Source organism: Oncorhynchus gorbuscha, linkage group LG22, assembly GCF_021184085.1.
Source record: "Oncorhynchus gorbuscha isolate QuinsamMale2020 ecotype Even-year linkage group LG22, OgorEven_v1.0, whole genome shotgun sequence".
Taxonomy (NCBI): Eukaryota; Metazoa; Chordata; class Actinopteri; order Salmoniformes; family Salmonidae; genus Oncorhynchus; species Oncorhynchus gorbuscha.
In genome coordinates this window covers 35418732-35486497 of record NC_060194.1, presented here as the reverse complement: position 1 = coordinate 35486497, position 67766 = coordinate 35418732, and the positions used below count along the sequence as shown (strand labels likewise).

The 67766-nt window shown below is 44.0% G+C and overlaps 2 protein-coding genes and 1 pseudogene across 6 annotated transcripts in view; 2 read left to right on the top strand and 1 right to left on the bottom strand.

Annotated features, from left to right (window-relative positions):
• LOC124009405 (integrin alpha-6-like) overlaps positions 1 to 8317 on the top strand; it is a 33654-nt gene extending 25337 nt beyond the window's left edge. Inside the window, exons 12-24 of the mRNA XM_046321223.1 lie at positions 380 to 517; positions 673 to 788; positions 876 to 1035; positions 1421 to 1504; positions 1775 to 1854; positions 1944 to 2021; positions 2139 to 2241; positions 2369 to 2545; positions 2727 to 2825; positions 2914 to 3024; positions 3278 to 3376; positions 3466 to 3591; positions 4835 to 8317. Of these exons, the coding sequence (XP_046177179.1) occupies positions 380 to 517; positions 673 to 788; positions 876 to 1035; positions 1421 to 1504; positions 1775 to 1854; positions 1944 to 2021; positions 2139 to 2241; positions 2369 to 2545; positions 2727 to 2825; positions 2914 to 3024; positions 3278 to 3376; positions 3466 to 3591; positions 4835 to 4909 (1446 nt within the window). The 3' untranslated portion in view covers positions 4910 to 8317. The remainder of the gene's footprint in view (positions 1 to 379; positions 518 to 672; positions 789 to 875; positions 1036 to 1420; positions 1505 to 1774; positions 1855 to 1943; positions 2022 to 2138; positions 2242 to 2368; positions 2546 to 2726; positions 2826 to 2913; positions 3025 to 3277; positions 3377 to 3465; positions 3592 to 4834) is intronic.
• LOC124009404 (neurabin-1-like) lies at positions 8316 to 23089 on the bottom strand. Of its 5 annotated transcripts, XM_046321220.1 has the most exons (21): positions 22408 to 22592; positions 21495 to 21620; positions 21241 to 21375; positions 17797 to 19779; positions 16919 to 17051; positions 16617 to 16737; positions 16427 to 16531; positions 16249 to 16345; positions 13218 to 13334; positions 13016 to 13069; positions 12529 to 12629; positions 11335 to 11463; positions 11126 to 11222; positions 10971 to 11043; positions 10745 to 10881; positions 10407 to 10654; positions 10227 to 10301; positions 9908 to 10094; positions 9559 to 9666; positions 9098 to 9286; positions 8316 to 8844 (listed from the first exon to the last, which is right to left on the bottom strand). In XM_046321220.1, exons 4-21 carry the CDS (start codon positions 19771 to 19773, stop codon positions 8653 to 8655), a joined length of 4140 nt encoding a protein of 1379 aa, XP_046177176.1. In that variant the 5' UTR covers positions 19774 to 19779; positions 21241 to 21375; positions 21495 to 21620; positions 22408 to 22592; the 3' UTR covers positions 8316 to 8652. The 5 variants fall into 5 exon arrangements, with proteins under 5 accessions (XP_046177176.1, XP_046177174.1, XP_046177177.1 ...); XM_046321218.1 differs by lacking the exons at positions 21241 to 21375; positions 21495 to 21620; positions 22408 to 22592 and adding an exon at positions 22849 to 23088; XM_046321221.1 differs by lacking the exons at positions 21241 to 21375; positions 21495 to 21620; positions 22408 to 22592 and adding an exon at positions 22612 to 22838.
• A 10152-nt stretch (positions 23090 to 33241) lies between these two features.
• LOC124009935 lies at positions 33242 to 67429 on the top strand (annotated as a pseudogene).
• Positions 67430 to 67766: the final 337 nt, after the last annotated feature.

Below are 67766 nucleotides of genomic sequence, written 5' to 3'. Positions count from 1 at the left end.
CATCCCTACTGCCTTTGATCTGGCAGACTGAACACAAATGCTTAGTTTATAAATGATGTCTGAGTGTTGGACTGTTCCCCTGCTATCCGTCAATAAAAAAAAAAACGAGAAATGATTTATATTTTAACTTTAATTTTTGATACTTTAGTACATTTTAGTAATTCCAGTTACTTTTGATACTTAAGTACTTAAGTATATTTAAAACCAAATACTTTTAGACTTTAACTCAAGTAGTATTTTACTGGGTGACTTTCACTTTTACTTGAGTCATTTTCTATTAAGGAATTTTTACTTGTACTCAAGTATGACAATTGAGTACTTTTTCCTACACTGTTACCATGTATATCTGATCTGTACTCTGTCTGTCTGTCATCAACAGGATAACATTAAGGACAAGCTTAGGGGAATCCCCATTGAGGTTGCTGTGGAGATACAGAACTCCAAAAGGAAGAGAAGAGCGCTCCCAGGGCTCACGCCCATCCTCGACTCCAACCAGCCTATCACGGCCAGTGCTGAGGTATCCAATAACAACCGTAACACAGTCTCCTATTAGGCAGCTTTGGGTCACCTACTGTATGTGACAGAGATATACAACTTTTGCCTGCTCAAATCCTGTTCCCTCAGTATTAGTATGAGTTTGTGTGATTGGCATGTTGTTCCCTGTGTGTGTAGGTGAGTTTCCTGAAGGAAGGATGTGGCAGTGATAATTTGTGTCAGAGTAATTTACAGCTTCAGCACCGCTTCTGCTACAGAGAACCCAACAAGGACATCTTCCATCTACTACCTATGTGAGTAGAACACATTATTAACCTGTCACCAGTCATCACCTTGGTGAATGTAATCAATGCTGACATAGTCTGCTGGTGTCCTTGCAGGGAGAATGGGGTGCCAGTGGTCTCCCTTAGCGACCAGAAGGACATCGCCCTAGAGATCACAGTGACCAATAAGAATGGAGATGATGCTCATGAGGCAGCATTGGTTGCCTCCTTCCCTTCCTCTCTCTCCTACTCCGCCTCCTACTCTGCACCCAAGGCAGTGAGTTACCCCTCTCTCTCTCTCTCTCTCTCTCTCTCTCTCTCTCTCTCTCTCTCTCTCTCTCTCTCTCTCTCTCTCTCTCTCTCTCTCTCTCTCTCTCTCTCTCTCTCTCTCTCTCTCTCTCTCTCTCTCTCTCTCTCTCTCTCTCTCTCTTTCTCTCTTTCTCTCTCTCACTCTCGCTCTCTCTCGCTCTCTCTCCACCTTCCGCTCTGTATCCAACGCAGTGAGTTACCCCTCTCTCTCTCTCTCTCTCTTTCTCTCTCTCGCTCTCTCTCCACCTTCCGCTCTGTATCCAACGCAGTGAGTTACCTCTCTCTCTCCCCTTTCCCTCTTCCATCTTTTAGACTGGTACTGAATTGTGATTGGCTGTTGTTGTTGATTGCAGGACAGGCAGGTGTCCTGTGTGGCCAATAAGAATGGCTCTCAGGCAGACTGTGAGCTGGGGAACCCCTTCAAGCGAGACTCAGAGGTGAGAGATGCCATCAGCTAATCATGATCACTAGCTATGTGTGCGTGTGCGTGTGTGTGTGTGTGTGTGTGTGTGTGTGTGTGTGTGTGTGTGTGTGTGTGTGTGTGTGTGTGTGTGTGTGTGTGTGTGTGTGTGTGTGTGTGTGTGTGTGTGTGTGTGTGTGTGTGTGTGTGTGTGTGTGTGTGTGTGTGTGTGTGTGTGTGTGTGTGTGTGTGTGTGTGTGTGTGTGTGTGTGTGTGTGCGCACTAACATATCACTCTGTGTGTTTAGGTAACGTTCTACATAATCCTGAGTACAGCAGGCATCTCTCTGAACACCACAGAGCTGGAGATAGACCTGAAGCTGGAGACGTGAGTGGGGTACACACTCCTCTGTCATGTCTATAATGAAATAGATATGGATTTGACCAACAGTGCTGATTTGATCTCTGACCTTTCAGGACAAGTGACCAGCAGAAGGTGGGCAGAGTCAAGGCCAAGGCCAAAGTGGTGATCGAGCTGCAGCTGTCCCTCACAGGGTAAAATAATATGATTTTCCAGCTGCTCACTTTAATGTGCTTTTCCACGTGAGACCTCCCAGCATCTAAACTTCAGTAAGGTGTGTGTTTGTGCTCACAGTGTACCTGTTTCCCCAGAGTGGCCAAGCCCTCCCAGGTCTACTTCACTGGAGAGGTCAAAGGTGAGAGCGACATGAAGTCAGAGGGAGACATCGGCAGCCCGATCGAGTATGAGTTCAGGGTAAGGATTATGTATTTTCATAAACACACAAAAAAGGAAAAAAAAAGACATAAACCAAACAGGATTTTCATCATATTTAATTATATACTGAACTGACCTGTCCTTTGATCTGTCTTTTGATTGACAGGTGATCAACCTAGGGAAGCCCCTGAAGACCTATGGCACCGCCTCCCTGATCATCAATTGGCCGAAAGAAACTGTGGAGGGGAAGTGGATCCTGTACCTGGTGAAGATGGACTCCCAAGGTCTGGAACAGATCACATGCTCTCCAGAGAGAGAGGTCAACCCACTCACTGTCAAAGAGGTTAGTAAGCACTGGGGGGGTCAAACTCTAACACACTAACAGTCCCAATTGTTCATATACAGTCAAACTCTAACACACTACACTAACAGTGTCAATACAGTTAACTCTGCTGTACGGTGCTTACCAATGGGAGGTTTGTTCCAAATGACCATACATCTAAGTTCTGTTACACTGTGTTCAGGAGAGTAGGAGTAGCAGGAGGAGGCGAGCTGTAGGGGAGACTGACAAACCTGAGGGAACCATCGCACTGCTGACTGACAAAAGGAAATACACTACTCTGGTAACACAACTCTCCTTCTCTCCCAGTTGATCAATGTTGTTAGTCGTGTACGAGCTACCCTGTAATATGTTGCGTGTGTTTGTTATAGTCGTGTGAGGATGGGGCAAAGTGTGTGGAGATTCACTGCTCCCTACAGGGCCTGGACAGTAATGCAGTCATCCTGCTCAGATCTCGCCTCTGGAACAGCACATTCCTGGAGGTAAGACGCGAACACACACACACACACACACACGCACACACACACACACACGCACGCACGCACGCACGCACGCACGCACGCACACACACACACACACACACACACACACACACACACACACACACACACACACACACACACACACACACACACACACACACACACACACACACACACACACACACACCTCTTTGATATTTGCCTGCACCTCAATCCCCTGTCCACACTCACGTCCCTCTGTGTTTCCCAACAGGAGTATTCTAAGCTGAACTATCTGGACGTGATCGTGAAAGCCTCTCTCAGAGTGGACGGCACAGCTAAAAACATGGTCCTGAGGAACGCTGAGACACAGGTACTTTATCACTTTCACATTTCAACACAAAATATATTTCACTTTCTTTTACTTTCAAAATAATGCTTGATTGATGTTGTCTTTCTCAGGTGAGAGTGACGGTGTTCCCGGAGCGGCGTGTGGCTCAGTACGGAGGACTGCCATGGTGGATCATCCTGGTGGCCATCTTGTTAGGACTTTTGCTGCTCGGCCTGCTGGTCTTCCTGCTCTGGAAGGTAAGACAGCAAGGGGAGCACAGGGAAACAGAGAAACGGTTTACAGTATACAGTGCCTCTGGAAAGTATTCAGACCCTTTGACTTTTTCCACATTTTGTTACACTACAACCTTATTCTAAAATTGATTAAATAAAAAAAATCCTCAGCAATGTACACACAATACCCCATAATGACAAAGTGAAAACAGGTTTTAAGAAAGTTTTGCAAATGTATAAAAAATTGAAAACAGAAATACCTTATTTACATAAGTATTCAGACCCTTTGTTTTTAAGCCATGGATTTCGAATCCCTTCATATTATTGTTGGATCTAATTTTAACAGCTAACATTTCGATGGCAATAATCAGCTATGAAAACCAGGCCTGGTTTCCGTGATATTTCATAGTATTGTATTGTTTCCAGTACATATCTTATATTATCTCCAATGTATCATCCATGTGAAAAACCTGTCTGATTAGGAAGAATAATATCTGACAATACCTTTTTAATTCTATGCGCCAAACATTTAGCTAGAATGTTTGCATCACAACACTGGAGTGTAAGAGGCCTCCATTTTTTTTAAATGGACTGGATCTTTATATATACACACCACCTGGATCCTGTTTCAGTAATAATGATATCAGACCTTCTTGTTGCGTGTCCGATAACCTACCCGTTTATATAGGAGTGGTTAAAACATTCTAATAATGGTCCTCTGAGTATATCAACTTCCACTGGTCTGCCATCCAGCCCTGGAGTTTTCCCAGACTTAAAGCCTTTAACTGTATCAAGAAGTTCCTTCTCTGTAATTCGGCCTTCACATTCATTTTACATTATTAATAGGAAAAAAATCAATTAACTTAGGTTAGTGGAGATGGAGGAGACTGAAATGAAAGCCTATGCTTAAAGTACTTTACTTCTTCTTTCAAAAAATAGTTTGGTGAATCATGAGTGACTCCATCATTTGTAACAAGTTCCTGTACATTATTTTGGTAGCATTTCTATGTTGGAGATCGAAAAATAATTGTAATAATATTCCATCCAGTTTGCTTTATTTTGATACTATATTACACGGGATCTCTCTTTAATAAGTTCCTCCATTTCTTTGAGTTTTTCCTCTAACTTACTCTGAGCCTCTATGGTACAGTTTTTGTTATGTATCTATACTGTTAATCCTTCCATTTCCTTTGTTAATATGGACTCTATTGACCTAAATGACTTCTATATTTTTTTGCACACATACTAATGCGTTACTTCTCTCTAGTGTGGTTTCTTCGGGAAGAAGAAAGAAGATGCCCCACCATCTGACAAAGAGAGATTGACGCCGTCTGATGCATAAAGAGAGAAAGAGAGAGAAAGAAGCTGTCAGTCTCTGGGGTAAACACATCTAGACCCATCTTCAGTGTACATGCCTGGTGGGACATAGAGTGGCATGAAGGATGGACGGGCCCAGTGGAACAGACTAACTCTATCGCAGGAGAAGAAAACACTTTTAATAAAAGACTGGCAGTAAAGGGGCTCAGCGCTATGAAATCAAATGCAATGCTATGATGATGACTACTATGATGATGGAATGAAATGTTAAGAGCTCAGCTTATAGGTTTCTGTAGAAAACACTTCAAGTTTCTGCTTGGAAATATCCTTCTTTCCAACTGTTATGGCTGAGTTATGGACTCTCTACATGCATGGCCATCCCGGATTGATGCTTTGGTTGAAAATCATTATGAAATGCTCATCTATCACTCCAAAGACCCTGCAGCTCTCTCTCCATCTCTGGTTTCTGGTTCTTTGGTTGCTATAGGAACTTCAAGCACTTCCTTTTCCTCTCTCAAAGCTCCTCGACTGCTCTCATTCTGGTTTTATAGCATCTTTCTGTTTGTAGGACTATTGGTGACTCTGTAAAAGCACTTGCAGTGCCATACTTAAAGGGATAGTTCACCCCTAAATCAACCTTTCTCATACGCTTTCATATTTTGAATTCATAGATTCAGTTTGGGGAATGAACTTTTCCCGTAATGACGGTGAGAGGTTTAATTAACTCTTCAAATACGACGTCATCGTGTTCCCAGCTACAACGTGTTGCAGATAAAAAATGAGGAGAAAGACCAACTGGAAATCCTGGAAATGAAAGCCTGCTGGAATGAGAATGAGTTACTTTTAATGATGGCAGAATGCTGGATCTCCCATTCCCACAGACATTCCCAGAGACACAGAATTCCTACCTAACATTCCACAGTCTTCCTCTAACCATTCCAAGGTTTGTCTCCGCAGTGTGGTTAATTGATTGGACATAGAAATACAAAAGGATTGTCAAAAAGCTTTATTTGTGGACTTTAAAGAGGGATGATGATGCTACAATAGCAGTTTAGATAAGGTAAAATAAGACACTTGATCAAATTGTTCCTTTTTGGGGAATTATTAAGTATTATCTTGTCTGATTTTATTTTATCTTGATAGTGACATCCATGTTGGTCACTGGACAGAAATATTTTTTAGTTGTGTTCTTGTACATTTTGGGTCAAGAATCCCAGTTGTCTCTCTTTCAGAGCTCTGCACAATGTTTTGTAAATGTACGCCTATGGTATAGGCTGGAGGGCTTTTGTATACATTTAAGATGTTTAATTCTTTAGAGTCTAAGACATTGGGGCGGGGGGTGCTAAACTGACATGGAATTGCTTTAAGGTGGTCATACCATGGATCATTTAGCTATTTGATTTAGAGTTTTAAAATATATATAAAAAATAAAAAAAGTTTGATAAAATATATATTTATAACAAAAATATTTTATAAAATATAGATTTTGTCCTTTACTACTAAAGCCCATAGAAACGCATTAAATAACACATTCATAAATGACAAAAAGTACAGTCAAAATATGAGAAACAAGTGTTTTGAAGTGTCTGTCCTAAATCTAGGAGATATTAAAAACAAACTCAGAATGTTTAGTTTTTGTTTTACACATGTAACCCCTTTTTGGGGGTTTGGCACAAAACTACCTTAATACATTCATCATTTAAAAAGATATCATCTGGTACGGATACCTTCAGAAGAGTCCTGTGACGCTTGTGGGCGTCGCAGAGCAAAACAGAGAACACCATCGTGTGCGTGAGAGTCTCCCTTTGTCACACAGTGGTCATAATGTACTGAACAAAAATATAAACACAACATGCAACAATTTCAACAATTGTATTGTGTTACAGTTCGTATAAGGAAATCAGTCAAGTGAAATAAATAAATTAGGCCCTAATCTATGGATTTCACAACTGGGTAGGAGCGCAGCTATGGGTTGGCCTGGGAGGGCATAGGCCCACCCACTGGGGAGCCAGGCCCAGCCAATCAGAATGAGCTTTTTCCAACAAAAGGGCTTTATTAGACAGAAATACTCCTCAGTTTCATCAGATATCCGGATGGCTGTTCTCAGACGATCCCGTAAATGAAGAAGCCAGATGTAGAGGTCCTGGGCTGGCATGGTTACACGTCTGCGGTTATGAGGTTGGTTGGATGTACTGTCAAATTCTCTAAAACAATGCCGGGGGTGAGTTAAGGTAGAGAATCTCTGGCAACAGCTCTGCTGGATATTCCTGGAGTCAACATGCCAATTGCACATTCCCTCAAAACTTGAGACATCTGTGGTATTGTGTTGTGTCCCCAGTACAAGGTGCACATGTGTAATGATCATGCTGTTTAATCAGCTTCTTGAAATGCCACATTTGTCAGGTGGATGGATTATCTTGGCAAAGGAGAAATGTTCACTAACAGGGATGTAAACAAATTTGTGCCACAATGAGAGAAATGTTTGTGCATAGAAAAATTTTGGTATCTTATTTCAGCTCATTTAACATGGGACCAACACTTTACATAGTGTTTATATTTTTGTTCAGTATAGTTTGGTCAAACCGTTCGAACGCTACAGACGTTCGTGAGAAGACCGATTTTTGGGATGTGTCATGGTCTGACAAACATCGTTCTAGCTGTACCACCTTTCACCGTAGATGAAGTGCGACGCTGATTGAGACGCATCGAATGACAAACACATATCTAGCTTAAAAACTGACAGATTGATGGGATTTTCTTCTGTTATGAAGCTTAGATTGACAACACTGGTGCATCAATCAACTCTTGGGTCACAACAGGGGGTTAATATTGCGTGTGAGAAGGTTCCCTAACCATTACTCCAATGGCCAAATACTTTCTTTACCCAGAATGAGTTTCTCAACATATGGAAGGACATTAAATCACACTGCCAAAACATCTCAAAACAACAAATAGACAGTGTTGCAACACATCTGCACTCGTGTATAAAGACCGTTCTCCACATCCCAGGTGTTTAATCGGGGTCCTATTTTATATAGCAGCAGCTAATCAGCAGCTTTCCTGATCCATCTTTCTGTTTTATGTACCAACTTTATCACCCAGAACCGTTGAGAAAATGTTCAGTACTGGTGTATTATTATTGTTGAGATGGACCAGTGAGGCAGAGGAGGAATTACAGACTGTACTTTTCTAACCCGTTACGTCAAGTATTTAAACAGGGCCCATTCAATACCAAACGGAGTATTTGTCCAGTGACAGTTCTTGACATTAATGTAAAGTAACGTGGAAAAATGCAAGGATTTCTTAAATACATGTTTTTACACCCTGTACAGTTACAATCTCTTTTGGTTTTTGTGCACTTTGATGTCATGGAAATTGAATTGAACCTACATGTAAAAACATGTTCACAGTCAAATAAAACTTTAAGGCAATACGTTTAAAACATTATTTATTAATTAATGTAAAATATTCCCAGCTTAAAATATTTGAGTGCTTCATTGAAATCAATTGTATAACATTAGTATAGAAACATCTGTACATAAATACTGTTACAAAACAGATAAAAAGTATATTTCACTAGTCACAGTGAAGACTAACAGTGAGACTGACATTTCTGTGCTGGTAGAGAGTTTATAAGAGAGAGACTATAGCTGATTGTCTAATGGCTGGAATGCATGAGATGAACCTAATAGTAGTAGGACTTAGACAAAAAAAGTTGTGATTGAAGATAATTTCCGTGTTTAGGGGTTAGAGGTCAAGGTCCAGACTTCAGCAGAGGGACTCGTTTCGGACCTTTTTACCACTATGCCTGGCCTCCTTTCTCTCCTTCATCCTCTTCTCATGTTCCCTCTCCTCCTTTCCCTTCGCTCTCTCCTTTCCCTCTCTCTCCAGAGTCTTCCTCATCTCCTTCAGCCTTCTCTTCAGAGCAGCACGGTCACTGTGACTGCACACACCCAGAGCCTGGAGTGAGAGAGGGAGAGAGGAGAGAGCGAGACTTTAATTTCTGTGCCACAGTGGGCTGCTCCATATGGAATGAACTCATTCATCTAAATCTAGGGCTGTGTCGCAATACCCTAGCCCCCTTTTCCTCAAGGATCTAGCCAGAGGAAGGGCAACCCATTTAGTCATATCAACCATAGATTGTCTATGATTTCAATTATCAGGACAAAAAGGTGAGGAGATGAGTCAGTATTGAGACATGGCCCGTGACTACCTTGAGTTTGTTGTTGTCCAGACTGAGAAGTTGCAGCCCATCCACACCATTGGCTGTGAACTGGGCCGCATATTGGTCCATGCTCATGCCAATCAACCACAGACAGACTTGCTGATTAGTCCATTGGTCCAGGGGCCGGCTTTGCCATTGGTAATCGTTACCAACTGGTACAGAGTCATCATCCAGGTTCTACGGAGATGGACGGGACAAACACACACAAACCCAACAGTAAGATGTATAACAAACCTTTTCTAAATTAAAAACTAACATTGTAATGATATTCCATCCCATTCTGGGTCATTCAGGAGGAAGTGAATTACCATCCTATCCAGCTCTATGAGCTACAGAGAACTTAATCAGGGCATAGTAGAAAACTAGAACAAAAATCAGGTCAGAGAGAGAACAGAGATACACAGAGAGAAGGGAGACCACATGAGACAGACAGAGAGCAGGAGACTCACCTCTGATGAGAAGGTGGGAGTTTGAGAGTGTGCAGAGAGAGACAGATCTGACAGCATCCCTGATAGGAGAGCAGAGCTGGGACTACCTGAGTCTCCTACATTCACTCTCTAGAATGAGCAAAGACATTTGTGACTGACACACACTGAAGTGCACAGTGGTACACCACACACAGTCAAGATCATGTAGAGGAGAGTATAACATGAAAGGCCCCAGGTGAAATAAGTATACAAAACATACCAGTGAATAAGCCACTAAGTTACTGAGCCAGTGAATAAGCTGGACAAGTGCTTTGAGCCCAAATTAGAGTTAAAGTCCAGGGTGGTCTGAGATGGAAGACTCCCCTCTCACCTGGCAGTCTCTACTGCCTCCGGCGGTCATGTATGGTAGACTGCTGCTGGAGACAGACCTAAGCTTCCCTCTCTCCTTCTCCCTCCCTCGCTCTCCAAACCAGGAGAAGGGTAGGCAGGAGGGCGCGGAGGATACAGAGGGAAAGACACCACCGCTGGGGGCATCTACCAGGTTAACACGTAAACCCCTGGAGACAGGAACACCAATCAAATACAGGGCCGACAGAAACACTGACTAGAAGAAATGTAATGTGCGTGGGTGCATAGTATTGACTGTACCCGTTTCCTCTGCTAGATCAGTAGTGTGTTATTTCTTGTACCTGTGGTCCAGGGGCCTTTCCTTGTTCTTCTTCTCCTCACACTTCCTCCCTCTCCTCAGAGACTTGCGGAGGCCGCTAGAGAGGTTAGGAGGTGGGGCTATTACCATAATGCTTGTCAGATCTACACACAGCGCCTATGGGAAAGGGGGTTAGGGGTTGAAGAGGTCTGGTGTGCCCTACCTGAAGTCAGGGAATCTCCTCTTTGATTTGCATGTGGTAGATGACTTGTCCTCTTTAGGGGGGGACTGGCCTGGCTGGGGGGTGAGAAGAAAGGGGGGGTGGGGCTTGGAGGTGAGGGCAGACAGAGAGGATGTGCTGGAGTGGACATGGTGACCGCCTGCTGAGACCGATCGTCCAGTCTCTCGTGGTGCGATCGCAGTCAGTGATTGGCTCTTCCCGCCACAGCTCTGAATATGGTCTTCCTCACCCTACAGGGAGTGATAGAACATTCAGTATGTGATTAGAAGGAGAGTGTGTGTGTGTGTGTGTGTGTGTGTGTGTGTGTGTGTGTGTGTGACCTGTTGTCTGAAGGACTCTCTGAGTTTGTCTCGTGAGGGAGGGTGTCTCTTGGTTTTTTGGGCGAGCTGCGCTCTGGCCCTGTGAGCGCTGGTGTCTAACAGATCTGTCACAGGCACCGCAATGCTCCAGTCTGCACCTGAAACACACAGTTTGAGAGGCACTGCGTGACACACACACACACACACACACACACACACACACACTGCCCCTCAAGTAGTGTCTTACTTGAGGTAAATAAGGTATCCAGTGATTGGTTGTCACTCTCAGGGACCATCTCCCCTCTCTCCAGCAGACCTATCTGAACACACAGAGAAAGAAATGCTTAGTTCACTGAGGTAGCATCTTTACACTACAGTTGACGGTGTCTCCTCCAGTCTCACCCGTCTCTGGAGTCTCTCCACAGTCTCTCCATGTATCCTCTCACTCTCCTCCATCTCTCTCTGCAGCTCCTCCTCTCTCCCCTCGCTCTCCTTCTCCCTGCATATGGACAGAGGGACCATCAAACACAGAGAGATAGACATTCTAAACAGGCATTGAATTTTAACAATTGGCCTACAGGGGCATGTTAACTATGTTACCCAGAGCTCACCTGTGTTGGAATTCTCTCAGCAGTCTCTTGGCCTTGCTGTATTTTACCTCCAGGCTGTCTAATTGGCTCTGGGTGTCAGCCAATCGCTGGTTCACAATCCTGCACAGAGCCTGGGCCTCCTGCCAGTACCTAGAAGACGACGAATCATGTTCATCATCTGGGTCTGAAAACTTAGATGGAACATTACTGAGGATGACAGCAGATGATTTCGCCACTCCTATTTTCCATCTCTTCAATGTAAGCCTACAGTAAAGTGTGTGTCCTCAGACCTGGAGGGAAGCAAAAGTCATTCCACTATCCAAGAATAGCAAAGCACCCTTTACTGACTCAAACAGCCTGTTCCCAATCCTTACTAAACTTTTTGGGGAAGAAAAATAGTGTTTGACCAGATACAAGGCTATTTCACAGTAAAGAGATTAACAGATTGTTAAGGAAGGTCATTCAACATGTACGATGGCACTGACACAAATTGCTGATTGACTGAGCGATATGGATAAAAAGATGGTGGAACTGTTTTGATACAACAGTGTCTAAGATGGGGAAAAGTCTGTCCATAATAAAGTACTACTCTGCCTCCTTCACAACACTATCAACAAGGCAGGTCCTACAGGCCCTAGTTTTGTTGCATCTGGACTACTGTCCAGTCGTGTGGTCAGGAGCCACAAAGTTACAATTGTCTCAGAACAGGGCAACACGGCTGGCCCTTAAATGTACACGGAGAGCTAACATCAATAATATACATGCCAACCTTTCCTGGCTCAAAGTAGAGAGATTGACTACTTGTATTTATGAGAAGTATTGACATGTTGAATGCACCGAGCTGTCTGTTTAAACTACTAGCACACAGCTCCGACAACCATGCATACCCCACAAGACTTGCCACAAGGTGTTTAGTCACAGTCCCCAGGTCCAGAACAGACTACACACACACACACGATAACATTAATTTTGTGTTGTAGATGTGTGGTAGTACATTAGTGGCTTGAGGGCACACAATATGTTGTGAAATGTAAAGTTTTTAAAATTGTATACAACTGCCTTAAAGTTGCTGGACCCCAGGAAGGGATAGGCCTTGGTAGCAGCTAATGTGGATCCATAATAAATACAAAATAATGTATCATCGTCATGTTCATCATCATGTTAATTTGTGTCATCAGAACTTAGTGAGGGTTGATTAGTGTATTTGATGAATACTTCTCCAGTTTGTCAGCCTTCTCCTCTCCATCCTGGACACGCTCCTTCAGCTCAGCCTGATGACTCTCCCACAAGGCCTGCTGCTGCTCACACCCCCTCAGCTTGAGGAGACAGAAAGACAGACACAGGTGGGTCCCATACCACGAGCCCTTCATCTAGGAATCATCCCAGACACTCCCCTTAGACACTTCACTCACCACTCTAAACACCCCAAAAACAGTCATGTTTCAATCACTCATCTTACACAGTTGTATATATGAAAGCAGAAGCCAACATTAAATAGATTGAATCAATGCCGTCAGATCAGTGATAACACAGAGAAGACATACTATGTTTTCAAGGTGATTGGAACATGGCCAATGTGCTAATAACTCAGACTGTAGACTGTTAGAGAGGCAAGTCTCACACAGAGCTAAAATGGGTCAGACTGCTCTGAGGGAAGCAATGAGTGAGCATGTGTTTTGGGAGTCTCGTCAGAGTGACTTACCTTCTCCCACACTAGGCAGAGCTGGTCTGATTTGGTCCTGACTTTTAACTGGAGCTGAGGAGAGACCAGTACACACATGCACACTTCACACAACATCTACAGACACTGGAAGCTGTAGGAGGAGCATAAGGCCGACTGAGGGATAACAGAGAGTACCCCCCCCCCAATGACTTTCATCTCAGACTATAATGGACTTCAACACCTGTTGGCATCTGATGCAGCTGGTGATTTCTTTCTCTTCATCCTCTTCATCATCTGTACAGAGGACTTCTACCGTCTCTTCCACTGAGCTCAGCCCAACAACACCATCAATTAACACCTGAGATACACAAACACCAACACAGGTAAAAGGTACAAATGCAAGGTTGCATATATACACTGCTCCAAAGAATAAAGGGAACACTAAAATAACACATCCTAGATCTGAATGAATGAAATATTCTTAAATACTTTTCTTTACATAGTTGAATGTGCTGAACAACAAAATCACACAAAAATGATCAATGGCAATCAAATGTATCAACCCATGGAGGTCTGGATTTGGAGTCACACTCAAAATGAAAGTGGAAAACCACATTACAAGCTGATCCAACTTTGATGTAATGTCCTTAAAACAAGTCAAAATGAGGCTCAGTAGTGTGTGTGGCCTCCACGTGCCTGTATGACCTCCCTACAATGCCTGGGCATGTTCCTGATGAGGTGGCGGATGGTCTCCTGAGGGATCTCTTCCCAGACCTGGACTAAAGCATCTGCCAAGTCCTGGACAGTCTGTGGTGCAACGAGCGAGACATGATGTCCTAGATGTGCTCAATTGGATTCAGGTCTGGGGAACGGGCGGGCCACTCCATAGCATCAATGCCTTCCTCTTGCAGGAACTGCTGACACACTCCAGCCACATGAGGTCTAGCATTGTCTTGCATTAGGAGGAACCCAGGTCCAACCGCACCAGCATATGGTCTCACAAGGGGTCTGAGGATCTTATCTCGGTACCTAATGGCAGTCAGGCTACCTCTGGTGAGCACATGGAGGGCTGTGCGACCACCTTAAGAAATGCCAACCCACACCATGACTGACCCACCGCCAAACCGGTCATGCTGGAGGATGTTGCAGGCAGCAGAACATTCTCCACGGTGTCTCCAGACTGTCACGTCTGTCAAATGTGCTCAGTGTGAACCTGCTTTCATCTGTGAAGAGTACAGGGCGCCAGTGGCGAATTTGCCAAACTTGGTGTTATCTGGCAAATGCTAAACGTCCTGCACGGTGTTGGGCTGTAAGCACAACTCCCACCTGTGGACGTTGGGCCCTCATACCACCTCAGTCTTTTTCTGACCGTTTGAGCAGACACATGCACATTTGTGGCCTGCTGGAGGTCATTTTGTAGGGCTCTGCCAGTGCTCCTCCTGCTCCTCCTTGCACAAAGGCGGACGTAGCGGTCCTGCTGCTGGGTTGTTGCCTTCCTACGGCCTCCTCCACGTCTCCTGATGTACTGGCCTGTCTCCTGGTAGCCCCTCCATGCTCTGGACACTACGCTGACAGACACAGAAAACCTTCTTGCCACAGCTCGCATTGATGTGCCATCCTGGATGAGCTGCACTACCTGAGCCACTTGTGTGGGTTGTAGACTCAGTCTCATGCTACCACTAGAGTGAAAGCACCGCCAGTATTCAAAAGTGACCAAAACATCAGCCAGGAAGCATAGGAACTGAGAAGTGGTCTGTGGTCACCACCTGCAGAACCACTCCTTTATTGGCGGTGTCTTGCTAATTGCCTATAATTTCCACCTGTTGTCTATTCCATTTGCACAACAGCATGTTGTCGAACCACTGCCTGCCCCCCTACCGCAGGGCCAGTCGAACCACTGCCTGCCCCTACCGCAGGGCCAGTCGAACCCCTGCCTGCCCCTACCGCAGGGCCAGTCGAACCCCTGCCTGCCCCTACCGCAGGGCCAGTCCCCTACCGAGGGCCCCTGCCTGCCCCTACCGCAGGGCCAGTCGAACCCCTGCCTGCCCCTACCGCAGGGCCAGTCGAACCCCTGCCTGCCCCTACCGCAGGGCCAGTCGAACCCCTGCCTGCCCCTACCGCAGGGCCAGTCGAACCCCTGCCTGCCCCTACCGCAGGGCCAGTCGAACCCCTGCCTGCCCCTACCGCAGGGCCAGTCGAACCCCTGCCTGCCCCTACCAGCAGGGCCCAGTCGACCCCTGCCTGCCCCTACCGCAGGGCCAGTCGCACCCCTGCCTACCCCGCAGGGCCAGTCGCCCCCTGCCCCTACCGCAGGGCCAGTCGCAGGGCCAGTCACACCCCTGCCTACCCCCAGTGCCCAGTCACACCCTACCGCAGGGCCAGTCACACCCCTGCCTGCCCCTACCGCAGGGCCAGTCCCCCTGCCTAGTCGAACCCCTGCCTGCCCCTACCGCAGGGCCAGTCGAACCCCTGCCTGGGCCAGTCCACCCCTGCCTACCGCAGGGCCAGTCACACCCCTGCCTGCCCCTACCGCAGGGCCAGTCACACCCCTGCCTGCCCCTACCGCAGGGCCAGTCACACCCCTGCCTACCCTGCCCAGTCACACCCCTGCCCCTACCGCAGGGCCAGTCGAACCCCTGCCTGCCCCTACCGCAGGGCCAGTCACACCCCTGCCCCTGCCTCACACCCCTGCCCCTACCGCAGGGCCAGTCACACCCCTGAACCCCTGCCTGCCCCTACCGCAGGGCCAGTCAACCCCTGCCTGCCCCTACCGCAGGGCCAGTCACACCCCTGAACCCCCGCAGGGCCAGTGCCTGCCCCTACCGCAGGGCCAGTCACACCCCTGCCTACCTCTACCGCAGGGCCAGTCACACCCCTGCCTACCTCTACCGCAGGGCCAGTCACACCCCTGCCTACCTCTACCGCAGGGCCAGTCACACCCCTGCCTACCTCTACCGCAGGGCCAGTCACACCCCTGCCAGTCTCACCCCTGCCTACCGCAGGGCCAGTCACACCCCTGCCTACCTCTACCGCAGGGCCAGTCACACCCTGCCTCTCACCTCTACCGCAGGGCCAGTCTCACCCCTGCCTCTCACCTCTCACCGCAGGGCCAGTCTCACCCCTGCCTCACCCCTGCCTACCTCTACCGCAGGGCCAGTCTCACCCCTGCCTACCTCTACCGCAGGGCCAGTCTCACCCCTGCCTACCTCTACCGCAGGGCCAGTCTCACCCCTGCCTACCTCTACCGCAGGGCCAGTCTCACCCCTGCCTACCTCTAACGTAGACGGTGTCTTGTCCTGCTCCAGACTCTCATTGATTAGACGGGCCACCTCACTCTCCTCTCCCTGCTTCTCCCGTCCAATAAAAAACCTGCAGTGAGGGACAATGACAAATAATTACCAATCTGCAAAGAGAAAGTGTGTGAGCGTGAGCCTGTCTGTGCTTGCATACCTGACAGTGCCAATGGTGTTCTTCAGCACGGTGGCAGCAAACAGCTGTGTGACTCCGACCAGACTGACCCCATCCACCTCCACTATCTGGTCATTCACCTGGATACTAACACACACAATCTAGGATCAGCTTACAGCACCGCACTCACATCCTAACCATTAGAAAGGCATCATTGACCTTAGATTCTCACCGTCCGTCCTGTTGTGTAGCTCCGTTCTCAGTGATGGTCTTAATGAAGATCCCCAACTTCTCCAGCCCCTGGTCAGCCCCTACCCCCATCCCTATTATACTGATACCCAGGCCCTCCACTCCTACACAGACAGACGGGGGAGTTAGACAAAGAGGTGTTAAAACAGAGAATTAGAGACAGAGAGAGAGACACACAGAGAGACACACAGAGAGAGAGTAAAGGATGAGAATGAGAGAACAGTAGAGAGAAAAGGAGAGAGGAATATAAAGGAAAGGAAGCAGTACAGAGGGAGTGAGCACAACCTTTCTTTATCTGGACAGGGAAGATGTCCATCTTGTCCAGTCTCTTCTCCAGTTCATACTCAGCAGAGGCAGACACAGGGTCAACATCATCATTACGCCGGTCATAGTCTGCATTTGAGTAGGTCAGGAACACCTGAGTGTACACACACACACACCATTAGATCTTTCATAGTCAAGGTCTGTGTGTATGCATGCCTGTCTTTGGCTGTCTGGATCCTGACTAGCCACTGCTATCTGGGGTTACTGCTAGCATACCATGACCATCCTGTTTATGCTAGAAGATCCTCCAGTAGGACTGGGGTGTGAGATGGGATTGGAAACAAGCTGTTGCAAATCCATGTGCTCTACTGCAGTTCAATCTCAGAGGCTGAGAACATCTTAGACAAAATGGTCCTTGAACAGTAATTCAACCCTAAACACCCCGCCCTGTGAAATGTGTGCCAACTGTGTCGTACCCATTAAGGCTCTCAGTATACTTGGTAGCCACACAAGGCCTGAGAAGTCTGGGAGATTTAAAATCCTTACTGGACTAATAAATTCATTATGAGGCCCTAAAATAAGCTGACTTGCAGTTTGGTAAGACATGGGAGCTAACACTCATCCTGGGGGAGAAAAGCTGTTGATATATCACTTATTCTGAGCTGAATACCTGAGAGAGCATGTGAGATCCTGTCTCTCTCCTCTCAACCTAAAGGAATAGAATAGACTGGCTGTATGTTCATATTGTCCATCTATTCATGTGTTCTAGCCATGGTTTCATCTTACCCCAATTATGAGGGCCAGACTCAAATAAAAATATGGTATCACTTTATCAAACCTAAATGGGGTGAGCTTGAGTGAGGAAGGAAGGAAGTGTCAATGTGATCGGGGGTGGTTACCTTGATTGGTGCTGCAGAGAACTTAATTTTCCTCCTCTTAGCAGACTCCACATCCTCGTCATCCTCATGGGGAAGACTGGGAATCTCCTCATATTCCATAAAAAGCTGCTCCCAGTCCTTTCTGTGCCATTCCAAATCGTCATGACACTCAGAGTTCAGTTCCCCATCCTCCATAAAGGCCTCATTCTCAATTCCAAGGACAGCAGCAAATCCATTCTCCTCATCTCCTCCCTCAGTGCACTCCCTCTCTTCACTCTCCTGCTCTTCCTTCACTTCCACTCTCCCTCTGCACTTTCTTTCCTCTTCTTCCCTGAAGTCAATCCCTCCATCTTCCAATCCGGCCTTCTCTTTCACTTCCTCCTCTCCCACCTCCTCCCTAGTCTTTTCTTTGCTGTCACTGCACATGGTTTCTCTCTCCTCAAGTTCCTTTTCCTCCTGCTCTCCTGCCTCATCTCCTTTCACCTCTACCTCCACTTTCTGACTGTCTCCGGTTGTCCCCTCTCCTCTGTGCTGCTCCATTTCTTGGCTGATAAGTCTGTTTTCTCCCTCCATTCGATCTTCCCTCTGTTCTGTCTCCTGCTGTTTCATGTCTCTTTCTGATTCACTTTCCTGTTCCGTCACTTCAAGACTGTCAGGGAATCCCTCCACACACTCTACCATTCTGGGTTCTACTGGAGGTTCAACCGTTCTCTTTTCCACCATTCTAGGTTCTACTGTTCTTTGTGCTGATGTAGGTTCAACTATTCTAGGTTCCACTCTGGATTCTTCAAACACATCATCCACCAGGTTATTCTCATTGCCCTCTACCCTCTTGCCTTCCTCCTCTCCTTCGTTACCGTCGCTCTCAGACGACTCGTTCTTCACCTCCACTAGCTCCGCCCTTACAGTTCCAGCCCCTGACACTTCTTTGGGGGTCAAAGGGACATCAGGGGTCACGTAAAGGTCATTAGGGTGGTTCCCCTCAGACAAACTCCTGTTGTCCAGGAGGTCAGCATTAGGACTACTAGGGCTATAGAGGTCAGTCTGGTCAGAACAAGGGGCGACTGGGGTGAGAGGACTGGGGGAGTTGGAAGAAGGGGATGGAGGCTGAGAGTGGGGGGAGGTGGGTGCTGGGCTGGAAGGGTTGGATACATGGGAGAACACAAAGTTCTCACACACACTCCCATCTAACACACTTCGACCGTACACACTCCTGCGGTCTGAGGGGTCAGTTGTAGGACTTCTACAGTCAGGGGAAAATGTCTCACTGTTGTGCCCATTAACAGGGTGAAGGGATGTAGGCAAACTGATGCCCAGTGAGGAAGTGGCTGTATGGAATTCTATGTTGGGTAGTGAAATGTGCATGAGTTCTTTCCTTCTCTCCCCCTCTCCTTCACTTTCTGACATGGATGTCAGCTGCTCCCTGTCTAACCTGCTCCTTGCACTCCCAATCCCCCTTTCCTCCCCACTCTCCACCAACCTTATGCCATCTCTGCCAGGGCTGACATTTAAACGTTGACCCCCAATGACCGTCTCAAAGAGCTTCCGGGTCACCGAGAACTTCTGGGCTAGAGCAGCTCTGTCTATCTCTGCTATCTCCTCTGCCTTAGACGGTTTATCTAGCATAGACAATTCTACACTGGACATGCTGGCCACACTGCTCCGGACAGAGCTGGAGCTGAGAGGGTGTTTGGGCAGGGCTTCAGATAAGGGGTGGAGGAGGTGCTGTTGGCTGTCCATCTGGAAGAAGATGTTGTCTTTGATCTTAGTTCCTCTAGGGCTGAGGGCCCCACCCCTGGTACCCTCACCAGGGTTACCTCCACTGCTAGTCCTGGTGTGAGGGACTGCCATGGAGCCAGGTGAAGGGATCGAGGCGCCCAGGGAAGAAGGTCTAGGCCTGGTCACGGCATCCAAGGAGCATTTGATGGTGTGGAAGTCAGACTTGTAGGCGTTCCTGTGGGGGGAGGCGCTCCGGCCTTTATTGTCCGTCCGCATCATCTGGGGCTGGAGACAGGTGGAGAGGTATGGAGCTCAATGAAGGAGAGTCAAGTTAGCATGCATCCCTGATTAGACAGGTTCAGGACTCCAATGTCTACAGAGAAACACACTAGGCCAGAATCAGTTAACAAAAAAAAATACAATTAAAGTCATGGAATGGCACTGGTGCTTTTGAAATGGTTGCAGAAGCAAAATCTTTATTTCATATCAAATTGTAATTTAATGGTTGTTTAATCTACTTCCAACTACCTAATAACCTTGTTCACCAAACACTTCCGGCCATGCGCAATTAGCCTGGCAATGATGTTCCCTAACTACAAATAATTGGGTCCTACCATTGGATTTTAACTCAACTTCCCATACATACACTACATGACCAAAAGTCTGCATGTCTAACATTTCATTCCAAAGTCGTGGGCTTTAATATCAAATTGGTCCCTCCTTGCTGCTATAAAAGCATCCACTTTTCTGGGAAGGCTTTACACTAGATGTTGGAACATTGCTGTGGGTACTCCATTCAGCCACAAGAGCATTAGTGAGGTCAGGGCACTAATGTTGGGCGATTAGGCCTGGCTCGCAATTCCAATTCATCCCAAAGGTGTTTGATGGGGCTGAGGTCAGGGATATGTGCAAGCCAGTCAAGTTCTTAAACACTGGACCTCACTTTGCCATGATTAAACAGGAAAGGGCCTTCCCCAAACTGTTGCCACAAAGTTGGAAGCACAGAAATGTCTAGAATGAAATTGTATGCAGTAGTGTTAAGATTTCCCTTCACTGGAACTAAATGGCCTAGACCGAACCATGAAAAACAGCCCCAGACCACTATTCCTCCTCCTCTATGTATTGGGGCAGGTAGCGTTCTCCTGGCAGCCACTAAACCCAGATTCGTCCGTGGGACCTGCCAGATGGTGAAGCTTGATTCATCACTCCAGAGAACACGTGTCCACTGCGCCAGAGTCCAATGGCGTCGAGCTTTACACCACTCCAGCCGACAATTGTCATTGCGCAAGGTGATCTTAGGCTTGTGTGCGGCTGCTCGGCAATGGAAACCCATTTAATGATGCTCCCGACTAATAGTTATTGTACTGACGTTGCTTCCAGAGGTAGTTTGGTACTTGGTAGTGAGTGTTGCAACAGAGGACAGACGATTTTTACGCACTTCAGCAGTCCCTTTCTGTGAGCATGTGTGGCCTACCACTTTGCGGCTGAGCCAGTGTTGCTCCTAGACGTTTCCGCTTCACAATAACAGCACTTACAGGGCAGAAATATCACGAACTGACTTGTTGGAAAGGTGGCATCCTATGACAGTGCCACATTGAAAGTCACTGATCTCTTCATGTAAAGCCTTTCTACTGCCAATGTTTGTCTATGGAGATGGCATGGCTGTGTGTGCTCAGTTTTACACCTGTCAGCAAAGGGTGTGGCTGAAATAGCCAAATCCACTAATTTGAAGGGGTGTCCACATACTTTTGTGTATATATAGTGTATTCGTCCATGGTAGAAGTGATTAGAAAGTGACTTTTTAGATCTGAATCCCAAAACATTCAGGAGATGGAGGTGCCCAAAGTCCACGAGTATCACGAGACATCCAGATCTTCGTCACTGGAAAATATAAAACACTTGAGTTTGATATCATTTTAAACCTTTCAAAAAAGGATTGTCAAATTGTTAAATTCTTTATTAAAAAACAACATTTGTTGCCTTTAACGTAAATTAATTACTTTTTTTCCGCATAGGTTGTAGCTTAGACCCTATTTTACATCATCAGAGTTGTTTGTGTCGTGCCGGCCAGGTTGAGAGATGCTCTTGAATACAGGGTGGCTGTCATGTTATGCCTGATAAATGTACTGAAATGGAAATAAAATTGACATTTTAACTTTCAAATGGTACCACAAAGACAGCTGGAGATCCACACATCAGATAATGTTGAATATAAGCTTGAAGTTACACCGTCAATTAAACTGTCAATAGGAAACCTATTAAAATCATAGAAATAAACATAGAATAGACATTCCCATTTAAACACCCACGAGCGTTTAACACTAATACTTTTCAGTCTTCTTCCTCTTGCAAGTCGCGACTGAGCGGAGCCAAACAGCTTTCTGCCGTAGCCTACACTTGGCAGATTAAGAAACCGGGATATGACTCGCAAAAATGTACCTCAATCCAGGGACGAGAAATGCTTTATACGCCGAATTGTCCCATGAACCCAATTTTCACCGAGAATATTGAACGACTGCTAATTTCATAGCAGTTGTTCAATCTTCTCATTTAACAGTTGGGATAATGGTACTATTCACAGTACAATTCATTGCTCATCCCTGGAATGAGGTACATTCACCAAGCCATATCTCAGACTGGCTACGTGGGCTCTTAATCTAAACAGGAAGCCTGTCTGACCCCGTGCAGCTGTAAACAAGTGTAGGTTCGCAATATATTCTGGCTACCTCAGATAATGTAAATTAGGGTTTAAATTACAACATTTTAAAATATATCATCTGAGTTAATGCATTTGAGAATTCACATTAAAAAAGTTTTTAAAAAGGCAATTATTTATTTTTAAAAACACATTTCAAGGAATGATTCAATTGTTTGATAACCATGTTAAGCTTTTAAAATTAATATCGAACTCACCCATTCATCTTCTCCAGTGATGAAGACCTGGATGTCTCATGGTATGGTGGGGTATGCAAAATGGGTCAATTTTGAGCACCTCCATCTCCCAAAGAAATACCACTTTCTGACCACTTACTTCTACAATGGGCTAAGTTTTGTGTTAAGTTTTGTTCAAATCAAAAGGGGTGCGGTGAAAAAGTAGCTAAAATCAAATGGAATTACCTAATTATAACATAAAACAGCAATATAACGACATGTAGGCCTACTTATCGTAGAGTAGGCTGTTAAATTCAAGATTATATTCGACGATAACATGTTATAGGCCTATTGGGTCTTGAAAACGTGAAGTTCGTGAGACCGTCACAACTGTTCGCAACGCTGAAAGACAACTACAACGCATTCAAAATCAGGTCAAATTGATTCATGTTGCTATTCAAGTTTAACAGTATTTATAATCACCAGTATTGTCCCTTCGTCCGCGGCTTTAGAAGCGCTGATTGAATTGTCCTCGGTTCATTGGAGAAAGGACACATTTGTCCACTCGCCACACCTTGCGCCAACAGCGCGCGCTCCCTTCAATCAGCACCTGGCGCGCCACCAGAGACGCGACTACAGTGAAAGTGCGCGTGCACGAAAAGCTTTCATGTCATATTCAGGTATATTCTCCATCCTATTGAAATGTCTTTGAGACGGACTTTGGCTGGCATAAACCTGTGTTCTCAGCATGCTAACAGAGTACAGATGGCAGCTAATGTCACTAAATACTGAAATTGGATTATCTCACTGTAATCCTGTATAAACTACCTTGGTGTAAACACTTACATCACAGTCAGGCTACTCCCCCTCTCCCTATCACAGAGAGGAACGTGATAATAAATGTAACCCTCTCCATTTAACACACAACAGGGACAAGTGAGGGAATCCATTGGGAATAATAATAATAATGATTATCATATTGTGCTAATAATGAACTATTAATACCCCGAAGAGCTGTTCTGAAGACTGGTGCCAAGGTGGCCGGGCTGCCAATCAGTCCATTTGAGGTCTGTCCTGTTTGGCTATTGATGCTCACACAGAGAAACCTGCTGTCCAGACTCTTAGCCATATTGCTACAAAGCCAGAGGTGACTGAAGAAGACAAGAAGTGTACTACGCTAATGTACACTGTTCTGGACCCGTGGTTGGAAAAGGAGACACACCCTGTCCGACTGCTTAGCTGCTAGCCAATCAATCAAACTATTAGAAAATCAATCAATTAATAAATTACTTTCAGCCTACATAAGTTTCCTAAGTATAATTAATTTCCACATTGAAATGTACTGTACAGTACAGCATATTCACCATTCACAAAAGGAACTAAAGTGGAGCAGCTTACCTGCAGCCAGATCTGCCTCTCCTCCTGGTAGGCAGATTAGAGTGGAACAGAGCAGAGTGGAACAGAGCAGAGTGGAACAGAGTAGAGTGGAACAGAGCGGAACAGAACAGCGTTGAACAGACCAGAGCAGAGTGAAACAGAACAGAGTGGAACAGAACAGAGTGGAACAGAACAGAGCAGAGTGGAACAGAACAGAGCAGAGTGGAACAGAACAGAGTGGAACAGAACAGAGTAGAGTGGAACAGAACAGAGCAGAGTGGAACAGAACAGAGCAGAGTGGAACAGAACAGAGCAGAGTGGAACAGAGCAGAGCAGAGTGGAACAGAACAGAGCAGAGTGGAACAGAGCAGAGTGGAACAGAACAGAGTAGAGTGGAACAGAGCAGAGCAGAGTGGAACAGAACAGAGCAGAGTGAAACAGAACAGAGTGGAACAGAACAGAGTGAAACAGAACAGAGTGAAACAGAACAGAGTGGAACAGAACAGAGCAGAGTGGAACAGAACAGAGCAGAGTGGAACAGAACAGAGGGAAACAGAACAGCGTTGAACAGACCAGAGCAGAGTGAAACAGAACAGAGTGGAACAGAACAGAGTGGAACAGAACAGAACGGAACAGAGCAGAGTGGAACAGAACAGCGCAGAGTGGAACAGAACAGAGCAGAGTGGAACAGAGCAGAGTGGAACAGAACAGAGCAGGGTGGAATAGAACAGAGCAGAGTGGAACAGAACAGAACAGAGTGGAACAGAACAGAGTGAAACAGGACAGAGTGAAACAGAACAGAGTGGAACAGAACAGAACAGAGTGGAACAGAGCAGAGTGGAACAGAACAGCGCAGAGTGGAACAGAACAGAGCAGAGTGGAACAGAGCAGAGTGGAACAGAACAGAGCAGAGTGGAACAGAACAGAGCAGAGTGGAACAGAACAGACAGAGTGGAACAGAACAGAACAGATCAGAGTGGAATAGAACAGAGCAGAGTGGAACAGAGTAGAGTAGAACAGAGCAGAGTGGAACAGAACAGAGCAGAGTGGAACAGAACAGAGCAGATTGGAACAGAACAGGCACAGTGGAATAGAACAGAGTGGAACAGAGTAAAGTGGGCTGTAGAGAGTATTGGGGCTATGCTGAGTTCTGACCTGGATATGGAACCATTCTCCCAGGAGGCACTGGGACCTAGATGATATAAATACCACCCACTGTACAGAGGGGAGAGAGAGAGGTGGAGAAGGATCATGGAAGGAGAAGGATAGAGGAATGTGGGGGAGGGGAGTGAGAGGAAGGGAGAGAGAGTAGGAGGGAGGAGAAAGAAAAGAGAGAGAAAGACTAAAAGTGATGGGTAGAGGAGCATTATATCTTCTGAGAGATATAGGATGTTGGTTCATTACCATTAGACCTTCTGCCCTTGATTTGTTTCTTTCAGCCCTAATTGTTTTCAGACCAACTTTGATCTCAGACAATGTATGTGTGTCAGCGTTTGGCAGCCAATCATGACCCAGATGGAGATCTATAGGTAAAAAACATAGTTGGTGCATCCTGATGTCCACCCCAGAGAACATGTATCAACCAGCTCTTATTTAGCTCTTATTTAATGTAAAAAGGAAGAAGATTACACTGCTCTGAAAACTGAAACTGTTCCTGAGATATTTACTTTTAAGAAACAATTATCAATATCAAACTCACAACAATTATAATTACACAATTACATTAACATTAGCTAACTGTGATTGCAGCTATTTTGAAGAACCAGAAAGAAAACAATCAAGGTGTAATCATTGAACATCCCAGTGTCCTCTCAAAATGTACAACAGGACTAACACAGTGGCATACAGTGCATTCAGAAAGTATACAGACATATTTTACTATATTACAGCCTATTTCTAAAATGGAATCAATGATTCCCCCCCTCTCATCATTCTACACACAATAACCCATAATAACCAAGCAAAAACAGGTTTTTAGATTCTTTTTAGTAAATGTATAAAAAAATGTAAAACTCAAATATCACATTTGCATATGTATTCATATGTACTCAGTACTTTGTTGAATCAACTTTGGCAGCGATTACAGCCTCGGATCTTCTTGGGTATGACACTACAAGCTTGGCACACCTGTATTTGGGGAGTTTCTGCAGATCCTCTCAGCTCTGTCAGGTTGCATGGGGAGCGTCGCAGCACAGCTATTTTCAGGTCTCTCCAAAGATCTTCGATCAGGTTCATGTCCAGTCTCTGGCTGGGCTACTCAAAGACATTTAGACACTTGTCCTGAAGCCACTCCTGCATTCTCTTGTCTGTATGCTTAGGGTCGTTGTCCTGTTTGAAGGTCAACGTTCATCTTTCCGTCGATGCTGACTCGTCTCCCAGTCCCTGCCGCTGAAAAACATCCCCACGGCATGATGCTGCCACCACCATGCTTCACCATAGGGGTAGGGCCAGATTTTCTCCTGGCTTGGTATTCAGGCCAAAGAGTTCAATCTTGGTTTCATCAGACCAGATAATCTTGTTCCTCAAGGTCTAAGAGTCCTTTAGATGCCTTTTGGCAACTCCAAGTGGGCTGTCGTTCCGATTTACAGAGGAGTGGCTTTCGTCTGGCCACTCTACCATAAAGGCCTGATTGGTGGAGTGCTGCAGAGATCGTTGTCCTTCTGGAAGGTTCTTCAAATCAAATCAAATCAAATCAAATTTTATTTGTCACATACACATGGTTAGCAGATGTTAATGCGAGTGTAGCGAAATGCTTGTGCTTCTAGTTCCGACAATGCAGTGATAACCAACAAGTAATCTAACTAACAATACCAAAACTACTGTCTTATACACAGTGTAAGGGGATAAGGAACATGTACATAAGGATATATGAATGAGTGATGGTACAGAGCAGCATACAGTAGATGGTATCGAGTACAGTATATACATATGAGATGAGTGTGTAGACAAAGTAAACAAAGTGGCATAGTTAAAGTGGCTAGTGATACATGTGTTACATAAGGATGCAGTCGATGTTGTAGAGTACAGTATATACATATGCATATGAGATGAATAATGTAGGGTAAGTAACATTATATAAGGTAGCATTGTTTAAAGTGGCTAGTGATATATTTACATCATTTCCCATCAATTCCCATTATTAAAATGGCTGGAGTTGGGTCAGTGTCAATGACAGTGTGTTGGCAGCAGCCACTCAATGTTAGTGGTGGCTATTTAACAGTCTGATGGCCTTGAGATAGAAGCTGTTTTTCAGTCTCTCGGTCCCAGCTTTGATGCACCTGTACTGACCTCGCCTTCTGGATGATAGCGGGGTGAACAGGCAGTGGTTTGGGTGGTTGATGTCCTTGATGATCTTTATGGCCTTCCTGTAACAACGGGTGGTGTAGGTGTCCTGGAGGGCAGGTAGTTTGCCCCCGGTGATGCGTTGTGCAGTCCTCACTACCCTCTGGAGAGCCTTACGGTTGAGGGCGGAGCAGTTGCCGTACCAGGCGGTGATACAGCCCGCCAGGATGCTCTCGATTGTGCATCTGTAGAAGTTTGTGAGTGCTTTTGGTGACAAGCCGAATTTCTTCAGCCTCCTGAGGTTGAATAGGCGCTGCTGCGCCTTCTTCACGACGCTGTCAGTGTGAGTGGACCAATTCAGTTTGTCTGTGATGTGTATGCCGAGGAACTTAAAACTAGCTACCCTCTCCACTACTGTTCCATCGATGTGGATAGGGGGGTGTTCCCTCTGCTGTTTCCTGAAGTCCACAATCATCTCCTTAGTTTTGTTGACGTTGAGTGTGAGGAACTCGACAGAGGAACTCTGGAGGAACTCTGGAGCTATGTCAGAGTGACCAATGGCACTTCTCATCATATTGCTGTTTGGCTGGGCAGCCAGCTCTAGGAAGAGTCTTGGTGGTTCCAAACTTTTTAAATTTAAGAACGTCAGAAGCCACTGTGTACTTGGTGACCTTCAATGCTGCAGTAATGTTTTTGCACCCACCCCCAGATCTGTGCCTCGACACAATCCGGTCTCGGAGCTCTACAGGCAAATCCTTCAACCTCATGGCTTGGTTTTTGCTCTGACATGCATTGTCAACTGTGGGACCTTATATAGACAGGTGTGTGCCTTTCCAAATCATGTCCAATGAATAGAATTTACCACAGGTGGACTCCAATCAAGTTGAGGAAATATCTCAAGGATGATCAATGTAAACCGAATGCAGCTGAGCTTAATTTTGAGTCTCATAGAGAAGGGTCTGAATACTTATGTAAAAAATGTATTTGTGTTTTAAATTTTTAATACATTAACAAAACATTCTAAAATCCTGTTTTCGCTTTGTCATTATGCCGTTTTGTGTGTAGATTGATGAGGTTAATACTTTTTGGGGGGAATAAGGCTGTAACGTAACAAAATGTAGAAAAAGTCAAGGGGTCTGAACACTTTCCAAATTTAGATACAGACCAAAAACGAATGTCCATTGGAGAGGACAAAAATGAATGGCTGGGTCTCTGGAGGATAGAGGACCAGTGGCAACCCGTCATTCAGGGCAGGTGGGGAATGTTATTTTTAATGACTGTTTTGCATGTTATTTTTGCATTAACACGTGTCACATATCAGTTTGCAAAAAATCAACAAAAAAACTAAAATTGGAATTAATGAAGCTGCATACAAACATGGACTATTTTCTGCTTCCTTGAGTAAAGGCAGCTCCAAAATGCAGGTGTTTCAGCCTAGCTCAGTGCTTCCTGTGGTGGTGGAGCAGCCAGTGGAAATACAGAGCTTAGGGTTTGGTAAAGTTTTCTAGTTGCGCCATGATTAGCTCAGTTTTCTGTCACGCAAATCCTTTTCAAAACATGTCATATGAAGAGAAGAAATGATAGATAAAAGGTATCAGTGCTAATTGGACATTGGACATAAACATTACTCAACAAGTTGGAAATCGTAAATTCAACAATGAGTGGTTTGGAAGGAATCAGTGTCTAATTGCAAGCATTGCAAAGCAATCACTAGCCTGCTATTCAGTGGAGTGTATGTGTGGTCTAAGTCTGGGTTTAAGGGTCTCTTTTCCAAGCTTCAACATTAGAGCATTCCAGCATGACTTCTGCCGCATTCAAAACAAATGTAAACTAGGAACTGGGAAATCTCAGATTTAGTGAGTTCAAGACAACTGGGAACTCAGAAGAAAACAAGCTCCGACTGGGAAAATACATTCTTAATGGTCATCCAACTCAGAAGTCGGGAACTTGGGCTTCTTTCTAGAGCTCCGACCTGAAAATCACTAACGTCATGATTCCACCTTGTTTTTTTCCAGAGTTCCCAGTTGTCTTGAAAGCACCAAAAATCCATATAGTGCCAGAATTTGATGACAAAGTTTGATGACAAAATTTGCCCACAAAGGACCGCCACACCACCTTCCTGTTCAAGTGAGCACAGTACAACAAGGTGAGTTCAAAAATGCATTGTATGCTTCTGCATACATTATGTAATATGCCAGGAAGATATGTATACTGTAGCTAAGAAAGTATGTTGTGTAGTAAGCTGTTAGTAGCCCACGTGCCTCACCCTAATAATTGTTTTCCCATTCCACTCATAATTTAGCCTACTGTTCTGACTTGGTGGTGCACACGTAGCCTATAGCCTGTTTTATAGAAATGTCATTATTTAGTAAGAGCTTTCATTGTCTGCTTAGATGCCCCCTTTATTTCTCCTACGGTTCTGACTTGGTGTACAGGGTGAATACTGTAAGAACGACCCATGTTCTGAATTCTGTCGCTGTACATTTCAAAAGTGCTGAACAAACAGTTATATGGATTACATTCGTCCTAGCTCGTTCATTAATGTCTTAATCGAAATTACGGATTGCCTCTTATCTGCTCGTTCCCCCCTTATGCCATAGTTTGTACATCTCAATTCTATGTTGAAAACCACATTTGTTTAAGCAAGAGTCTTATCAGTTATGTTGTTTTTAAAAGGCAGTAAATGAGGCTGAATGAACTGTTTTGCTGCCAGACAAGGCTCCGCTGATAGCCAGGTGTAGCAGTGGTAAGATGTTGGGAAAGCTTTATGTAGTTCCTAACAGTTTGTGGGAATCATTTGTCACCATTATAGTGCAATTGATGTATTGTTTAGTGTTGTGTAGTGGCTTGCTGACATGCATCTAAAACATATTTGTTTAGTTTGCCCCACCAAGATTTACATGCTAAAATTGCCCCTGTGGAGGACCATATTTAGAGTTTCTCACATCCACCAGAAGATCACACAGTTGACATGATTTAATCATCAGGACATTCAAAAACACTCTTTATTAATTAACACCCTATGGTTGGAACACAAACACACAATTGTTTATAATTTCTGGGGTCTATGGCTCTGAGACACATACAACAACACTGCCATCTACTGTTCAGAGGTGCATACTGCTGGTCAGGTGCTGCACTCCCATGAGGACAGCTGAAGAACACTTTTAGGTTCCAGATAGAACCTTCTGTTTCCTTGGTGTAGGCACTCCTAGATCTAAAAGGACTGGATAGCCTAAAGTGTTAGGAATAAATCAAACATTTTACTCAGTCTATCAGAAGGCAAGGTGAAACAATACTTAAATATCTAGTAGTGTCTAAGGGGTTTGGATACACAATTCCTCTCTCTCCTACTTTGTCTGTCACATACATACTTCCGTCATTTAGTGTGTCTCTTATCTAGCACAACTTACAATAGTGAGTGCATACATATTCATACTGGTCCCCCGAGGGAATCGAACCCACAACCCTGGCTTTGCAAGCACCATGCTCTACCAACTAAGTCACGCCAATGTCCTCCAGTGTTGGCTTCCTGTTGTGTTGTAGAGGACACATTCATTACACTGTTTTAGACCTCTACTTCAGACAGCTGGCACACATACACAACAGATAACCTAGGTGGAACTAATAGCTCCCACTAGTATGGGAATCCCAGCTAACTGAATCTGTCAGTAGGAGGTTGTGTGTGTGTGTGTCTGTCGTCTGTGTTTTTCCATCTCTGAACACAACAGCACATCTCCTGCCTCCCTCCTGTCTTCCTCTTTCATCACTGGACATCAACAACCCCTTTTTCTCTTCCTCCCTCTACCACTCCATGAGACCACACTGCAGGCCAGAGGAAAGGGAGTCAATCAATTCAAAGGGCTTTATTGGCATGGGAAACATATGTTTACATTGCCAAAGCAAGTGAAATATATAACTAAACAAAATTGAAATTAACAATCAGTAATTTAACAGTAAATATTACACTCACAAAAGTTTCAAAGGAATAGAGACATTTCAAATGGAATATTATGGCTATCAATCTCTCCCTCCCTCTCATCTCATTTGATCCCTCTTCCCCAACCCTTTCTCTCCATGACTACCCCTTCTATCTCTCTCTCTCTCTCTCTCTCTCTCTCTCTCTCTCTCTCTCTCTCCACATCTTCTGTAGGAGAGTCTGTCTTCTCTCTCTCAACATCAGCCTGAAGGAAGTACTGTATCTTTTTTTTCAAAGACAGATTAAATGGCTGTAGCATAGGGTATTCGACTGAATGATTAGCTAATAAATATTTGAGAAATTATGAATAATAAGCATATGATTTTACCTGATAATAGACTGATAATGATAATATAACAACTTCAAATACCGAGCTAGTAAAGTTAAGTAGCTTAGGTTCATTTAGCTCACTTTCAATTGAGGGAATTCAGCAGAGTTCTCTGAGACATTTTTGCATTTTTTAAATTCAACCATTAATAAAAATATACTGTTTTGTTTATGAAGATATTGTCTGTCACACATGTCATTCCATTCTATCTGATGCTGATGCTGTTCAGTGATTGATTATTGACCACTGAATAGCTCCCCACATTCAATCAGCTAATTTACTGCATTTCAACACATTTTGCCACAGTGCAGAGAAAAATGTGCAGATTTATAGTGCTATTCTACAGATTTTGTAATGAAGCTAATAGAGAATGATCTAAAGGTTGATTGATTTTCCTTTCTCTTTTTTCTCCTCTCTTCATCTCTTTTCAGTTATGGTATGAAAGGACTGAATATAGGTGAAGACAATTTCATTAATCTAGTCAGTATCACTATCATCAACACATTACACGTTTCTGAAAAAATATTCTCTAAATATTTTTATTATCAACTCGAAGAATGGTATCTTTTTTTAAATGATAGCCTATTATTTAGCAAATAAATTTCACTCGTTGGTTGTTAATGTCCTGAGGGGGTAGAGTAGCCTCATAACGTTAAACGCAGACGACACCATTGTATACACTTTCGGCCCGTCATTGGACACGGTGCTATTTAACCTCCAATCGAGCTTCAATGCCATACAACACTCCTTCCGTGGCCTCCAACTGCTCTTAAACGCTAGTAAAACCAAATGCATGCTTTTCAACCGATCGCTGCCTGCACCCGCATGCCCGACTAGCATCACCACACTGGATGGTTCCGACCTTGAATATGTGGACACCTATAAGTACCTAGGTGTCTGGCTAGACTGCAAACTCTCCTTCCAGACCCATATCAAACATCTCCAATCGAAAATCAAATCAAGAATCGGCTTTCTATTCCGCAACAAAGCCTCCTTCACTCACGCTGCCAAGCTTACCCTAGTAAAACTGACTATCCTACCGATCCTCGACTTCGGCAACGTCATCTACAAAATTGCTTCCAACACTCTACTCAGCAAACTGGATGCAGTTTATCACAGTGCCATCCGTTTTGTCACTAAAGCACCTTATACTACCCACCACTGCGACTTGTATGCTCTAGTCGGCTGGCCCTTGCTACATATTCGTCGCCAGACCCACTGGCTTCAGGTCATCTACAAGGCAATGCTAGGCAAAGCTCCGCCTTATCTCAGCTCACTGGTCACGATGGCAACGCCCATCCGTAGCACGCGCTCCAGCAAGTGTATCTCATTGATCATCCCTAAAGCCAACACCTCATTTGGCCGCCTTTCGTTCCAGTACTCTGCTGCCTGTGACTGGAACGAATTGCAAAAATCACTGAAGTTGGAGACTTTTATCTCCCTCACCAACTTCAAACATCAGCTAGCTGAGCAGCTAACCGATCGCTGCAGCTGTACATAATCTATTGGTAAATAGCACACCCATTTTCACCTACCTCATCCCCACAGTTTTTATTTATTTACTTTTCTGCTCTTTTGCACACCAATATCTCTACCTGTACATGATCATCTGATCATTTATCACTCCAGTGTTCATCTGCAATATTGTAATTATTCGCCTACCTCCTCATGCCTTTTGCACACATTGTATATAGACTCCCCTTTTTTTCTCTGTGTTATTGACTTGTTAATTGTTTACTCCATGTGTAACTCTGTGTTGTCTGTTCACACTGCTATGCTTTATCTTGGCCAGGTCGCAGTTGCAAATGAGAACCTGTTCTCAACTAGCCTACCTGGTTAAATAAAGGTGAAAAAAATAAAAAAATAAACCTCAGTCCAGGATCAGCCCAGGGGCGGAGTCGCGAGTTCAGCTCATGAACGACGACTGCACGGATAACCACCACGCTGAAGCCGCCTTCAGCATCTCCCGGTTTCTCAATCACACATTATCTGGAAAGATGGTCTCTATAGAAACATCACACAACTCGTCTCCTTTGGCTGAATGGGTCGGCTGTCTGGATAAAAGGTGGGTAATAAACATTCCCGCCTTTTGGTCACGGCATCTTAAACCGCTGAAAACAACGAATTTGGGTTCCATTCATTAATCAGCATCAACATGACAAATCGTAATCTTAACCGGCAATCTCTGATTGTGTGCATGGCTGAGTGCGAAGGCGGCTTTGTTATTGTGTATCAAATGTCATTGACATTCACATTCGGTCGAGGTACAAATTGAAGACCATTCCCAGGTTAGGTTATTCATAGGACATTTACCTGCTGTGTTTGTCTATTTGCTAGTCGTTCACAAAGGCGTTGTAGGTTCATGGTTTTCTGTTTCACTCGTTAATCCTCCTCACCACCCGCAGCATTATCACTTTTTATCTCTTGTGAATTTAGACAGAACTTTATTGTAGTCTGCGATGGGTAATTTCTACCCTATAAAAAACAGTCGTGTGTGTAGGGTTGGTTTATTTTTGGGCGTGAGGCAGGTTTGCGCAAATCCAATCTCTTCATTGCAGGGTAATTTGTCAACCGGCACTGTAAAAAACGTGTTGAATCTACAACAACAAAACACTTACTCTTATTAGTTGATGTAACGTCACATTTGAGTAAAAAGATATTTAATAAATTGTTTGGGATTTACACAAATAAAGTAAGTCCAGGGAATTTATAATAGCCATAAAAACGTGTTAGATTTACTGATAATGTGGTAATATGAGTTGATGTCACACACACATTTAGTACAGCTGACATACTAGTGTTAATGAAACTCTTAATGTTGAACATGGTTTAATCTAATTTAATTTAATAATTGTCCATTTTAAATCCCCCAACAGCAGTCTACTGCATGCATTGCATGACGCTGAATTTGCCTCTGTCTTTATGAATGGTGGTGGAGGGAATGGGTGGGCTGATCATTGAACGTACATTTGTCTGGTTTTGATATCGTTTGTTATAATACATTACACCTCATGACACAACAAGCTGCTTAATACTAATATAGAAATATAATTGTATTTCTTCGAATATGCTTACAACATTCTGTAAAATACCCACAATACTCTAAACGGGCAAGTGGTTGCAATAATGTATTGTTAAGTGGAGAGAGATAATATTAAAATGTACTCAATTTATCCTTTTAAAACATTTCTTTGGTTGGTAAAATGAAATGAACAAATCTTTGAAATTACTTTTATAAAGTATATGTTTATTTTTTTATTTTTTTAGTATTTCAAATCACCCCAGAATCATTTTTAAAAATAGTGTTTGTGGACACACACACACACACACACACAGCCATATAAGAACCAATGGCAAATAAATCTGAACCAATGGCAAGTTCAAAGATCTCATGAGAATATTAGCCTTGAGATCATTGGGAATGGAGTGGAATAGGATTGATTAGCATTGAGCAGAATAGAATAGGCTAGAAGAGCTCGACGGCCAGCATGAGTAAGACATTTAAGTGTGTTAACCCTTGCAAGGCTGCCGGCCCAGAAGGCATCCCAAGCCGTGTCAGAGCATGTGCGGAGAGCCCTGGCAGAGTGGTGCTAGGAAAAGAACCTCCCTCAACAAAATGAAGGAGCTGATTGTGGATCCCCAACAGGGTCACAGTGGAGAGGGTGAAAAGCTTCAAGTTCCTATGCATCCACATCACTGACAACCTGAAATGGTTCATCCACACGGACAGTGTGGTGAAGAAGCACAACAATGCCTCTTCAACCTTAGGAGCCTGAAGAAATTCTGACATTGCTCATTCTGATATTTCTTTATTTTGTATTGTTGTATTGTTAGGTATTACTGCAAGATTGGAGCTATAAACATGAACATTTCCCTGCACCTGCGATAACATCTGCAAAATATGTACCCGACCAATAAAATTGATTTGATTTGACATCCACAGGTAACCATCGGCAATGGGAGCTCATTGCTCTCTCTCTCTCTCTCTCTCTCTGTTTTTCTATTTCCTTCTTTGTGATGAAGTTAGGAAACAGAGAAATGTTTCTAATGGTAATAGGAATCCCTACCTGCCCAGTCAGTGTAGATCAAGGAAAGGAAGCCATGTTAAACTGTTGAGATGCAGCCCATGACAATGCTGGTCGATAGCCCCCCCTTGTGTTAGTCAATCCCCCTGATGGTGGAGATAAGGTTACGGCGGGCATGATGGACACACACACACACCCACAATGTCCAAATCAATAAGCCCAGGCAACAATGATAAATCAGATAACTGTTACACAGCTAATGTCAGTGTATGCGTGTGTCTCTCTCTGTGTGTGGACTAGAGGTCGACCGATTTTGATTTTTCAACACCAATACCGATAATTGGAGGACCAAAAAAAGCCGATACCGATTTCTATTTTATTATTTGTAAAAAAAAAAGTTTTGTATATATTTGTAATAATGAGAATTGCAACAATACTAAATTAACAATTAACACTTATTTTAACTTAATACAAAAATAAAATCAGTTTTGTCTCAAATAAATAATGAAACATGTTCAATTTGGTTTAAATTAATGCAAAAACACTGTTGGAGAAGAAAGTAAGAGTGCACTATGTGCCATGTAAAAAAGCTGACGTTTAAGTTCCTTGCTCAGAACATGAGAACATATAAAAGCTGGTGGTTCCTTTTAACATGAGTCTTCAATATTTAAGAAGTTTTAGGTTGTAGTTATTATAGGACTATTTCTCTCTCTACCATTTGTATTTCATATACCTTTGACTATTGGATGTTCTAATAGGTACTTTAGTATTGCCAGCCTAATCTCGGGAGTTGATAGGCTTGAAGTCATAAACAGCGCTGTACTTCAAGCATTGCGAAAAGCTGCTGGTAAATGGAGGAAAGTGCTGTTTGAATGAATGCTTACGAGCCTGCTGCTGCCTACCACAGCTCAGTCAGACTGCTCTCTCAAACCATAGACTTAATATAATATCACACAAATACGAGCCTTATGTCATTAATATGGTCAAATCTGCAAACTATCATTAATTTTTTTTTTTTTTAAATTCTTTCAGTGAAATACGGAACCGTTACGTATTTTATCGAACGGGTGGCAACCCTAAGTGTAAATATTTCTGTTACATTGCACAACCTTCAATGTTGTCAGTAAACTTCTGGCAAATTAATTACTGTCTTTGTTAGGAAGAAATGGTCATCACACAGTTCACAACGAGCCAGGTGGCCCAAACTGCTGCATTTACCCTGATTCTGCTTACACTGAACGCAAGAGAAGTGCCACAATTTCAGGCACCACATTGATTCAATGCAACACAGGACAAGCTAGTTAAACTAGTAATATCATCAACCATGTGTAGTTTACTAGTGATTATGTTAAGGTTGATTTGTTTTTTTATAAGATAAGTTTAATGCTAGCTAGCAACTTACCATGGCTCCTTGCACTCACGTAACAGGTGGTCAGCCTGCCATGCAGTCTCCTAATGGATTGCAATATAATCGGCCATAATCGCCATCCAAAAATGCAGATTAGCGATTGTTAAGACAACTTGAAATCGGCCCTAATAAATCGTCCATTCCAATTAATCGGTCGACCTCTAGTGTGGACAGTAATACGTGTACGCTTTTACATGATATCTCATCTGACTTCAGTTGGCTGTAAGTGACAGAGATTAGAGCTGATCTGTAGTACAGAAGGTGACAGTGCTTTAGGGCAGACAGCAACACATTACAAATGGAGGTGAAAACATAACATTTATCTCAGAATATTTAAGTGCAGGTCCTTCTCATTTGAAAAAAACGGCACTAGCCGCATTTGGTTGAAATGATACAAAATGGAAACTATTTGTTTGGAAAGCTATATATTTTGATGAAGTAATGAACAGAGACCTCGTCGAACCGTTGGGTGCTGCAGAGTAAGATTCTGGAGCTATCTGGTCTCTCCTCTCCAGTCCTCTCCTCTCTCATCTGTACCACCTGCTAGAATACGTCTCACTGTGCCTCAGCCGTAGTCAGAGTTGTGTATGTGTCATTGTGGTTTAGCTGTAATATGAGGTGGGAAACTATTTTCAGTGTAGACAGAGCGAGGGAGAGAGTAGAGAAGGAAAGAGCGTGAGTGACAGGAGGATGAATCATGTGACCTACAGGTTGAAGGTGGTGTGAGCTGCTCTCAGACCACATCAGCTTCAGAGAGATGCACATTCTACTGGAACTGCTGTGTGATGCAGGGAGGTATGGTGAGAGAAACAGAGCTGGAGAAAGAGAGCCAGATGAAGGTGGTCTCTGTGTTACCTGTAATCCCTTCTTCTAGACATCTGGGTCAACGCTGAGGAACAGGTTGGTCTTGTATTATGTAGGCCCGTGAGTCTAACACAACTGTCTGTGTGTGGGGGCAGAGATTAGAGACCACCTGTCTGAGAGAGAGAGAATTTCTCCTTCAACGTGGACTCCTGTGACAGGAGAGGAAAGGAGAAAGATGGATGGAAAGATGAGCAGGGCAGATTAGAGAAAAAGGAATTCACCAAGGCCTAGGAGAGAGTATCTGAAGAGATTAGCTAGAAAGCCCCTGGTCTGCATGAGCAGGTCAATATGTACTAGCCATTCTGTGGACTTTCTCACACTTAGTGAGTCACCAGTGTCAGAGGAGAGCTGGAGGTCATATGGTGTCTCAACATCACCCATGGCCAGGCACAGTGTATGCATACTTGTGTATATGTGAGTGGGTGAATGAGAGAGAGACAGTGAGAGAGGGAGGGGAGATCGAGAGAAAAGAGATGTGAACAGACTGCTCTGTGAGTTTCTCTGAATGATTTTGTCTCAGTCAGTGGTGTCTTTAAGCTTACATCCACACTCTGCAGGGGGCCCTTAGCTACAGAACGCCTACAGCTATCACAGAAAAGAGGAGAGCAAACACACACACTTCCAGATGAGAGTATCTGCTGTCATGCTTGACTGCTGCTTCTCTACTTTTCGACCTGTTGTTTTTATGCACTTTCAGGCCTATTGGAGCTTTGACTTTTACAGCCGTGGCTTATTAGTGCTAGCTTGCTAGTTGGTTGTTAGCCTACCTCTGAGTCTGGACTGCACTGCTGTGATTACCTCCACCTGCCTAGATTCTTCCTGGTTATATTGATAATTACTAGCTAGCTAGGTTGTGCGTTTAATTTGTTTTCTTGCTGAATTTAAATGTCCGGTAGCCAAATATGTCTGTGACAGTGGCGCAAGAAAACGTTCAGGGTTACAACAGTATCCAATCGTCACAAGATGAGGGTTAACCTAAGTACATTTCCAAGAAGAAATCCTTAAATGTTATTTTCAAGAATCCCATTTAACTTTTTTTTGAGAAACATTTTATTGAGGAATAGCAACTTTGCTTAACTTGCTTCTTAAGTGTATAGTTAAGGAAAAATGTCAGTTAATTTTTGTGAATCTGGTCCCAGGTTCCCTGACCAAACCCAATTGTCTTACTGTATCTATTTTGCTCTCCATACCTACCCTGGAATACCTAGCGGATGACCCTCTGACTCTCCTGCGGCCGTTTTTTTCATCCTGAAAATTACCTATCGTCTCTCCTCTCTTCCTTGCCAAGACTGGAACGTGCTGCTGCCTTCCAATTACAAACCCACCTGCTAATCAACAACCTGTTCGTGCCCCACCAGTCTGGTTTCTGCCCCCTCCATAGTACTGAAATTGCACTCCTCAAAGTTATCAATGACCTCCTCTCCTCTGCTGCTGCCTACATCCTGATTCTCCTTGATCTGAGTGCTGCTTTTGACACAGTGAGTCATCAGAGCTTCCTCACCAGGCTGGAGGGTCTGTGTGATGAGGGCACCGCACTCTCCTGGCTACAAACCAGACCCTCAATGGCCACACCTCAGACTCAGCTGCAGTTATACTGGGTGTCTCCCAGGGTCCCTTACTCCTCATTTACATCCTCCCCCTTGGTCAGAACCTTCCATCACTTCAACCTTGACTTCCACTGCTATGACGATGAGACCCAGATCTACCTCAGCAGCAAATCCCTCCTCATCCCAGATCTACCTCAGCAGCAAATCCCTCCTCATCAGCAAATCCCTCCTCATCCCAGATCTACCTCAGCAGCAAATCCCTCCTCATCCCAGATCTACCTCAGCAGCAAATCCCTCCTCAACCCAGATCTACCTCAGCAGCAAATCCCTCCTCATCCCAGATCTACCTCAGCAGCAAATCCCTCCTCATCCCAGATCTACCTCAGCAGCAAATCCCTCCTCATCCCAGATCTACCTCAGCAGCAAATCCCTCCTCATCCCAGATCTACCTCAGCAGCAAATCCCTCCTCATCCCAGATCTACCTCAGCAGCAAATCCCTCCTCATCCCAGATCTACCTCAGCAGCAAATCCCTCCTCATCCCAGATCTACCTCAGCAGCAAATCCCTCCTCATCCCAGATCTACCTCAGCAGCAAATCCCTCCTCATCCCAGATCTACCTCAGCAGCAAATCCCTCCTCATCCCAGATCTACCTCAGCAGCAAATCCCTCCTCATCCCAGATCTACCTCAGCAGCAAATCCCTCCTCATCCCAGATCTACCTCAGCAGCAAATCCCTCCTCATCCCAGATCTACCTCAGCAGCAAATCCCTCCTCATCCCAGATCTACCTCAGCAGCAAATCCCTCCTCATCCCAGATCTACCTCAGCAGCAAATCCCTCCTCATCCCAGATCTACCTCAGCAGCAAATCCCTCCTCATCCCAGATCTACCTCAGCAGCAAATCCCTCCTCATCCCAGATCTACCTCAGCAGCAAATCCCTCCTCATCCCAGATCTACCTCAGCAGCAAATCCCTCCTCATCCCAGATCTACCTCAGCAGCAAATCCCTCCTCAACCCAGATCTACCTCGGCAGCAAATCCCTCCTCAACCCACATTGAATCCTGTCTTCCTGCAATAAAAACAGTGATGCAAAATAACATTCTCAAGCTCAACAGTGATGAAACAAAACAACTCCTCATAGGCACCAAATCCACCCTCAACAAAGCTTGCTACCTCACCTTCACCATTGACAACACCACTGTCTCTCCCTCCATGCACGCAACCTTGGTGTAATCCTGTACTCCACCCTCTCCTTTGACCTCCATATAGGACAGACTGTCAAATCCTCAATCTTCCACCTCCGCAACATTTCCAAAGTCAGGTCCTCCCACTCCTGTCCTGACGCTGAAACCCTCATGCATGCATTAATCTACTCCCGTCTACTCACTACTGTCTGTCATCAACTCAAGCTCCCATGTGATCTCCAAAGTCCTGACAGCACATCACCCATGTCCTCCAACTCCATTGGCTCCCTGTGCCCCAATGCATTGACCCCCCCCCTCCCAGAACTTCTGCACCCACACTCAGTTCACCACAGCAGCCCATCTTGTCATCCCCAGGTTGATGATTTGGCCACAGGGCCTTCTCCAGGGTTGCTCCTAGGCTCTGTAACTTTCTCCCTCCACCCTGTCTTTCAGTCCCTCCTAAAGCGCCACCTCTTTGACATGCCCCCCTACCCCTTACCCTAAACTGTGTTCCTATCCAAATCCCAACTATCCCCTCCTCATACACTGATACATCACTCTTTCCCTTCTTTGAGCCCACCCCTTTCTTTATTCATGTTTTTGTTAACTCTGTTTTGTTTGGACTCTATTTCTTTCTATAATTGTAAAGTGACTTTGGGTCCTTGAAAAGTGCTATATAACTCCCATGTAGTATTATTATTACTAACATCCCCCATCTCTCTCTGTAGGCCTGCGGAGTGTTCAGCAGAGGATGTGGATATTATTCTGACCAGACTTAAAGGGTTTAAACCCTTCCAGAGGTTCCACCCCTCCCTGCTGCTGCAGATCTGCTCCTGTGCCTTCTACGAATACCTGGGGAAAGGCATCACCTGGAAGTATACATACACACACTCACTCAGTGGTATGAGCACCTTGAAAAAGGCCTCTGATACCTCATTGGCTTTCAGGTTTACTATGACTTGTCACATCAATGTTATGACTATTTCTGAATGCTTATATGCTGTTATGTCTGTTCTGTGTAGTGTTCTGCCAGGGTGACCAGCTGGTATGCTGTTCTGTGTAGTGTTCTGCCAGGGTGACATAGGGACCAGCTGGTATGCTGTTCTGTCTGGTTCTCTGGACGTCAAGGTGTCAGAAACAGCCAACCACCAGGTAAATCAGGTCTGCTTCACACCTTTTACTAAACCTCTGTGTTTGGTTTTCCTTTTTAGTTACTATGTATTCCATCTGGAGCAGTTCTCTCTTTCTAATGTCCTGTGTTTTCTCTCTGGTGTTCAGTGTTCTCTTTTTAGACTTTAGTGTTCTCTCTGAAGTTCTTTGTTTTCTTTCCAGTGTTCGCTCTAGAGTTCTGTGATCTCTCTCTAAAGTTTGATGTTCTCCATCTAGAGTTCTGTGATCTCTCTCTAAAGTTTGATGTTCTCCATCTAGAGTTCTGTGCTGTTCTACTTGTGTTACTTGTACACAAGTAACTTGTATAGTCCTGTACAGCCCCGATGAATGCTTGGAGGGCATTATTTACAATACTCTAATTGGTCCGCTCTGTCAGTTAGAGACCATGGTCATGTTATTCACAGTATGTGGGTCACTTTCAGGCCATCCTAGACAGAATGACCATGATCATATTATAATCAGAATGTGGGTCACTTTCAGGCCATCCTAGACAGAATGACCATGATCATATTATAATCAGAATGTGGGTCACTTTCAGGCCATCCTAGACAGAATGACCATGATCATATTATAATCAGAATGTGGGTCACTTTCAGGCCATCCTAGACAGAATGCAAGAATAGAATGTTTAACAACTAGTCTTACAACATTGATAGTGGGTCTGGATTGAAACAGTCTGTGTGTGTGTGTGTGTGTGTGTAACTGTCCCCAGTGCTGTTGTATGTGGTGGTGGTTCTACAAATGAATTGCCCTTTTGGGGACAAAGATGTATTGATTGGGAACTGAATTAAATAAGTGAAATGGAGTGTGTTCCTTCTGTGTGTGTCTAGGATGCTGTCACTATCTGCACGCTGGGAATCGGGACACCGTTTGGAGAGTCGATTCTGGATAATACTCCTCTCCACCATCGTCAGCAGAGAGACCAGCGAACTGCTCCGCATCGAACAAAGAGAGTTCAAGAGTCTATGGGAGGTGAGGCAGAAGAGGCACACAGTTCACTTCAAAATGTTGTTTTCGCTTATGCCACGAGGGTGGTCCACTGTCAACCCTAGGCCTCCACTATGGTCCACTGTGTGTGTCCTTGCTGTACTTTTCAGTGGGATGATGCATGCTGAAACAGTCAGTGTGAATGTGTTGGGGTGGTGGAGTGCTAGTGGGATAACAAGGTTTTTGTATGTGTGCTAAGTGCACTCCCCCATCTCTCTGTCTTATTTTAGCAGGTTAAATATACAGCAGGAAGGGCCTGAGGCTGTAGTTCTCAGTGTTCTGATCTTAGCCTGGGTGCCAGTCGCTTGCTGCTGCTATTGTCTTGAAGTGTCATATCATGCTTGTTAAAGGAGAGGAACCATAGTGTTTGAAAGACAAAGATCAGTCACAGCATTTGACAGGTGATAGCCAGGTCACCTCTTCTACAATAGTGTTACTACAGAGACCCAAGCCAGTTCACCCGCTATACAAGTCAATATTCAACGGCCAACCATGTCTGAGAATGTCGGGAGATGACGTGGAAACCGGCCACTAGGGGCAATAGTGAGCACTGCTACCTTCTGGTAGGTTTCAATTTTGCTAGTGTGTTGTTGACATGGATGGTGGTTGGGGGTAAGCATCTGCTTCTGATTGCAAATGTTGCAACTTCAATTTGAGATAAAACAATAGTCCCAAAACTTTAAGCCTATCCCAAACCTTAGCAGACTTTCAAAGAGTCTCATCACTGGTCTTGTGGAATATGAGGCAGAGAAAGAGTTATTAATTTTTAAACAATACTTTATGATCAATTTGAACATTCTTTGAATTTCTTACGGTACTTTTAGTCATCTTGTAGCACGTTTCTTAGACATTACATACAATGGTCCTTGTGTAGCCGGTGTTATAACTTTGCGTTGTGTGTGGTTGATTGAGACTATAGACGTGTACTTTGGAGATCAGGTAGTTTTAATTAAGCAGAACTCACTCTGCATCCTGCATGGCATCCAAAAGGAAATACAAGATTTGTAGAGCACATATGTTCTGAGAATCGTCGCCTCTTTCTACAACAGATGCACAATGGGAGGGACTGGGATCATTTGAGGAGCTAGCCACCGTTCACACTTACAATAGCTTGCTAATACCTTAGCTAGCTATTAACCACATTTTGAATTCAGCATGTTGAGATCCTAAAAAGTACAATTACACGTGCATCTTAACATTACCATCCACTTATGAGTAACCTCTAAATACACATCATTATTCATGAACAAAACACTGTGTGTATGACTTTGTACTTAGAAGAATCACATTTTCTGAAGACAGAAAAAGCGTGCCTACCTCTCTGTGCATCAAAAAGAACCAATAAACACGTTGCACAAACAACTCACCGACATGAAAACACCCGAGGAAAGAACCAAGGGGAGTGACGGATATAGAGAACATAATCAAGGAGGTGATGGAGTCCAGGTGACTGTCATGAGGCGCTGGTGCGCGAGACGATGGTGACAGGTGTGCGGGATAATCAAATGACCAAGATGTCGGATCCCCGACGCGCGGCTGCAGCAGCAGGACTCGTCAAAGGGGACCGGAGCGAACCGATCACACCAGCTGAGGCACGGAGACTGTAGCAGTTCCCGGACCCAACGGCATTATACTGACACAAAAATAAAACAATACCTCACCCTAATGCTTCCCTTAGGTGAGGTGTTACTCTGTAACAAGTGCGGTAAGAGTCGGAAAGCAAGTTCAGGGAGCGAGTGTTTTAATAAATAAATGAAACAATAAACATGAAAACACAAACAACGCACCGACATGAGTCAATAACACCCGAGGAAAGAACCAAGGGGAGTGACGGATATAGAGAACATAATCAAGGAGGTGATGGAGTCCAGGTGACTGTCATGAGGCGCTGGTGCGCGAGACGATGGTGACGGGTGTGCGGGATAATCAGCAGCCTGACGACCTAGAGGCCGGAGAGAGAGTATACGTGACAGTATGTCTGTCTCTGTTCAGTGTAAACAATATTGAGCTCTATTCATTATTGATGAAAATGTTGTCTGGTGCTTGTGCCTTGGGACTTTTTCTCTCTCACTTTCCATCTTTCTCTGCTCTCTATATACACTCCTCTCTACGTTCTATCTAGCTCCTCTTGCTCTCCCGCTAGCTCATTGAAAAGCTCTGATTGCCGTGGCAACCTCTGTGTGTGAGTACTGGAGTGCTGTTTCAAAGAGGACTGAGTGGGTGCAACAGAGAGAGAGGAGACCTCTGGGGTAGTACTGAGGATGCTGTTGGCTTCCTGGTTGTGTGTGTGGATTACAGGAGCAGAGAGCTCCTCTTAGTGGTCCTTCTCAGACGTAGAGTGTAGAGAAGAACCTGGGTGAGTTTAGTGTGTGTGTGTGTGTGTGTGTGTGTGTGTGTGTGTGTGTGTGTGTGTGTGTGTGTGAGATGCGATGTGCCAGGGTGGGTTTGGTTCTTAAGTAACTTTTTACTCATTCATGAATTGATAGAAAGTGCAAACTCCCGGTAAACTCTGATTTCAGTACTGCCAATGCTCTGTTGTCTGACATCGGATGTGATGACTTCGATTTGCTCAAAGAATCAGTCTATTGTTTGTGTGTGTGTGTGTGTGCGCGTCAGCAGCTTCCTGAATGTTAAAGGGCTTCTTTTCCTGTGTGTGTTTTGGCTCGTAAAGGCATGGCTTGCCTGGTAATTACTTTAGACCACACAGATTTTAGAGTAGGGACATAATCCTGGAGAACTCTGTTGTAAATTCATCCCTGTGTGTTTAGCATTCAAGCATGGCTAAAGAAGTCAAGCAATCTGCAATATTTGTCTTGAACTATAGATATGAACATAAGTGATTAGCACTAAAACACACACTGCTGCACTGAGTTGTCCTTGCTATACTCATTGACCCTGTGTGTGTGTGTGTTATGTAATGTGAAATGTTCCATATGTAAATGATCCCTGGTTAACAAAGGGCTTTGTTTTGAAGGAAGGGTGTAGGCTGTGGGTGGGTGGGTGTGTGTGCAAGCGTGCGTTTGTGTGTGTGGAGGCAGTGCTAATGGAGCTCCTCAGGGTCGTATAGGGATGTAATGTTGGTGTGAGGTGATGACTGGGTAAGGCAATAGAGCCTTGTTCAGACTAATGGTGTGTGTGTTTATTGATTATGATGACTAAGGCTGTGTGTTGTGTTGTAGAAGTACCGTCAGTGTATGGCTGGACTTCTGGCCCCTCCCTCTGGTGCCATGGAAACTGGATCCAACAATGACAGTGAGTACAACTACAATCCAGTTGAATGAATAATATTGAATTATTAACATTGCATTTTACACATTTCGATGGTCATAACTTTGTCTCTCACCCCCCCCTAAGGGCTGACAGACAAAGACAGTCTAGGTTCAGATCCTCTCAACTCAATGAACAAGATCCTCAACAAGGTAAGCTGGCCCCTTTCAATTTTATTCATTAAAGTTAATATCACTGATCACTCAACTAACCCCAAAGTACTGTCTTTTTAAACGAGGCTGTGTACAGTGAGACTGTGACCTGAGATGTGTGTGTATTCTACAAGCGGATACTATTAATACATGTTTAAGGAGGAGGGGGGGGTGTATTCACACTAGTGCTGAGCAACTAACTGAAATGTCTTCTTTTTTTTTAAACAAGTAACTGACTGACATTGGTTCAATAATTTGAATTCCTTTTCATTCTATTTTCTTTCTGTGAGCTCAATGCACACATTGCAACGTTTCTACTGAGTTAAATAATATCTAGCCTGAACTGTGCAATGTAGTTGTAGTTTCCTCTGTAGTTGTGCTAATGAGAGAGAATTCATGCAGAAGCAAGAAAGGCCCCATCTGCCCAATTATGATGCCCTCTTTTGTAGTTCTATGACAGCAGCATTATCTCTGCGTGTGGGTCGGTGGGTGTGATTGTTTTTTTTCTCACCTTTCATTCATGATCCCTGACAGCAGTTGTGTGGTTGCTATGACAACTGGGAGTGTTAGGACAGGTTGCGTGTTTGTGATTCACAGCTTAGCGAGTGTATAGTTAATATGAGGAGGTTGTAGGGCTTATGTTGGCGGAGACATGAAAAGTCCCCTGGCTCATTATTTTTTTGTGGATTTCTCAGCTCAAAGTTGAAATGATTAACACCTGGAGGCTGAGATGCTCACTGTGATTGTGACTAGCTATGCTAGAGATAAAACAAGTGTTATATTGTGTTCCTGTGTTATGTCTGGATAAGAGCGTCTGCTAAATGACTTAAATGTAATGTAAATGTAATGTCTGTAGGTTCCATCAGAGAAGCTGCAGCGGGGAGGGAAGGTGATGCGGAACGCCATCCTCTCCAGAGCTCCTCACATGATCAGAGACAGGAAGTACCACCTCAAGACTTACAGGTGTGTGTGTTTTTTACATTTGCACGTGTGTGTGTGGTGTGCACATGTTTTGTGTTACTTTATGGTCCATGCAAACTGTCTCACTGTGTGTGTTTTGTGTGATGCAGGCAGTGTTGTGTAGGTACAGAGCTGGTAGACTGGCTGGTGCAGCAGAGTACCTGTGTACATACTCGCTCTCACGCTGTGGGGATGTGGCAGGTTCTGCTGGAGGAGGGAGTCCTGAACCATGGTGAGACTACACTGCCCTCTATTGGACACAACGCTTCAAATGTTCTCCACCTATTTCATCACATGTAAGGAGAATTTCAATTGCATTTCCTTGATTCCTCTCTCCTCACCTCTTTTTCAAAACCCATTGGATGAGAAGGTTAGAAGTCCGTTCCCTGTGACCTTTTCATCCAATGGATTTTGAGAAGGAGGAGGAGAGAGGAATGAAGGAAATACAATTGAAGTAATGACTGTTCTGACACGACTGGCTAATAAAAATGCTGTGAAACCCTTGTGTCCAGCTATCTCACTATGTGAGTTCACTGATTACTGATCCAGTGTGTGTGTTCCCTAGTGGACCAGGAGCTGGGTTTCCAGGACAAGTACCTGTTCTATCGTTTCCTTGACGATGAGGAAGAGCACACCCCATTGCCTAGCGAGGAGGAGAAGAGGGAGAGTGAGGAAGAGCTGCCTGAGACAATCCTCTTCCTTGCCCAGATGGGACCTGATGCCCTGCTGTGCATGATCCTCCGCAAACTGTCAGTACATGCATAGACACACACATGCACACGTGCCTAGTTCATTGTTATATATTGTATACCAGTTAGGAATCATCAACAGAACTCTGTCTCCATCTCTAGTCCTGGTCAGAGGATGGGTGATGATCTAGAGATCATCTATGATGAGCTGCTTCACATCAAGGTCTTATCCCACCTCTCCAACACTGTGAGTCTTATCCCACCTCTCCGACACTGTGAATCTTATCCCACCTTTCCGACACTGTGAGTCTTATCCCACCTCTCCGACACTGTGAGTCTTATCCCACCTCTCCGACACTGTGAGTCTTATCCCACCTCTCCGACACTGTGAGTCTTATCCCACCTCTCAGACACTGTGAGTCTTATCCCACCTCTCAGACACTGTGAGTCTTATCCCACCTCTCCGACACTGTGATTCTTATCCCACCTCTCCGACACTGTGAGTCTTATCCCACCTCTCCGACACTGTGAGTCTTATCCCACCTCTCCGACACTGTGAGTCTTATCCCACCTCTCCGACACTGTGAGTCTTATCCCACCTCTCCGACACTGTGAGTCTTATCCCACCTCTCCGACACTGCGAATCTTATCCCACCTCTCCGACACATATATATTTCCAATCAAAAGTTTGGACACACCTACTCATTCAAGTTTTAAATTTTTTTGTAGACAATTTTCTACATTGTAGTGAAGACAAACTATGAAATAAAAGATATGGAATCATATATAGTAACCAAAAAAAGTGTTAAACAAATCAAAATATGAGATTCTTCAAAGTAGCCACCCTTTGCCTTGATGGCAGCTTCACACCCTTTTGGCACCTGGAATGCATTTCAATTAGCAGGTGTGCTTTGTTAAAAGTTGTTTTGTGGAATTTCGTTCCTTCTTAATGCGTTTGAGCCAATCAGTTGTGTCAGAAATTGCAGCCCAAATAAATGCTTCAGAGTGCAAGTAACAGATACATCTCAACTAGGCAGCGTAGCCTAGTGGTTAGAGTGTTGGACTAGTAACCGGAAGGTTGCGAGTTCAAACCCCTGAGCTGACAAGGTACAAATCTGTCGTTCTGCCCCTGAACAGGCAGTTAACCCACTGTTCCCAGGCCGTCATTGAAAATAAGAATGTGTTCTTAACTGACTTGCCTGGTTAAATAAAGGTAAAAAAAAAAAGAAGAGACAACTGTTCAGAGGAGACTACGTTAATCAGGCCTTCATGGTTGAATTGTTGTAAAGAAACCACTACTTAAGGAAAATAATAAGAAGAGAGTTGCTTGGGCCAAAAAACATGGGCAATGGATATTAGACCTGTGGAAATCTGTTCTTTGGACTGATGAGTCGAAATTTGAGATTTTTGGTTCTAACCACCATGTCTTTGTGAGACGCAGAGTAGATGAACGGATGATCTCTGCATGTGTGGTTCCCATCGTGAAGCATGGAGGAGGAGGTGTGATGGTGCTTTTCTGGTGACACTGTCTGTGATTTATTTAGAATTCAAGGCACACTTAACCAGCATGGCTACCACAGCATTCTGCAGTGATACGCCTTCACATCTGGTTTGTGCTTAGTGGGATTATTATTAGTTTTTCAACAGGACAATTACCCAACACACCTCCAGGCTGTGTAAGTGCTATTTGACCAAGAAGAAGAGTGATGGAATGCTGCATAAGATGGTTTGGGATGAGTTGGACTGCAGAGTGAAGGCAAAACAGCCAACAAGTGCTCAGGATATGTGGGAACTCCTTCAAGACTTTTAGAAAAGCATTCCAGGTGAATCTGGTTGAGAGAATGCCAAGAGAGTGCAAAGCTGTCATCAAGGCAAAGGCTGGTTACTAAGGAAGAATATATTTAGATTTGTTTAAGATAGTAAAAATAAAGGAAAAGCCTTGAATGAGTAGGTGTCCAAACCTTTGACTGGTACGGTGCCTTCGGAAAGTATTCAGAACCCTTGATTTTTTTTCAACATTTTCTTACAGCCTAATTATACAATGTATAAAATTGTTTTTTTTTCCTCAACATTCTAAACACAATATCCCATAATGACAAATCAAAAACAGGTTTGAGATTTTTGCTGATAATATTTAAAATCAAAAACAGATTTCACATTTATGTAAGTGTTCAGACACTTTACTCAGTACTTTGTTGAAGCACCTTTGGCAGCGATTACAGCCTTGAGTCTTCTTGGGTATGACACTACAAGCTTGGCATACCTGTATTTGGGGAGTTTTTCCCATTCTTCTCTCCAGATCCTCTCAATCTCTTCCATGTTGGAGGGGGAGCATTGCTTCACAGCTATTTTCAGGTTTAGGACTCTGGCTGGTCCACTCAACGACATTCAGAGACTTGTCTCGAAGCCACACCTGCGTTGTCTTGGCTGTGTACTTAGGGTCATTGTCCTGTTAGAAGGTGAACCTTCGACCCAGTCTGAGGTCCTGAGTGCTTTGGAGCAGGTTTTCATCAAGAATCTCTCTGTACTTTGCTCCATTGATCTTTGCCTCAATCTTGACTAGTTTCCCAGTCCTTGCCGCTGAAAAACATTCCCACAGCATGATGCTGCCACCACCATGCTTCACCGTAGGGATGGTGCCAGGTTGCAAACAGATGTGACGCTTGGTATTCAGGCCAAAGAGTTCAATCTTGGTTTCATCAAAACATATAATCTTGTTTCTCATGGTCTGAGAGTCTTTAGGTGCCTTTTGGCAAACTCCAAGTGTGCTTTTTAGAGACCGCTAGGGACCGCTAGCCTAGCAGATCTAGCTGGCTTGTGTGCTTCCAGACATTGAACTGTTCAGAGGTTTCTCAGGTGTTGTTTCAATGTTTGTTTGGCTGTTACCATCTTGCTTACAGGTGAAGAGGGAGCTGGCGAGTGTTCTCATCTTCGAGTCTCACGCCAAAGCAGGAACCGTGTGTAAGTCCCTATCTCACCATGCTGTACAGTGTGTGTGTGTTTTAGGAACACACATTAAGGTGTGCTCGCTCTCCTTCCAGTGTTTAACCAGGGAGAAGAGGGAACATCCTGGTACATCATCCAGAAAGGCTCTGTCAATGTGGTCATCTACGGCAAGGTATGACGTGTGTTTATACATGATGTGTATATGGGCCTTACAGTGGATTTGAAAGTAGCACAAGATGACGCTAACTAAAATTATTATGACCAAAAGAATGCATCTGCATACAACAGCTGGCGTGTATTCCCTAGGGGAACTAGTGCTACAGTTTGGGAAACTCTGGCTTCGCTCATCACAGTGAATGACTAGCTCAAGGTTCTCAGAATATACACAATCTTAATTCATGCTAGCACTTCTCCAGCTGTCTAATCCGTGCGTTTTGACGCGTGTGTGTTCCTCTTCAGGGTGTGGTGTGTACCCTGCACGAGGGGGATGACTTTGGGAAGCTGGCGTTGGTGACTGACTCTCCTCGAGCTGCCTCCATCGTCCTCAGAGAAGACAACTGTCACTTCCTCCGAGTGGACAAAGAAGACTTCAACAGGATACTCAGGGTAGAGTTGTATACTGTACTGTTCTGTTACTACACTGTGCAATACTGTACCATACTGTAACTTACTTTAATGAAATGTACTTGACCTTACTTTAATGTAATGTCCTGGTATTTACTTGACTTTAGGACGTGGAGGCAAATACAGTGCGTTTGAAGGAACATGAGCAGGCTGTTCTGGTCTTGGAGAAGAGTCCCAGAGCCTCCAGTCTGGGAAATATCAGGTACACTGTGTTGTCTGGAACCCCTGAGAAGATCCTTGACCACTTCCTGGAGACTATGAGGATGGATACACACCACTCTGACCCAGGTGCGCGCACACACACAACCTGGTAGAGATACACTGTGAATCCCTAGGGTTGAGGGCCTGGGCCTGGTTGCATAAGACATCCTAAGTCAATTATCCCCTTATCTTTTCCCTTAGTTTCCTTAACTTTATGTCAGTTGCACAAAACATTTTTGGGCTAATTTCCCCCTTAAATTAAGTGAAAACGTTAAGGGTGCCTATGAGGTCCCTTAAATGCTTCATTCAGTATGGATGTCAATGAAAACATCATTTGTGGCTGAATGTTGCTTTCCTCTCCCCTGGTTTCAAAAGGAAAACAGCAAGCAGCTAACTACTTAGCTAAACAATGAAAGGCGCACAATCAATGTCAACAAAGCCAGCTGGCTAGCAAGCTACGTGCTCTGTAAGCTACGTGCTCTGTAAGCTACGTGCTCTGTAAGCTACGTGCTCTGTAAGCTACGTGCTCTGTAAGCTACGTGCTCTGTAAGCTACGTGCTCTGTAAGCTACGTGCTCTGTAAGCTACGTGCTCTGTAAGCTACGTGCTCTGTAAGCTACCTGCTCTGTAAGCTACCTGCTCTGTAAGCTACCTGCTCTGTAAGCTACCTGCTCTGTAAGCTAGCTTGAAGTACTAGAAAGTAATAGAAACGAGGTGAGAAAAAAGTAACTCAAAGAAGTATTTTATTATATTCTGAATCAATTTATTTCTCCAGTTTTGAATGTAGAACTTCTATTTTGATAAGACATCCATTCTGTGAATCAGGTCTTCTCCATGGTAACCAGAGACTCTTTCTGCCATACATGTTTCATACACCTAACATGTTTTATACAACCGGGCCCTGCTACTGTATGGGATCGGATGATGGGTCGGTAGATATGTATGAATATCTGTTTTCTAATATTATTCTCTTTCTTCCACTAATTTTCTCCCTCTCAGATCCTGCGGTAGATGACTTTGTCCTCATGCACTGTGTCTTCATGCCTAATATCTGCCAGCTGTTTTCTAATATTATTCTCTTTCTTCCACTAATTTTCTCCCTCTCAGATCCTACGGTAGATGACTTTGTCCTCATGCACTGTGTCTTCATGCCTAACAGTCAGTTCTGCCAGCTACTCATGGCACAATATCCTTTTTCTCTCCCCCCTCCCCTCCTCTCAGATCCTACGGTAGATGACTTTGTCCTCATGCACTGTGTCTTCATGCCTAACAGTCAGTTCTGCCAGCTACTCATGGCACAATATCCTTTTTCTCTCCCCCCTCCCCTCCTCTCAGATCCTACGGTAGATGACTTTGTCCTCATGCACTGTGTCTTCATGCCTAACAGTCAGTTCTGCCAGCTACTCATGGCACAATATCCTTTTTCTCTTTTTTCTCTTTCCCACTCTGCCCTCCCTATCCTTCTTTCTCTCCCTTCAGTTTCTCTTCTTGAAGTTCAGTATGTTACACATAGGTGACAGTTATGGTATAGTTGTGTGTTATATCTTTAACCCCGTGTGTACCTACCATGCGGTGGCTCCTCCGGGCTCGGAGCAGGAGAGGTTGGAGTACGCTGTGACCTGTAAGAGACGAGTCCTCAATCTGGCCCTGCGCTGGGCTGCAGTACACACACATCACTTACAGGAGGAGCCAGCAGCACTCATATTCCTGGAGGTACACACACACACACACACACACACACACACACACACACACACACACACACACACACACACACACACACACACACACACACACACACACACACACACACACACACACACACACACACACACACACACACACACACACACACACACACACACACACACACACACCTGAGGAGTTGTCTGAGTCTGTGTTTCTCTCTCTGTAGGAGCTGTATGGGAGTGTGTCCAATGACTCACGGATCCTCAGAGCTCTGAAAGACTTTGTACCTGACTTGGAGAAGATTGTCAAACTACAGTATGTAAAACTGACCTCTAACCTCCATGTTGACCTTAACCCCATAATCCTGATCCTCAAACCATTATAAAGACACACTTGTTCTGTTGTTTCTATTCTTCAGTTCAGAAGAGGCCAAAGTGAAAAAGGTGAGTGTGGCATGGTGAATGTGTCTGTTACGGTGTGTGTTGTTGATCATCTCTGATGTTGTGTGGTCTGTCAAGGTGTGTGTTGATCATCTCTGATGTTGTATGTGTGTGTGTGTTGATCATCTCTGTTGTGTGGTCTGTCTCAGCAGAAGGTCCTTACACAGTTCAGCAACGGAGACGAGAAACTAGTGAAGACACAACCCATCAGGAACTGTGACGACAGTCAGTTTGTGACGTTAAAAAAAAGTGTTTTCCTACACTTTTTCTTTAATCACAAGCCTCTTAAAAACGTGTGTGTGTGTGTGTGTGTGTGTGTAGTCCTGTTGAAGGTGTACTGCAGTGACCACACCTACACCACCATCCGGGTTGCCGTAGCGGCCACAGGGAGTGAGGTGACTAGCGCTGTGGCCGACAAACTTGCCTCAAACGATGACCTGCTATTGGTCCACCTCAGCTCCGCAGGCGGTGAGGAGCCAATCACATCTCACTTCATTTACATAGTATTTATTGCTGTCATTTTATTTTCCTCTGTGTGTGTTCTCCTGTCACAGAGAAGCAGATGCTGAAGCCCAATGATGTGTCAGTATTCTCCTCTCTGAGCATCAATGGGCGTATGTTCGCCTGTCCCCGGGACCAGCTCAATACTCTGGTGAGAGAGAATAAGGAATAGAAAGGGGTCAATAGAGTGGCCTTTGAGACAGATCAGTGAGTATGTTTACATGCACACTAATAATTCCATATTAAACAGATTATTTCAGTAGGAAGAGTATGGCAATAGTCATGTAAACACTCAGTTTATCTTAATCTTGTAAGGTCTGTTAGATCTAGAGTTGAAGTCGAAGTTTACATACACCTTAGCCAAATTCATTTAAACTCAGTTTTTCACAATTCCTGACATTTAATCCTAGAAAGAATTTCCCTGTTTTAGGTCAGTTAGGATCACCACTTTATTTTAAGAATGTGAAATGTCAGAATAATAGCAGAGAATGATTCATTTCAGCTTTTATTTCTTTCATCATATTCCCAGTGGGTCAGAAGTTTACATACACTCAATTAGTATTTGATAGCATTGCTTTTTAAAATGTTTAACTTGGGTCAAATGTTTCGGGTAGCCTTCCACAAGCTTCCCACAATAAGTTCCTCCTGACAGAGCTGTTGTAACTGAGTCAGGTTTGTAGGCTTCCTTGCTCGCACGTGCTTTTTCAGTTCTGCACACACATTATCTATATATTTGAGGTCAGGGCGTTTTGATGGCCACTCCAATACCTTGACTTTGTTGTCCTTTTCTTTGTTGTCCAAAGTCTTTCAGCCATTTTGCCACACCTTTGGAAGTATGCTTGGGGTCAATGTCCATTTGGAAGAGCCATTTGCGACCAAGCTTTAACTTCCTGACTGATGTCTTGAGATGTTGCTTTGATATATATACACATCATTTTTCCTCCCTCATGATGCCATCTATTTTGTGAAGTGCACCAGTCCCTCCTGCAGCAAAGCACCCCCACAACATGATGCTGCCACCCCCGTGCTTCACGGTTGGGATGGTGTTCTTCGGCTTGCAAGCCTCCCCCTTTTTCCTCCAAACATAACGATGGTCATTATGGCCAAACAATTATATTTTTGTTTCATCAGACTAGAGAACAATTCCCCCAAAATATGATTTTTGTCCCCATGTGTAGCTGCAAACCTTAGTCTTGCAGTTTTGGAGCAGTGGCTTCTTCCTCGCTGAGTGTCCTTTCAGGTTATGTCGATATAGGACTCGTTTTACTGTGGATATAGATACTTTTGTACGTGTTTCCTCCAGCATCTTCACAAGGTCCTTTGCTGTTGTTCTGGGATTGATTTGCACTTTTCGCACCAACGTACGTTCATCTCTAGGAAACAGAACGCGTCTCCTTCCTGAGCGGTATGACGGCTGCGTGGTCCCATGGTGTTTATACTTGCGTACTATTGTTTGTACAAATGAACATGGTACCTTCAGGTGTTTGGAAATTGTTCCCAAGGATGAACCAGACCTGTGGAGGTCAACAATTTATTTTGATTGCTTGGATGATGACATCATGAGAAAATAAAAAAAGTAAAGCAAAGAGGCACTGAGTTGGAAGGTAGTCATTGAAATACATCCACAGGTACACCTCCAATTGACTCAAATGATGGCATTAGCATATCAGAAGCTTCTAAAGCCATGACATCATTTTCTGGAATTGTCCAAGCTGTTTAAAGGCACAGGTAAACTTCTGACCCACTGGATTTGTGATACAGTGAAATAATCTGTCTTTAAACAATTGTTGGAAAAATGACTTGTGTCATGCACAAATTAGATGTCCTAACTGACTTGCCAAAACTATAGTTGTGGAGTGGTTGAAAAACAAGTTTTAATGACTCCACCTAAGTGTATCTAAACATCCGACTTCAACAGTATTATTCAGAGTAAAAACTGTAAGGACACTATTAAAGGTTAAACCAAGTTTATTCTTCCCAGAGGGTCAATACAGATGCATTGGACAAAGACATTCACACAAGCACTGTCATTTAACCCTTTCTCCTAGGCTGAGTCTCCTCCTCCACATCTGTACAAGCACTGATATTTAACCCTTTCTCCTAGGCTGAGTCTCCTCCTCCACATCTGTACAAGCACTGTCATTTAACCCTTTCTCCTAGGCTGAGTCTCCTCCTCCACATCTGTACAAGCACTGTCATTTAACCCTTTCTCCTAGGCTGAGTCTCCTCCTCCACATCTGTACAAGCACTGATATTTAACCCTTTCTCCTAGGCTGAGTCTCCTCCTCCACACCTGTACAAGCACTGTCATTTAACCCTTTACATTTACATTTAAGTCATTTAGCAGACGCTCTTATCCAGAGCGACTTACAAATTGGTGCATTCACCTTATGACATCCAGTAGAACAGTCACTTTACAATAGTACATCTAAATCTTAAAGGGGGGGGGGGGTGAGAAGGATTACTTATCCTATCCTAGGTATTCCTTAAAGAGGTAGGGTTTCAGGTGTCTCTGGAAGGTGGTGATTGACTCCGCTGTCCTGGCGTCGTGAGGAAGTTTGTTCCACCATTGGGGGGCCAGAGCAGCGAACAGTTTTGACTGGGCTGAGCGGGAACTGTACTTCCTCAGTGGTAGGGAGGCGAGCAGGCCAGAGGTGGATGAACGCAGTGCCCTTGCTTGGGTGTAGGGCCTGATCAGAGCCTGGAGGTGAGTTCCCCTCACAGCTCCGTAGGCAAGCACCATGGTCTTGTAGCGGATGTGGAAGCCAGTGGAGAGAGCGGAGGAGCGGGGTGACGTGAGAGAGCTTGGGAAGGTTGAACACCAGACCTGCTTCTGGATGAGTTGTAGGGGTTTAATGGCACAGGCAGGGAGCCCAGCCAACAGCGAGTTGCAGTAATCCAGACGGGAGATGACAAGTGCCTGGATTAGGACCTGCGCCGCTTCCTGTGTGAGGCAGGGTCATCTGTTGTAGAGCATGAACCTACAGGAACGGGCCACCGCCTGATGTTAGTTGAACGACAGGGTGTTGTCCAGGATCACGCCAAGGTTCTTAGCGCTCTGGGAGGAGGACACAATGGAGTTGTCAACCGTGATGGCGAGATCATGGAACGGGCAGTCCTTCCCCGGGAGGAAGAGCAGCTCCTCTTGCCAAGGTTCAGCTTGAGGTGGTGATCCGTCATCCACACTGATATGTCTGCCAGACATGCAGAGATGCGATTCGCCACCTGGTCATCAGAAGGGGGAAAGGAGAAGATTAATTGTGTGTCGTCTGCATAGCAATGATAGGAGAGACCATGTGAGGTTATGACAGAGCCAAGTGACTTGGTGTATAGCGAGAATAGGAGAGGGCCTAGAACAGAGCCCTGGGGGACACCAGTGGTGAGCGTGTGGTGAGGAGACAGATTCTCGCCACGCCACCTGGTAGGAGCGATTCAGGTAGGACCCCAAGCGTGGGCCGCGCCGGAGATGCCCAACTCGGAGAGGGTGGAGAGGAGGATCTGATGGTTCACAGTATCGAAGGCAGCCGATAGGTCTAGAAGGATGAGAGCAGAGGAGAGAGAGTTAGCTTTAGCAGTGCGGAGCGCCTCCGTGATACAGAGAAGAGCAGTCTCAGTTGAATGACTAGTCTTGAAACCTGACTGATTTGGATCAAGAAGGTCATTCAGAGAGAGATAGCTGGAGAGCTGGCCAAGGACGGCACGTTCAAGAGTTTTGGAGAGAAAAGAAAGAAGGGATACTGGTCTGTAGTTGTTGACATCGGAGGGATCGAGTGTAGGTTTTTTCAGAAGGGGTGCAACTCTCGCTCTCTCGCCCTTTCTCCTAGGCTGAGTCTCCTACTCATCTGTACAAGCACTGATATTTAACCCTTTCTCCTATGCTGGGTCTCCTCCTCCACATCTGTACAAGCACTGATATTTAACCCTTTCTCCTATGCTGGGTCTCCTCCTACTCATCTGTACAAGCACTGTCATTTAACCCTTTCTCCTAGGCTGAGTCTCCTCCTACTCATCTGTACAAGCACTGTCATTTAACCCTTTCTCCTAGGCTGAGTCTCCTCCTCCACATCTGTACAAGCACTGTCATTTAACCCTTTCTCCTAGGCTGAGTCTCCTCCTCCACATCTGTACAAGCACTGTCATTTAACCCTTTCTCCTATGCTGAGTCTCCTCCTCCACATCTGTACAAAGCACTGATATTTAACCCTTTCTCCTAGGCTGAGTCTCCTCCTACTCATCTGTAGAAGCACTGATATTTAACCCTTTCTCCTAGGCTGAGTCTCCTCCTACCCATCTGTACAAGCACTGATATTTAACCCTTTCTCCTAGGCTGAGTCTCCTCCACATCTGTACAAGCACTGTCATTTAACCCTTTCTCCTAGGCTGAGTCTCCTCCTCCACATCTGTACAAGCACTGTCATTTAACCCTTTCTCCTAGGCTGAGTCTCCTCCTCCACATCTGTACAAGCACTGTCATTTAACCCTTTCTCCTAGGCTGTCTCCTCCTACTCATCTGTAAAAGCACTGTCATTTAACCCTTTCTCCTAGGCTGAGTCTCCTCCTACTCATCTGTAAAAGCACTGTCATTTAACCCTTTCCCCTATGCTGAGTCTCCTCCTACTCATCTGTAAAAGCACTGTCATTTAACCCTTTCCCCTATGCTGAGTCTCCTACTCATCTGTAGAAGCACTGATATTTAACCCTTTCTCCTAGGCTGAGTCTCCTCCTACCCATCTGTACAAGCACTGATATTTAACCCTTTCTCCTAGGCTGAGTCTCCTCCTACCCATCTGTACAAGCACTGATATTTAACCCTTTCTCCTAGGCTGTCTCCTCCTACTCATCTGTACATGCACTGATATTTAACCCTTTCTCCTAGGCTGTCTCCTCCTACTCATCTTTACAAGCACTGATATTTAACCCTTTCTCCTATGCTGAATCTCCTCCTACACTTCTTTATTGCTATGCAGGAAACTAAGTGTTATGGGCTATACATTTTTCTTTCTCCCTTAGCGTGACCTGACCTCCACCCCCTTCATCACTAATCCATGGATCTCTCCACTTATCAATGCCTGCCACGTGATCTCTTTCCCTACACTCAGTACATTCCAAGCATAACCATTAAGTTCTGGTGCAACCCCTGTTTCTAAACTTAGAATCAAATAGGCAAAAATAGCGCTGTGGTAGAACAATTATTTTGATTGGTGATTTTCTGCATGTTTTCAGATGTGTCCATGGTAACAGGATTATTAGGGAAATCGTTTTAAACAATCTATTATAGTAATACAGCTATTGTGGCTATTTAGATTGTGTTCATGTAACCGTAATCATAGAGATGTGTAGACATTAACCCGTTGTGAGTGTGTGTTTTGTTAGACCCCTCTCCCAGACCAGGAGGGGCCCTCAGCTGGGTCCATGTCCAGTTTTGAGCTGATGAGTTCTAAAGACCTGGCCTATCAGATGACCCTGTACGACTGGGAACTCTTCAGCTGTGTTCACGAGGTATACACACACACACACTCACACCCTGGCTAATATGAGATAAACACGCTGTCTATTTCTCTCACTACACCTGAATCCTATAGTACATACATTATGTTCTGTCTTAATTTGACCAGTTTCTCACAGCAGGAAAATAATCCTGCAGCAACAGGAAATGTGAATTATGTGTGTGATAATTAATGGACATTTTTGTAGGGGTTGATCCATTTTTATTTCGGATAAATCAGTGGAAATTTCTAACTTTAGAAGCCTTTTTAAACCTTGAGGACACAACAATTTGAATGTCCTACTGCACAGGGAAATTCTCTGTGACAGAGTGATCAAATTAAGATCCTCCACCTGTAGGTTTTCTTTGTCTTCCCTGTTGCAGCATGAGTTGTTGTACCACACGTTTGGTCGTCAGAGCTTCAGGAGAACCACTGCCAACCTGGACCTGTTTCTACGCAGGTCTGATTATAATCAAACATTAATCATTTCTAAATAACTTCTATGACGTTGTTCAGGTTGATGGAACATGTTACAGTATGTTATGACCGTAATGTGTGATGTCATGGTCAGGTTCAACCAGGTGCAGCTGTGGGTGGTGACGGAGGTGTGTCTGTGTGGTCAGCTTAGCAAACGGGTTCAGCTGCTCAAGAAGTTCATCAAAATCGCTGCTCAGTGAGTCTTGTGCACATAAACAATAAAACACCCACTCGTTCTGTAGATACTCATGCATATAGATTATTGATGGCACTGAAATGCTTCTTCACAATCTCATTGTATTGGTGGTGTTGCTTTCTCCAGCTGTCGGGAATTTAAAAACCTGAACTCGTTCTTTGCCATCATCATGGGTATGAGCAACCCTGCAGTCAGCCGACTCACCCAAACCTGGGAGGTGACAACTATTATACTGTTAAACTAAACTGCAGTTTTTCTATTAATCCATAAAAAAATGGAAGCCCCTGACCCTCTCTCTTTCTGTTGGCAGAAACTCCCTAGTAAGTTCAAGAAGTTCTATGCTGAGTTTGAGAGCATGATGGTGAGTTGCTCTTCAAAGACCCCTAAATTAACAATACGGTTGTTGACCTTTTAACAGTGATGTGTGTGTATTCCAAGGACCCGTCCAGGAACCACCGGGCATACCGGCTGACCGTCACCAAAATAGAGCCGCCAATCATCCCCTTCATGCCCCTCCTCCTCAAAGGTAAGCCCAAGCTCGGTCGCATTCAGTAGGTATGCAACAGGAAACGTTTTCAAATCAAATTGTATTAGTCACATGTGCCAATACAACAACCTTACAGTGAAATGCTGAATACAACAGATCACAACCTTACAGTGAAATGCTGAATACAACAGATCACAACCTTAGTGAAATGCTGAATACAACAGATCACAACCTTAGTGAAATGCTGAATACAACAGATCACAACCTTAGTGAAATGATGAATACATCACAACCTTACAGTGAAATGCTGAATACAACAGGTCACAACCTTACAGTGAAATGCTGAATACAACAGGTCACAACCTTACAGTGAAATGATGAATACAACAGATCACAACCTTACAGTGAAATGCTGAATACAACAGATCACAACCTTACAGTGAAATGCTGAATACAACAGATCACAACCTTACAGTGAAATGCTGAATACAACAGGTCACAACCTTACAGTGAAATGCTGAATACAACAGATCACAACCTTACAGTGAAATGCTGAATACAACAGATCACAACCTTACAGTGAAATGCTGAATACAACAGATCACAACCTTAGTGAAATGCTGAATACAACAGATCACAACCTTAGTGAAATGATGAATACAACAGATCACAACCTTAGTGAAATGATGAATACAACAGATCACAACCTTAGTGAAATGATGAATACAACAGATCACAACCTTACAGTGAAATGATGAATACAACAGATCACAACCTTACAGTGAAATGCTGAATACAACAGGTCACAACCTTACAGTGAAATGCTGAATACAACAGGTCACAACCTTACAGTGAAATGCTGAATACAACAGATCACAACCTTACAGTGAAATGCTGAATACAACAGATCACAACCTTACAGTGAAATGCTGAATACAACAGATCACAACCTTAGTGAAATGCTGAATACAACAGATCACAACCTTAGTGAAATGATGAATACAACAGATCACAACCTTAGTGAAATGATGAATACAACAGATCACAACCTTACAGTGAAATGATGAATACAACAGATCACAACCTTACAGTGAAATGCTGAATACAACAGATCACAACCTTACAGTGAAATGCTGAATACAACAGATCACAACCTTAGTGAAATGCTGAATACAACAGATCACAACCTTACAGTGAAATGCTGAATACAACAGATCACAACCTTACAGTGAAATGCTGAATACAACAGATCACAACCTTACAGTGAAATGCTGAATACAACAGATCACAACCTTACAGTGAAATGCTGAATACAACAGATCACAACCTTAGTGAAATGCTGAATACAACAGATCACAACCTTAGTGAAATGATGAATACAACAGATCACAACCTTAGTGAAATGATGAATACAACAGATCACAACCTTAGTGAAATGATGAATACAACAGATCACAACCTTACAGTGAAATGATGAATACAACAGATCACAACCTTACAGTGAAATGCTGAATACAACAGATCACAACCTTAGTGAAATGCTGAATACAACAGATCACAACCTTAGTGAAATGCTGAATACAACAGATCACAACCTTAGTGAAATGCTGAATACAACAGATCACAACCTTACAGTGAAATGCTGAATACAACAGATCACAACCTTAGTGAAATGCTGAATACAACAGATCACAACCTTAGTGAAATGCTGAATACAACAGATCACAACCTTACAGTGAAATGCTGAATACAACAGATCACAACCTTAGTGAAATGCTGAATACAACAGATCACAACCTTAGTGAAATGCTGAATACAACAGATCACAACCTTACAGTGAAATGCTGAATACAACAGATCACAACCTTACAGTGAAATGCTGAATACAACAGATCACAACCTTAGTGAAATGCTGAATACAACAGATCACAACCTTACAGTGAAATGCTGAATACAACAGATCACAACCTTACAGTGAAATGCTGAATACAACAGATCACAACCTTAGTGAAATGCTGAATACAACAGATCACAACCTTACAGTGAAATGCTGAATACAACAGATCACAACCTTAGTGAAATGCTTACTTACGGGGCCCCTAACCAACAATGCAGTTGAAAAAAATATATGGATAAGAAATAAAAAGTAACAAATAATTAAAGAGCAACAGTAAAATAACAGTAGCGAGACTATACACAAGGGGGGTACCGGTACAGAGTCAATGTGTGGGGGCACTGGTTAGTTGAGGTAATATGTACATGTAGGTAGAGCTATTAAAGGTACTATGTATAGACGATAACAACAGAGAGTAGCAGCGGTGTAAAAGGGGGCCGGGGGGGGCAAAGCAAATAGTTTGTATAGGGATTTGATCAGATGTTCAGGAGTCTTATGGCTTGGGGGTTAAAGCTGTTTAGAAGCCTCTTGGATGTAGACCTGGAGCTCTGGTACTGCTTGCCATGCGGAAGCAGAGAGAACAGTCTATGACTAGGGTGGCTGTTTTCAAACTAAGATGAGGTAGTTTATAGTGTTGTCCTCTGTTTTAAAACTGCTTTTTTGATTCTGTTCCCAGACATGACTTTTAGTCACGAGGGCAACAAGACATTCATAGACAACATGGTCAACTTTGAGAAGATGGTGAGTATACACAGGTGTTCATAAGATGCTCATAAACTGTTCATGTCACCTATATGTATGTTGTAGTATCCACAACCTTCATAGAACATTAATACAACTTCTGTATGATATGTGACACTGCTTGTTGTTGTGTTTTCCAGCGGGTGATCGCAAACACCATCCGGGCGGTGAGACACTGCAGGAGTCAGTCGTTCAGTAAGTCTCTGATTATGTCCAGTGGTCCTTTCAGCTGAACCCATAAAGTCTCAGATTATGTCCAGTGGTCCTTTCAGCTGAACCCATAAAGTCTCAGATTATGTCCAGTGGTCCTTTCAGCTGAACCCATAAAGTCTCAGATTATGTCCAGTGGTCCTTTCAGCTGAACCCATAACATTAGGCATTAACACTGCATACAGTCAGGTCCATACATTTTTGGACATTGACAATGTTACCACTTTGGCTCTGTAAGCCACTACAATGGATTTGAAAGGAAACAATCTTTCATCTTTAATTTGGGGGTATTTTCGTCCAAGTTGGGTGAACGGTGTAGGAATTACAGCACTTTTTATATGTGCCCCCCCCCCCCATTTTTAGGGGCTCAAAAGTAGTTGGACACACTAACATAATCATAAGTTAAATTGTGAGTTTTAATACTTGGTTGCAAATCATTTGCAGATTAAAAAACATGAGCTGGCACACCCAGAAAGAAATAGTTTGTGTGGAGGTGTTTACTAACGGCGAATAAACTATCGAAACTCCCAGCAATTTAATGGGTATTTACCAACGTTTGGGCATCACTGTGTCTTCCTCAGGGTAATGTCATGAGTACTTCAACCAGGTTATGTAGACAAACAGTGCGATTAGTGTAATCAATGACAGTAGTGAGGGGTGTGTCATAATGATTAAGTTAATTCAAATGGGATGGTTAGCTTCAACAAAGTGAGCTGCTACTGGATAGTCAATGTTCTTATACCTGATTGAGCTGCTGTGTTCAGCTCTGTGTTGTTTTAGCTGTCTTTTCGTTTGTCCGACAGGCTTTTCCACATGAACTGGTGATGAGGTAGATGACTCCCTTGGTCTTGCATAAGATGATCCCCTAACTGGGATCTTTGGACCTGTATGTGGGTGTCTGAAGAAAGACGTTTTTATAGTGCTATTACACTGTGCACATGAGACACATTTGTAGTTCCCATTTGGAATGGGTGTGAAATTGAATGAAACAATAATGTAAGTTGATGCTAATATGATGTACAATATTCCATTATGTTTCTATGCGTAATATATTTAATATGCCATATACTACTTTAAGTGTCACTAATTAAAATGAACTTAATCAATGTGACACACCCCTCACTACTGTCATTGATTACACTAATTGCACCGTTTGTCTACATAACCTGGTTGAAGTATTCATGACATTACCCTGAGGAAGACACAGTGATGCCCAAACGTTGGTAAATACCCATTAAATTGCTGGGAGTTTATACATGGAGTGCACCACTTTCTTTATTTTGATAGTGCAAATCCTTTGCAGTCAATGACTGCCTGTCGTCTGGAACCCATAGACATCACCAGATGCTGGGTTTCTTCCCTGGTGATGCTCTGCCAGGCCTTTACTGCAGTCTTCAGTTCCTGTTTGTTCTTGGGGCGTTTTGTTTTCAGCAAGTGAAACGCATGTTCAATTAGATTCAGGTCAGGTGAATGACTTGTCCATTGCAGAACATTCCACTTCTTTTCCTTTAAAAGTATTGGGTTGCTTTTGCAGTACGCTTCTGGTCATTGTCCCTCTGCACTATGAAGCGCCGTCCAAGGAGTTTTGAAGCATTTGGCTGAATCTGAGCAGATGATATAACCCTAAACACTTCAGAATTCATCCTGCTGCTTGTCAACAATCACATCATCAATAAATACAAGGGAACCAGTTCCATTGGCAGCCACACAAGCCCACATCATAACACCACCTCCACCATGCTTCACGGAAGAGGTGGTATGCTTGGAATCATGAGCAGTTCCTTCCCTTCTCCATACTCTTCTCATCATTCTGGTACAAGTTGATCTTTGTCTCATCTGTCCCAGTACTTAAGTAAAAATACCTTAAAGTAATACTTAAGTAGTTTTTGGGGGTAACTGTACTTTACTATTTATATTTCACTACATTCCTTAATAAAATGTTGTACTTTTTACTCCATACATTTTCCATGACAGCAAAAAGTACTCCTTATATTTTGAATGCTTAGCAGGACAGGAAAATAGTCAAATGCACGCACTTATCAAGAGAACATCCCTGGTCATCCCTACTGCCTCTGATCTGGTGGTCTCACTAAACACATGCTTTGTTTGAAAATGTCCTGGGCTATCCATAAATAAGAAACAAAATGGTGCCCTTTGGTTTGCTTAATAATATTTTTTATTATTTTGACTTTTGATACTTCAGTATATTTTAAACCAATAACCTTTTAGACTTATACTCAAGTAGAATTTTACTCTGTGACTTTGACTTGAGTCAATTTCTATTAAGGTGTCTTTACTTTATACTCTAGTATGACAGTTGGGTACTTTTTCCACCACTGATCTGTCCACAGGATGTTGTTCCAGAACAGTATAGACATTTTTAGATGTCTGGCAAACTCTAATCTGGTCTTCTTGTTTTTCAGGCTTACCAATGATTTACATCTTGTGATTAAACCCTCTGTATTTACTATTTTCTCTTGACTATTGACTTTGACACAGATACGTCTACCTCCTAGAGGGTGTTCTTCATCTGGCCAACTGTTGTGAAGGGGTTTTTCTTCACCAGGGAAAGAATTCTTCTGTCGTTTCACCGCAGTTGTTTTCCGTGGTCTTCCAGGCCTTTTGGTGTCCCTGAGCTCACCAGTGAGTTCTTTCTCTTTAAGAATGTCCCAAATAGTTGATTTGGCCACACCTACTGTTGTTGCTATCTCTCTGATAGGTTTGATTTGTCAGCCTGATGATGGCTTGACTGCTTCACTGGCAGTGACAGCCCTTTGGATTTCATGTTGAGGGTGAACAGCAACACATTCCCAATGCAAATGCCACACTTCAACTCTAGACCTTTTATCTGCTTACTTGTAAATGAACTAATTAGGGAATAACACACAGATGGACATGGACCAGCTGAGCAGCCAGTTGTCCAATTACTTAAAAAGGGGGGAGCACACACAGGGTGCTGTATTTCCTACAATGTTCACCCCATTTGGATGTAAATACCCTCAAATAAAAGCTGAACGTATGTTTCCCTTCAAATCCAATGTAGTGGCATACAGAGCCAAAGTAGTAATAACTGGGTCTGTGTCTCTCTCTCTCTCTCTCTCAGACCCTGAGGTGTGTCAGCCCAATAAGAACCATGCTGAGGTGAGGGGTTATGTCAGGAAGCTGTGTGTGATTGACAAACAACGGACCCTGACAACACTCTCCTATAGGCTAGAGCCCCGCAGGACCTGAGGTTGCCCACCATGCAGTTGTTACTCTCTATGACATCATACAGAACCCTCAGCCTCTGTAAGATCAAGTAACCTTCATTGCTATGACATCAAATGGCTTCATTGGGCTTCTGTGACATAATATGGAACAGTCAATGTCTATGACATCACATGGAATTTTTAGCCCACGAAGACATCTTACTGAACTCTTAGCCCTCTATGACATCACACAGAACCATCAGCCCTCCTTGAAATCATACAGAACACTTTGCCCTCTGTGACATCACATAGAAGACAGATGATTTAGAGATAAGAGACTTGATTTCTCTGTTACATGTAAGGTTACTCTAAATGTAGATTGAACAAAGTTACAAGAGATGTTAAGTCTCATTTAGATTATTATGTCCCTTACTTTGAGCAGATGTACAAAATAAAAAATATAATGTTACAAATACCAAGATCTTTACAGAAATTATTATAGAGAGACAAAATCTCTAGCTTTGTTACGCCAGTGTTCTGAAAACTGTCCTCATGCTCTTGTTTATTTTTACATTAAAGCACAACTCCTGTAGCGTATTGTTATTCAATTAAAATCAGTCATCTTTCTCAGTTTTCTTCATGTAGTTTTTGTAAATGTGGGTACAGTATATTTAACTTGTTTTACCTCATCATGATGTCAGTGGGTTGAGAGCGTAGAGTCTGTCTGAACAGTAAATAAAAAATATCTAATATAATAATCAAAACATCGGATTCTGGTGGTTATTGCTGATTTGGTCACTGTTTTTGTCCCTGATAGTGATGTCACCTGGTCTGTCCCCTGTTGATTATGTCATCACAGTCATTCATGGATTGGTCCATATAGATAGATAGAGGACTCTAGTGCTCAAAAGCCTGTGTTAGCATAGGCAGCGCAATGGAGGACTTTCACCAGTCAACTGGGTGGCACCTCCTATGGGTTAAGGAAGGATCATATAATTCCATCCAGGTCATCAGGAGGAATCAGCCAATGAATTTAACTAGTGAGGAAACATTCCAGAACTCCAGGTGGCAGTAAATCTCCAACCTTGGCTTTTTACCTGT

Excerpts from the sequence above, each read along its gene's own strand:
- LOC124009404 (XM_046321218.1), bottom strand. The coding sequence starts at position 19,773 with ATGATGCGGACGGACAATAAAGGCCGGAGCGCCTCCCCCCACAGGAAC. Across the intron at positions 16,738-16,918 it reads CCCTGTCCAGATAAAGAAAG|GAGTGGAGGGCCTGGGTATC; the intron begins GTTGTGCTCACT and ends CTGTCTGTGTAG. Across the intron at positions 10,655-10,744 it reads GAGAGTCCTTCAGACAACAG|GGTGAGGAAGACCATATTCA; the intron begins GTCACACACACA and ends CACTCCCTGTAG.